At 45.8% G+C, this 72,089-nt stretch overlaps 1 long non-coding RNA gene across 1 annotated transcript; it reads right to left on the bottom strand.

Moving 5' to 3' along the window:
* Nucleotides 1-36,729: 36,729 nt before the first annotated feature.
* On the bottom strand, nucleotides 36,730-68,631 carry LOC141100446 (uncharacterized). Its single transcript, XR_012234694.1, has 3 exons — nucleotides 68,533-68,631; nucleotides 67,276-67,365; nucleotides 36,730-36,831 (listed from the first exon to the last, which is right to left on the bottom strand). It is a non-coding gene; the product is annotated as an uncharacterized lncRNA (long non-coding RNA).
* Nucleotides 68,632-72,089: the final 3,458 nt, after the last annotated feature.

The raw sequence follows: 72,089 nt of genomic DNA, 5'->3' as shown, positions 1-72,089 counted from the left end.
TTTAAGTTTTAAAGCCCGGAGGTGCGAATTGACCTACGAGTGGTGACCCTGCGGTACTTTAATTCATTGGAGTTGGGATCCCCACTTGAATTTTGACACATTACTCAAGAACTTCAAATTTTCACATTTCTTTAACACGCACCCTTAATCAGGGCCTTCTCCTAAGTATGGGAGAATTCTTAAATTCCTAAAGGGAGATCCAGTCAGTTTTACACTGAAAACACCTTCCACTGTTTATTTAATTCATTTTTTTACTGTGTCACTTTTTTTTTTTTTGCACGTGTTTCCTGCGTCAAAGACTTGTCAGGATGCGGTTCCCCTATGGGTTCCATCCTGAGCATTTGAACATTTTAGGGTGGGGGGAGTGTGTGGTCATTTGCCCAAGTCCCTCGCTGTGGCCTCTTTGTGTGGAAGAACAGGGAATAGTTAGTTGGGGGCACTCCTTCTTTAGGAGTAGGCTTCAATAGATCGCATCATTGTACACTGTTTTTTTTGCACCTAGGTAAAGAGAGCATGACCGAGGCTTTCATTTCAAAAAATGGTCTCTTATTCTTTTCAAGATAGCTTTCTTCCATCTAATAAATAAGGCTCAGTACACCACTAAGCCTCTTAATTCAGTAGCATTACCCCCTTGAAGAACAGGTGACCACAGGGAAAACATTGGAAGGTCTCCTCATTGGCAAAATCAGGTGATTGCTTATGTGTAAACTATGTGAACCTTTAGCATGGCTGCTGACTGACGCTGCTTGTCTTCTCTATAGTGTGGATGTGCTGACACCATAGTGTCTAGACAGCGTGAGGCAAGTTTACAAAACCTGCCGGCTTACCATATGCTTGAGCTCATCTGCGCGAAATTCTAGATTATCAAGCTTTCCTTCTCGCTCAAATATTTTCTCCACATTGTCTTTCATTAATATCTTCACCTCTTCAGCATTCTGCTGACATTGTTTCAAGTTCTCGGAAGTCTGCAATTGAGGGGGAAAAACAAGATTAGTATAATAAAAAATACCATGTTTCTTTGCCATATTTACTACCTTATATTTCACCTTCCATCTCAGTTGATTAAACCATTTGTATTCTTTGTACGAGCAATACCATACATTTATTCCCATTACACTTTAACTATTTTTCACTTCTTCTCTTGCACTGCACCAGCCCTTATACCTTTTCTACTCTCTAGGACTTCACTTCTAATGAACCAGTCTTTAAACATTTTTATTTTTCAGGAATTATTTCAGGCTGCACCACTCCTTATATCCTTTCTACTTTCCAGAACTTCTCTTGTACCGCACCAGCCCTTAAGTCTCTCTAATTTGCAGGACTTCACTTGTACTGCCCCAGCCCTTATATTTTTGTATTATCTTTGCAGCGCCTTTCTTGCGCTGAACCAGTCTTTCCACAAATTCTACTTTCAAGGACTTTTAAAAAAAAAGAATCTGTCATCAGGATCCAGCTTGTTAATCTAAAGTTATGGGCATACAGGCGCTGTGCTGCTGATTTCATAGTTACCTTCTGTGTAGAAATTGGCAGCCTGGTTGAAATAACTGTTCGTGCATTGGGGCGGACCTGTGGGGCAGGACTGTGGGTAGGATCTTGGTCTTTGCCACGGTTCCTCTGGTGTTCGTAGTTTCATATTGTTTAAAATTTTGTGCCAGTGCCGTCCTAACCACGGGTGGCTCTTGCGCATATTCATCTCGCAGTTGGCTTCAGGAAAATGGCGCTGGTGTGTCTGACGAGCCGAGATCTCAATTCTACACACGTGCCGTCACTGATTCCATTTCACTAAAGACCGCTGATAGGTCAATATGTGCATGCAATGACACCAGTGCCATTTTACCAAGCCAGTAGACAGGCTCTGGCCGGGAGTATGCATAAGGCATATGTGGTACCCCAGAGTCCGGTTGCCACAGTGACATTGCCTCCCTCTAAGGGGTGATGTCGTGCCTGGAGGCAGGAGGGGGTCCCCATGCCAGGTAACACAGTGTACATGTCAATTCCTGCTGCAGGCCAGAAAGGGAAGCGTCCTTATAAATTCTGGCCAGCAGGTGGGGTTAGTGAGTCAGTAAGAAGACAGCTGACAGCTGAGAGTAAACAAGAGAGTTGTCATGGAAACGAGAGCAGTTGGGGCTCATGACAATACAGTTGGAGTTGGCCTGTGGAGAGGGAAAGGACAGGAGCAGAGACAAGGGCTCTGGGGAACTAATATTACATATAGCTGACCCCAGAGCAAAGCACTGATAAAAAAGGGATGCCAGAGTCCTTGGCTGGGCAGGAGCTTACGCACTGACAGCCGAATCTGGGGTGCAGGGGACTGCAAGTTCCTTGGCCACACTGAACACATGAAGGCACGGCAGCAGACCAAGAGCCCAGGGCTGACAGTGAACAGGACAGTACCCGTGATATAGGCTCACGCTGTCAGCCATGCAGGTTAGCAATCATCATGCAGGAGAGGGCCGCAGCTTAGCTACAAGGAGCAGAGACCCGAAAACAAAGCGCAGAAGGAAGGTCCCCAACCACACCTGGCAGGGTGGATCCCCTGAATGCCTCCAGGCGAGCCGGACTCAATCCCTCATCTGTATGTGGTACCCCAGATTGCATTTACGTTCAAGTAAAAGGTAAAGAAAACTGCACCTCTCTGTGTCCTTCACTTTTCCTCTGCACCCCAACATTCACCACCATCTGAACAATCAAATATATTTGCCCTGGGGCCCCGCTCTACGCGTGGGGAGCTGAACCATATTTGCTGCGTCACTATCAGCCCCAGTGGACCAAAACCGCAGCGTCAGCCACCCATTGTCGAACACCACGGGTGGTGTCATGACCAAATACCACATAATTATCCTCTATTTTTACTGGATGCCCAGGGCCACGGACCGGGTCACTGCCACCTTGACACATCCCGTTTAAAGAACCTGACCGGCCCGGTAACGAGTAACCTAAGGCCCTGTGGGGTGCTCCACATACATCACTGCTGTCACCCTGCTTAGAAACCGGCGAACCCTCGCAGCACATCTTTTACAGGGGGGTTAAGTCACTTTCTTTTTTTGTCTTGTGGTATTAGTTGCATTTTTGGAGCCAAACTCATCAAAATGGCGAACACGATACATGAATTTGGGGCAAAGTCAAAAACAAGCTTTTTTTTCCTGCCTTGAACTGTCTTTAGACTTTTGTTACAAAAATTGTGCCAAAATTTTGGCGTACTCAAGAATACATCAGGGGGACAGAAGAGGAGCTGCACCAAAAGAACGAATCAGGCTAAAACATCTAGAATTGCTAGGCTTTGCCCACACGGCAGGAAAGAAACAAATACAGACGAGCACATATAAAATAGACTTCGTAAAAAGTGGCAAGTAGAATAACGAACAGGGAGCAAACAAAAAAGGTACAAAACTAAACAAAAAGAGGCACAAATGCAATGATGAACTGTAGCCATAATGTTATTACAAATGATCTACAGCCTGTGACCCACATACACTTCGGTGGCATTAAATTCCATTTCCTCTTTTGCTTCGCTCTGTAATTATATCTGTGTGGAAAACAAACAATACAATAGCTTCATTCCACCAGTGTCCCATATTAGCATTTGCACTCTGTCCATAGTGAAACTCCCTGCAAAACTGAAAGACTCTAGTAATAAACAACTGCATCTAATCATCCAGATGCTTTTTATCTGACATCGATCAGATGATTACGGCACGTGCAGACTGATCTCTGTCAACATCGAACTGGATTGACATATAGATCCAATCAGTGGTGTTGTTGACATCTGGATCTATGGTGACGTGTCCCTAAATGTTCCATTGCCCTATGGAATCCAGGGAGTTTGCCAACACCTTTGAATCCAATTATCATAATGATTGATTATATACGGTAGATTATTCTATTGCAAGAGCAGAGATGAATGTTTACTTACCATAATGCAGTTTTAGAAGAATATATCATTAGCAAATTCCTCTCTTCTGTTCATTTATGGGAAGTATTGGACAAACTGCTCAATATTTGAGTAAATGTCATTAAAACCCTGCATCTACTTTAGGAGACAAATAGAGAAGTGTATGGGATCAATAGAAAGTCTGTTGGTACATAAAGCGCTCTGCTCACGATCGAGGATAAGTTGAGGACTTCTGATCCTTGGCTTGAGTGACTGGTATGAGTCTGAGGATCCAGCCCCCCCAATGATCAACACTACTAATCAGGGGCTTTAACATGTAAAAAATATTTTAAAGTTTAGCTACAGGACAGAGCTGCAATACCAGATACAACCCATAGACCAAAAGTGGTGTTGTGTTTGGAAAGGAAAGTAATTTTTTTCCAAATCCTGGAAGCCTCTTTACAGCCCCACTACAACGGGGTTTTTGTTCAGCACTGGAGTGGTGCTTCTAATGGGAAGTACCCGACCATAGTCTTATACTTACCCACCACCATTCTTCACTTTTTATCGGCACCACTCCAAGTCCGCGGCACCATATTGTGACAGCAGCTTCTTACTGGAGGGAAGTCAAAGGTAATGGTTTGTAACAACCCTGCTGGCATCACTGCATGGCCTCCCATCCCCCGCACACCAACTTACTGCTTAAACCATGCTGTGAATTCTGTCTGTTGTCAGCCCTGTGCCTCTGCTCTCCTGTATGCTTCCAAGCTACAGTATGTGTGCATAGGGGGGCGGCGCCAGAACTCTCTGGTTCTTATGCAGTCAGGGTGCACCTGTGTAATCTGTCCCTGACCAATCACCTAGAGCCCTTGACTATTTATTATTATTATTATTATTTATTGTTATAGCGCCATTTATTCCATGGCGCTTTACATGTGAGGGGGGTATACATAAAAACAAGTACAATAATCTTAAACAATACAAGTCATAACTGGTACAGGAGGAGAGAGGACCCTGCCCGCGAGGGCTCACAATCTTCAAGGGATGGGTGATAATACAGTAGGCGAGGGTAGAGCTGGTCGTGCAGCGGTTTGGTCGATCGGTGGTTACTGCAGGTTATAGGCTTGTCGGAAGAGGTGGGTCTTCAGGCTCTTTTTGAAGGTTTCGATGGTAGGTGAGAGTCTGATATGTTGTGGTAGAGAGTTCCAGAGTAGGGGTGATGCGCGAGAGAAATCTTGTATGCGATTGTGGGAAGAGGAGATAAGAGGGGAGTAGAGAAGGAGATCTTGTGAGGATCGGAGGTTGCGTGCAGGAAAGTACCGGGAGACGAGGTCACAGATGTATGGAGGAGACAAGTTGTGGATGGCTTTGTATGTCATGGTTAGGGTTTTGTAATGGAGTCTCTGGGCAATTGGGAGCCAGTGAAGGGATTGACAGAGGGGAGAAGCTGGGGAATAGCGGGGGGACAGGTGGATTAGTCGGGCAGCAGAGTTTAGAATAGATTGGAGGGGTGCGAGAGTGTTTGAGGGGAGGCCGCAGAGCATGAGGTTGCAGTAGTCAAGGCGAGAGATGATGAGGGCATGGACTAGGGTTTTTGCAGATTCTTGGGTGAGGAATGAACGGATGCGTGAAATATTTTTGAGTTGAAGTCGGCAGGAAGTGGAAAGGGTTTGAATATGTGGTTTGAAGGAGAGATCAGCATCAAGGATTACTCCGAGGCAGCGAGCTTGTGGGACTGGGGAGAGTGGGCAGTCATTTACTGTAATTGATAGGTTCGTAGGGGGGGTCACGTGAGATGGGGGAAAGATGATGAATTCTGTTTTGTCCATGTTGAGTTTCAGATATCTAGTGGAGAAGAAGGATGAAATAGTGGACAGACATTGAGGGATTCTGGTTAGTAGGGAGGTGATATCTGGTCCAGAGATGTAGATCTGTGTGTCATCAGCATAAAGATGATACTGAAAGCCATGAGATTCTATGAGCTGTCCCAGGCCAAAGGTGTAAATAGAGAACAGCAGGGGCCCTAGGACTGAACCTTGTGGGACTCCGACAGATAGGGGGCGAGGTGAGGAGGTGGTGTGTGAGTGGGAGACGCTGAATGTCCGGTCTGTTAGGTATGATGAGATCCAGGAGAGGGCCAAGTCTGTGATGCCGAGGGATGAGAGGGTCTGTAATAATAGGGAATGGTCCACTGTGTCAAAGGCAGCCGACAGGTCCAGGAGGAGGAGGACAGAGTAGTGTCGCTTGCTCTTGGCAGTTAAGAGGTCATTGGTGACCTTAGTAAGGGCAGTTTCAGTGGAGTGGTGTGACCGGAAGCCAGATTGTAAGCGGTCGAAGAGGGAGCAAGAAGAGAGATGGGAGGACAGTTCAAGGTAGACGTGTTGTTCCAGTAGCTTGGAGGCGTATGGGAGAAGTGATATAGGGCGATAGCTAGATACAGAGGATGGGTCAAGAGAGGGCTTTTTGAGGATAGGTGTGATGGAGGCATGTTTAAAGCTTGAGGGGAAAACACCAGTTGTTAGTGATAGGTTGAAGAGATGGGTTAGGGTTGGGATGAAGACTGTGGTGAGGTTTGGGATGAAGTGGGATGGGATCGGGTCGAGTGCACAGGTGGTGAGATGTGATCTTGAGAGTAGAGTGGAGAGTCGATCTTCTGTAATGGTGGAGAAGTTGGTTTTGAAGGTGGAGGGCTGGGAAGTCGGGAGGAAGGGCTCTGGGGGTTGTTGACCAAAACTGTCCCTGATGTTATCAATTTTCTGCTTGAAAAATGAGGCAAAGTCTTCAGCTGAGATGAGTGGGGAGGGAGGAGGTGCTGGGGGGCGGAGGAGAGAATTGAAGGTGTTGAATAACTGTTTAGGGTTGTGAGACAGGGAGGATATGAGAGATGAGAAGTAGGTTTGTTTAGCTGTGGCGAGTGTGGTCTTGAAAGTAGTGAGGGACTGTTTGAATGCGATGAAATGCTATTTAGTTCCGCCACACCCACTAACCCTTGCCTGTGCAATGTCTGTTGTTATGATGAGTCACCGAAGGAGGAAAAAACAAAATACCAGCTATGTCCAGAAAAACCAGAGAGGTTGGCAGCTATCGGATTGCAGACCCCTGAACCTATCCACAACAACTAGCAGTAGCCGTGGGGGGTTCCTACGGTGCCCTAGACCCCTCGTTCACAGCCGGAGAGCTACATAGCCTAAAGACAGAAAGGGGAAAAACTAAACTGCCCCAGAGCAGACCCCAAAGCAATAGGCAGCCCCCAACATATAATGACGGTGAAGCAAGATGAAAACACTAACACAGATAGAAAGATAGGTTGAGCAAATGATGGGGCCCAAGCTAACTACACAGGACAGGATAGGAAAGCTGCTGTCTGCCATCCGCAAAAACCCTATCAAAATGAGCCAACCGACTGATAGGAAAAACAGGCCCTGAAGTCGCTAGGCTCCAAAAGACTATATCAGCAATCAGGTATATTCTGAAGACAGAGCAAAAGATCAACAGATCAGAGACAAAAATGGAATTCAGCTCACCCCCGGCCGGGGATGGCAGAACTCCCAAAAAACAAGGCAAAACAAAAACAAAACTGAAGAGTACAAAGCAGAGCAGAAAAACTTAGCATTGAGACGCAGGAATCAGACTGGTCTCCAAGAATCCAGCAGGAAAATCACCAGCCATGAAGAAGGGCGTCGGCAGCCTTATATCCAGTCCTCAATTCCAGCCACCCAGTTATCATCTAGCTGCCCAGGTGTTTGGTAATCAGTCTCACTACCTTCCTTCACCAGAGGAGGGAGTTCATCAGACCTCAATGGTGAAGGGAAAAAATGAACTCACAACAGTCTGTACTCAGTATCTTGCTGCTGATGGAGCCAGGCCCTGTTCTGTGTAACTCCTTCTCTGTAGGAATACTCTTAGCCTTGCTTTGTGTTCTTTGTCTGCCCTCCAGGAGGCTGCATATCCTGGTCTCTGTGTCTTGGTCCTAGCTTTGTGTTTTCTTGTCCTCCCGCCTGCCAGGAGGCAGAATATCCTGGTCCTTGAGTCTTTGTCCCTGTACCTTGTCTGAACTCTGTCCTACCCCTGCCTCCTTGTCTTTGGCTTCCTTCCCTGCTGTGTCTTTCCTTGTGTCCTCTCTGACTGAGCCGCTGCACCCTTGCAGCTCTGTCTGAGCCGCTGCACCCTTGCAGCTCTGTCTGAGCCGCTGCACCTTTGCAGCTCTGTCTGAGCCGCTGCACCTTTGCAGCTCTGCAGCAGCTTCTCTCCACAGACCTTGTGGTTCAGCTTACTCTGCACTCCTGCGGCTCCGCCTATTCCACTCCTTCCTGCCTGTATCCATACCTGCACCTCCTGTGTGAACAGGTCCAAACCTGTTCCTTCATATTCCACTCCTTCCTGCCTTTATCCATACCTGCACCTCCTGTGTAAACAAGTCCAAACCTGTTCCCTCAAGCCGTGCCCGCCTGCCTTGCCCTGTGTCTCAAGCCGTGCCCGCCTGCCTTGCCCTGTGTCGCCATGCCTGCTTGCCCTGTGTCTCCAAGCCGTGCCTGCTTGCCCTGTGTCTCCAAGCCGTGCCTGCTTGCCCTGTATCTCCAAGCCGTGCCTGCTTGCCCTGTGTCTCCAAGCCGTGCCTGCTTGCCCTGTGTCTCCAAGCCGTGCCTGCTTGCCCTGTGTCTCCAAGCCGTGTCTGCTTGCCCTGTGTCTCCAAGCCGTGCCTGCTTGCCCTGTGTCTCCAAGCCGTGCCTGCTTGCCCTGTGTCTCAGTCATACCCGCTTGCCCTGTGTCTCAGCCTGCCTGTCAGTCACACCTGTCCAAGTGACTTGTCCCCGAGTGGGATCAGCAGCCACAGCCAGACACCACCCTGGAGTGGCACCCGACAGCTATCTGCCGCACAAGCCTGACCTCACCATCAGAGGCTCCAGTGAAGACTGAGGTAGCTGTCGTAGTCACGCCCCTTCCAGGGTAGTCTGGTTTGTGGCACAGTGTGGCCACAACCCCCTGGCTCGCGCCATTCAGCCGAGGCGCGCGCGTGACATGGTCACAAGCTCTCAATGCAAGGCTATGAGAGTCAGAACAAGACTTTCATAGACTTGCATTGAAAAGTGACCTCCGGCTCACTCCAGCAAACACTGCCGCCATCCGACAGGTCACAAACTGCTGGAGACCAACGAGAGAGGTGATAGAAGGTGAAGACTTCGGCCCATAAGTATAAGACTAGGGTGAGTGACATTAGATTATAATCACCACTGCAGCACTGGAGTGGTGCTTTAAGACATATTGCTAACAGCTGGAGGTCTACCATTTGGATCCTCGCCTGTTAAGCCCCCGTTACACTAAACGATGTCTCAGCGATCCCACCAGCGATCCGACATGATGGGATCGCTGGGACATCGTTAGGCTGATCCCTGGTGAGCTGTCACATAGACAGCCCCAGCGATCAGGACCAGCGACGCTGGACGCTGGTTTCTAATGTAAACGTCAGGTATCCAGGAGCAGCGCGACTCCTGGATACCCGCTGTTTACCTTGGAAACCGGCGTACACGCTGGTTTCCAAGGTAAACATCGGGTATCTAGGAGCCGCACGACTCCTGGATACCCGAGGTTTACCTTGGAAACCAGCGTGTACGCCGGTTTCCAAGGTAAACAGCGGGTATCCAGGAGCCGCGACTCCTGGATACCCGACATTTACATTAGTAACCAGCGTCCAGCGTCGCTGATCGCTGGTCTCTCGCTGCCACACGCAGCGATGCGCGCTGGGCAGCGGAGACCAGCGATGGAAAAACGGCCCTGGCCGCTCGAGCACGATCAGCGATAACCGGCAGGGGGGCTGGTTGCTGATCCTCATCACACAGCGATCTCGCTGGCGAGATCACTGATGTGTCACAAAATCAGCGATCTCGCTGGCGTGATCACTGTGTGTGACGGGACCCTTAGACAAGGGCAAAAATGTTATTACTCACAGTCTACTTCTGTTTAATTACTGATTGCATAGGGACCTGTCACATGAACTAGGATTGTGTGAAGAGGACCTTTAGCTGAAGAAACTGATTCCAGGAATTATTTTTACAGGTTTTTGTTTCATATGGAAATGTTCTTTAAACTATAAAATATAAAAACACTACAGCTTAAAGCATATTATGGAGTATGAATGTCATAGAGAGAGACCTTCTATCAGCCTGAGCAGAGAGACGCTCACATCACTGTTTCTTGATCTGGCAGACCCTGCCCATCTAAGAGGGTTGACGTCAAGGTGCATCGGAAAACCATTGTGACACGGTGATGATAACATCTGAAAGCGCTTTCATTGCTAATGGCCGTGCCATGAACTGCAGTTTTGCTGCCTAACCACCCTCGCCATTGACAACTGAAATGTTTTTCACTTAGCAAACCACTCATCATAGGCTGCATCATTTCTTACCCACACAGTTTTTGTCTGAAGTGGGAATGGGCCAATTATCAAATAGCAATCAACCTGTATACAGTCGATTGACACTCCTTGACTTGGACACATCGTATGAAGAGAAGAATCACTGGAAAAGGACATCATGGTCGGGAGAATAGATGGAACAACGTGAAGAGGGAGACCAGTAACCCTATGGCTTGAAACTATGAATATAACGGTGGAGAAGACCCTGGTGGTCCTAGCTAGGCTTGAACAAAATCGATTTTCCTACCAATGGTTCATCCATAAAGTTGTCATGGCTCAAGATCGAGCAGGAGGCCGTAAAATACTAAGATGCCAAAATCATCCCATCTAAATGGACCTTTACTGATGGACTGTCTTCTAGGCAGGACATTGCCCTAACAGTTCTCAATGTGCCACAAATTCTCTTTTTAATCAATAAGTGGCCACAGTAGTTACCCACTTCAGCCAGGGATTGGCTGAAAGGGCATTTCCATCTTTTTCCAGTGTATCAAGGACAGCACCAGGAAGCACAGATCAGTGAGGACTGGAAATCACCGTGGATCCCTGACAGTAGCTATAATTTCTTTTATTATTTTAATGAGTCTGAATAATTTTACAAACACATTTTAGCACCTGGAAAACCCATTTAATGTCCATAAGCTGGAGACATTGGGAAATAACCATTTACAGTCTGTGACATGATCTCTTGTTTACTGCTCCAACCTTAACCCTCAAACCTTGCATCACTCACCGGCTGTCACCATTACATCACTTAATTAATACAAAGACCTATATTAGTTTTTTCTCATGTTAACACTTCCTCTTTCACATTGTGATTTGTTATGTGGTTTTCGCTTTTCTTCTTTATCCCTTACATTTAGCGAAATATCTGCTACTGGGTCAGACATTAAAAATTACATGGAGTTTGAAAATATATTTTGCGATGCCAAAACTGCTTTTATTTTTAGTATATGCATCATGATGTATTAGCAGCAGGGCTGTGGAGTCAGAGACAGAGTCGTGGAGTTGGAGTCGGTATAAAATGGACCAACTCTGACTCTTAAACTATATAATATTCTGTTCCTGATCTAAGGATCTCGGCTTTCAGTTGAGATGAATCTGTGCTGCACTTTATGCACATGCTTAATAGGGAGGCCGTGCTGTGGAGTCGGAGTAGGAGTTGGAAGGCAGGGAAATTGAGGAGTCGGAGGTTTGGCTTACAGACTCCACAGCCCTGGTTAGCAGACCTACTGTAATTGGGATTATATTAATTTTTATTTCTATAAAACCAACATATTCCGCAGCACTTTACATTTCAGATTGGAAATGTACAGACACTAAAGATGATACAGATGTCTTTAGCGGAATGGAGGACACAGGTAAGGTAATAGACAGATAGGGAGGAGATGTAGGATGGGGCAGAACTGTGGAGAGCTTTGTGGGTGAGAGTGATAAGTTTATATTGGATTCTGTAGCAGATGGGTAACCAGTGCAACGACTGGCACAGGGTAGAGGCATCAGTGTAGCAGTTGGAAAGGAATATAATCCTGGCTGCTGCATTCAGTATGGATTGGAGAGGGAAAAGTTTGTTAAGATGGAGATTGATAATAGAGATTAGGATTAGCTACTGATATGTAGTAGTAGTTAACACTCTTTACAACATCAACCATTCTGTTCAATATACTTCTGGATGGTGGTATCTAAAGGTATTTCCTCATCCTCGTTGAATTGAGGAGTTTCAGGTAAAGGCTTATTAACGTGTCAGTTTTTCACTTATGAAAGCCAACCAGATATTTCTAGGATAGCACTCTTACCTATGATAGTCTATGGGTCTCTCCACATATCCGTGATTTTTTTATGTATCAAGTGGTCTCTGCAGTATCGTGGAAGCATGTTTGATGTTGATCTAAGTGTCGGATCAAAATCAACAATGAAATTTGATGGTTTTGTGAAAAATATCAGACAGCACTCGGGTGTCATCCAGGTGCTGTCCATTTTTCATGGACTGATAGGAGAATATATAGAAACATTTTTTCCTCATCAGAAACGTTGACCAAACTCTGATCAAAATCGGACGAAATTCTCATTAAAATCTAATGAAACTCGAACCAATTTTCTCGAGAAAGAAAATCACTGAGCATGAGCCCGGGTGCTTTGTTCAAAATGCCATCAGAGGGCCTGTTCCAAGTCTCCATTGAGAGTTCTCTTCAATTGATAGATATTCTTATCTTTAAAATGACAGAAACCCAAGACATTCATAACTTGGGCCATCTAAGATGTTAGAAGGTGATAATGGTGAAGACCTTGAATCTATGAAGTTTCCCATAACTTCAACTGTTTCCATTAGAAAGGTAACCATGTACAGTATATATTATGTCTACAAAGAAAGTGAGCACCTGGACCTGCTCCCGAACCTCCACTGATATGAGCTTTTGGGAAAAAGATACCACCGAACTCCTCCATTAATTTCTTCAAAACACTTAGAAACTAGTTTAACCAGTCACAATCTGAGCAAAGTATGCAGTGTCACTTGGAGGGTCAATGTCATTAGAATTGTTTTTTTAATTACATATACCATTCAACTTCACCACAACCTGCATATTATTGTACAGATCGATCCATGTGCCACCAAAGCAGCTCTGAACCAGGGAGGCTTAGACTCCACAAGATCTCTGAAGGTGTCTTGAGTTCTTGAGTTCTATAATTTACAGAGCTTCAAATGTGCATCAATTAAGTTGCTCGTTCCTTGGACAACACTTCATAAAACCAGACCCACTTGTCTTCTCATCGAAATTTTGCCCTTGCCAATGTCGCTCAGATTTTTATGCTTTGTAGAAAGGCAGGTGTCTTCCCTTGTTTTGAGGTCCATGCCGTCAGACTCTACACCCCCTTCTCCATGCGAGTGGCGGTGGTGTATCGTCCTCCCGGCCCCTCCCATCAGTTCCTGGATCATTTTGCCACTTGGCTTCCACATTTTCTCTCCTGTGACATCCCTACCCTCATCATGGGAGATTTCAACATCCCCATTGTTCTTCCCCTCTCCCTATCTGCTACTCACCTTTTATCTCTAACCTCCTCATTTGGCCTTTCGCAGCTTACTAATTCTCCAACGCATGGGAAACTCCCTCGACTTGGTCTTTTCTCGGCTTTGTGCAGTGGATGATTTTGCAAACTCCCCTCTCCCGCTCTCTGACCACATTCTTCTTTCATTCTCTATCAAGAACTGCCAGGCTGCTCAAGTCACCCCCACTGTCCATACTTATAGAAACATACAGGCCATTAACACCCAGAAACTTATGAAGAACTTGCAGTCTTCATTGGCCCCTATCTCCTCTTCTGCATTGAAGCATTACAATGAAACACTTCAAAGTGCCCTGGATGAATTTGCACCCCCTATAAATAGAACACCACAACACAGACGGCGACAACCCTGGCACACCCTGCAAACACGTTTCCTGCAGCGGTGCTCCAGGTGCGCCGAACGTCTGTGGAGAAAATCCAACCTACCCGAAGATTTTATCCATTATAAGTTTATGCTTAGAACATACAACACTGCCCTTCACCTCTCCAAACAAACCTATTTCAACACCCTCATCACCTCACTGTCCAATAACCCGAAACGTCTCTTTGACATTTTTCATTCTCTACTCAAGCCAAGAGTACAGGCCCCAACCACGGAGCTCCGAGCTGACGATCTGGCCAATCACTCAACGAAAAAATTGACCAGATTCGACAGGAAATTATCTCCCAATCACCTCATACCATGCACTGTCCTCCCTCCCCCACTGCATCTAGCTCACTCTCTGATTTTGAACCAGTCACAGAAGAAGAAGTAAGCAGGCTCCTTGCATCTTCTCGCCCAACCACTTACACCAGTGACCCATTTCCATCACATCTCCTCCAGTCCCTTTCCCCTGCTGTCACCCCTCACCTAACTAAAATATTTAACCTCTCTCTCTCTTCTGGTATCTTTCCCTCTTCATTTAAGCATGCCATCATACATCCACTACTTAAAAAACCATCCCTCGACCAAAACTGTGCCGCTAACTATAGACCTGTCTCTAATCTTCCCTTCATCTCTAAACTCCTGGAACGCCTGGTCCACTCCCGTCTTATCCGCTATCTCTTTGATAACTCTCTTCTCGACCCTCTCCAATCCGGTTTCCGCTCTTTACACTCTACTGAAACTGCCCTCACTAAAGTCTCCAATGATCTACTAACAGCTAAATCAAATGGTCATTACTCCAAGCTAATTCTCTTGGATCTCTCTGCAGCATTCGACACTGTGGATCATCAGCTCCTCCTCACTATGCTCCGTTCCATTGGCCTCAAGGACACTGTTCTCTCCTGGTTCTCCTCCTATTTCTCTGACCGCTCCTTTACTGTATCTTTTGCCGGTTCCTCCTCCTCTCACCTTCCCCTTACTGTTGGGGTTCCTCACGGATCGGTTCTAGGCCCCCTCCTCTTCTCCTTGTACACTGCCCCTATTGGTCAAACAATCAGTAGATTTGGTTTCCAGTACCATCTCTATGCTGATGACACCCAATTATATACGTCTTCTCCTGACATCACGCCAGCCTTTCTAGAGAACACCGGCGATTGTCTAAACACTGTGTCTAACATCATGTCCTCACTATATCTGAAACTGAACCTGTCAAAGACTGAACTCCTTGTGTTTCCTCCCTCTACTAATGTACCTATACCCGACATTGCCATTTCCGTGTGTGGTTCCACTATTACTCCCCAGCAACATGCCCGCTGTCTTGGGGTCATACTTGACTCCGAGCTTTCCTTTGCCCCCCACATTCGATCACTGGCTCGCTCTTGTCATCTGCACCTCAAAAACATTTCTAGAATCCGACGTTTTCTTACTTTTGACTCTGCAAAAACTCTTACTGTTTCTCTTATTCATTCTCGTCTCGACTATTGTAACTCTCTTCTAATCGGTCTCCCTCTTACCAATCTCTCCCCTCTCCAATCTGTCTTGAATGCTGCAGCCAGGATCATATTCGTCACCAATCATTACACCGATGCCTCTACCTTGTGCCAGTCATTACACTGGCTACCCATCCACTCCAGAATTCAGTATAAACTTATTACCCTCACCCACAAGGCCCTCCATGGCTCAGCACCACCCTACATCTCCTCCCTTGTTTCAGTATACCACCCTACCCGCGCCCTCCGTTCTGCTGATAACCTGAGGTTAGCATCCTCAATAATCAGAACCTCCCACTCCCGTCTACAAGACTTTACACGTGCTGCGCCAATTCTTTGGAATGCACTTCCCAGGTCAATACGATTAGTCCCCAATCCCCACAATTTTAAGCATGCCCTGAAAACGCATTTATTCAGACTGGCCTATCGCCTCAACACATTAACCTAATCTATCCCTGTGTGGCACAGCCAAAAGTTTTACCATAACCAGGTTCCCCGCATCATGTTCCCACATGGTTTATGCATCCATTAGCCCTCTGTGTCTGTACTGTTACACACTTAACATAATGGCTGGTCCATACAATCAAGGCAACTGTTACCACCCACCTTTCGTGTCTACCTCTTTCCTCATAGACTGTAAGCTTGCGAGCAGGGCCCTCATTCCTCTTGGTATTTGTTATAATCTATGTGATTATTGTTATGCTGTAATGTCTATTGTCTGTACAAATCCCCTCTGAAATGTAAAGTGCTGCGGAATATGTCGGTGCTATAGAAATAAAATTTATTATTATTAAATGGGAGGTATATGTCATTGAGGTGGCTGGCCTTGGTGGAGTAGTTCCTGGCATGAAGGCTACAGTAACGACTGGCTGCTGAGAGTTTTTTTTTGTTAGACCGGATTCTGGGTCCAGGATTTAGGAGCAGCCAAAGAGCTTGGGTGGGAATTGCCGCTCCCATACTCCCATTCAAATGCTGCAGATCCTAATAATGGCTGCAAGTTATCTCAGGTGGGTGTGTGATATGTAAAAGTGATCAGTTTGTTTGCTGACCCAAACTGAGCAAGGAGTACCGACTGAACTGCCATACGGGTTAAGGGCCTGTCACACTAAGCGATATTGCTATAACTTGTGACGCTATAGCGATATTGCTAGCAATATCGCTGTGTCTGATACTTACCAACGACCCGCTCCCCCGCTGGTTATCGCTGATCGCGCGAGAACGTCCTGGACTGTTTCTCGTCGTCAGCTTCCTGCGGCGCTTCCTGCTGTGACGACGAGCGTGGAGCCGGGCGGGAGGACGTCAGGATCGCCTAGTGTGACAGGTAAGTAGCGACCCCCGTCCCCAGAGATGTCGCTGGTGAGATCTGCCTGTGTGGCAGCTCACTAGCGACCACTTAGCGATGTACCAGCGATCCTGACTGCGTCATATCGCTGGTCGGGATCGCTGGTACATCGCTAAGTGTGACAGTACCTTAAGAGGCCCTGTTTATACGTGTCAGCTTGCCTACCCAGAGAAAGGACTGTTTCTTTGTTTAAGCCTGAAAAGGCTATCTTTTCGTTTCATGTGGACTTTGTTAATGTTTGACAGGAAATAAACATGCACTGCAAACAAGTGCTGTGTATGTGCCCGATCTGTTGCCAGAAAGCAAAGCTTTCTGATTTATCCTTAAACCAGCGTAAAGAACTGACTGTTCACTTGTAGTCTAACATATGCCCTTGTCACTTGTTTACCTTACCTGTCGGTGGTTGCTAACTGACTTATTTTGTCATGGGTGACCCGGGTGTATCTGCAGAACCAAACTTAGGGCCCCGTCACACATAGCGACTCACCAGCGATCCCGACAATTATCGTGTCAGGATCGCTGGTGAATCGCTACATGATCGCTGATGAGCTGTCAGACAGCTTCACCAGCGATCAGCACAACAACGCCGAGCGCGCGGCGTCGCTGTGTTCGTTAGTTACCAGCGCGCTGATGCAGGGAGCTGGTAACTAACGTACACATCGGGTTTCTAAGGGACGCACGTCCCTTGGATACCCGATGTGTACGTTAGTTACCAGCAGATCGCTGGTCTCCCGCCTGTCACACTCAGCGATGCGTGCTGGCCAGCGGGAGACTAGCGACCAAACAAAAGTCCAGAGGTTTCCCAGAGCGATCAGCGATACCGGCAGGGGGGCCGGTCGCTGATCGCTGTCACATACAGCGATCTCACTGGTGAAACTTGTGACTCAGCAGCGATCTCGCTCTTGAGATCGCTATGTGTGACGGGGCCTTTAGACTTAACCAAAATTACCCCAGTATAGATGCAATGTGGCCCCTAGTAGGGAGACAGATTACATCCTTCTCATTTGTGCATACGTGTCACACAATTGCTGCCTGCACCCACTTGGCTGATCCCAAATTTAGTGTAATCCAAAATGATAAGGTGGCCGTCACACTCATAAAAGTCAGTGGAAATTTACCCTCATAAGAGCGACTGCTTCACAACGAGGGCACGACCTTTCTATTGACCTGTATGGGGGGGAAAAAAACAAAAAAAAGTTGTGCAAATCAAATGTCACGCAATGCGACTTGTCTGACCCTCACACCTGGGAACACAGGATATGATTTGTCCTCTAGTTTCAGCGTGAACACTTTGTCTGTTTGCACACAAAAGCAAAAACTCTCATGTACAGGAAACACATAAAAGAAGAGCTGCTACACAGGCGGCATAAACCGTCTAGGTCAATAAAATGCTGGAAAAATCTGCTGACGGTACGGAGGGCGAGCAGAGTGCCAGTTTGGCTTCTTGTGCCCCTATACTTCCCTCCTTTCAGAAATTATCCAGAATTGTTCTTTACTGTGCGAAAGTGAAAGTTGGAGGAAAAAGCTCAAGGACAAGAAAGACTGAAGGGGGAAGAATAGGGGAAACAGGGTGACAGTGCCAGGGAGACCGGCATGCAGCTGCCACTTACCATGACTTGCGGTGATCCTGCCAGGGGCCAGTATGAGTGGTGTCTGTAGGAGTGTTACATTGTAGTCCTGTGTACAGCTGACACTTTGTTATGTGCTGTCAGAGTAGCTGCCTGCCTTCCTGTCCTCCTTTCCTCCCCCTCAGTTCCCAGCTATCCACCCATGGAGAGGAGGAGCTGCTGGAAATAGTCACCAAACAGCAGGCATGAAAACCCCCTCATTATCTGAGCTCTCCGCACCCATATTTCCACACACAACACAATGCAATTACTGCCACTATCACCCCAACAACCCGCAACATCAGGTTATCATAAAGCATGAACCAAAATGGGAAATCGCATGCATGACAATTCCCTCATAGTCATCAAAAAGTTATTGTTTATACATTTTATTAAGAGTACATTAGAGAATTGCTGCATAGAGTTGCTAAGTGACTGGCTGCAGCGCTGCTGATGTGACATCACTGCTGCAACCAATCAGCACAGACCCAGGAAGCAGTGAAGACACAGTGCTGGACCAGGGGGTGGCAAGTAAAACTATTTGATGTTTTACAACTAACTAAGCCTATATTTATTTATTTACCCTTATATAGCGCTAACATATTCCGCAGCGCTTTACAGTTTGCACACATTATCATCACTGTCCCCGATGGGACTCACAATCTAAATTCCCTATCAGTATGTCTTTGGAGTGTGGGAGGAAACCGGAGTGCCCGGAGGAAACCCACGCAAACTCGGGGAGAACATACAAACTCCTTGCAGATCCATAAACAACAAGAATAAGTATAAATTGCCCAAAAATTAACAATTTTATTAAATACAAAAATACAAAGATAAAATTACACACAAGGGTGACTGCTATCCAAAGCAGGAGCCATATTGCACTAGTGCCCGATTAACCAAATGCAAATACAGATATGAAACAATTACAAATATTGATCAGAGAGTGGCATGTAATTTGCTACATCTAGCTTAATAGCCAAAAGAGAACAGCGCGAATGCTACTGAACTCACAGTACTTTCCACAGTGGATATACACATGACCACTCCGTGATCACATATCAGTTACTGAAAGAGCCCAAACATGAGCACTATGTATAAAGCAAATGCAAAAACATACTAACAATATGGTAAGGACACTTACAAGTTGTAAGTAATGGCGCTGGCTTCCCACTCGCCCCTTGTTGTCCTTGGTGGGATTCGAACCCAGCGCTAACCACTGAGCCACCGTGTTATATCCCCCATCCTCTGGAATGCCTTGCCCCAACACGTCCGACTATCAACCACATTCGGATCCTTCAGATGGAACCTGAAAACCCATCTCTTCAAGAAAGCCTACAGCCTGCAATGACCCCTCTGCCTCCCCACCACTACTGGAGCCACCGCCTCCCCAACACCGGAGCTGCTGCAACCCCCCAACCTACTGTCTCCTTCCCCACCATCCTGTAGCATGTAAGCCCACAAGGGCAGGGTCCTCTCTCCCCTCTGTATCAGTCTGTCATTGTTAGTTTGTTTACTGTAAGTGATATCTGTAATTTGTATGTAACCCCTTCTCATGTACAGCACCATGGAACCAATGGTGCCATATAAATAATAATAATTATATGTCTGGTATCTGATAAAGGGTTGTTTGCCAAATAACTCAAGTTATCCCCAGTACCAATGATAACAGATTACTTACTGACTTTTGGGGGACTGATCACTGGGACCCCCAGCAATCCTGAGAACAGGACTGCAGCTCAGCCATGAATGGATTGGAGGGGCGCATGCTTCACTTCTGCTCTATTAATTGTCTATGGAACTGATGGAAACAGCCTAGAGCAGCGCTCAGCAGCTCTATAGATAATGGCAAGCAGAGGTTGAGCATGCACAACTCTGCCCTATCCAGGATGAGTCCGTAGACCCCTGTAGGGGCAGTGTTTGGATCCTATGAATCAGAGTATACTTGATTATTTGGTGACTAACCATTTAAAGCTCCTGGATGATTTTCCTATTCTTTACAATTACAGTATCATACAAGAAAATATATAAACTCGTACATACACACTCATATACACATAGATACACACACATATACTGTATACACATATGCATAGACATACATTCATAAACACAGACGAACACACACATACATAAACACATACACACACGTATAAACATATATACCCATGTACAGACAGTCACACAAGCCCGGCTCCAGGTTTTCGTGGGCCCTGGATGAAAGAGTCTCAGTGGGACCCTTTAGCACATATCACGAGTCATGATGCACAGATACGAAATATAGGTATAGTACAATGCCAAAGATTTCACTTACTTCTTACATTACACGAGTGATATCTATTGTAAATTCTACAGTAGCTCAGAAACCGGACAGTATAGTCCTCCATACAGTATTTTGGGCACCACATAGTGCTCTATACAGTATAATGAGCCCCATATATTGCTACATACAGTGTATAATAGGCCCCATATATTGCTACATACAGTATATAATAGGCCCCATATATTGCTACATACAGTATATAATAGGCCCCGTATATTGCTCCATACAGTATAATGAGCCCCATATATTGCTACATACAGTGTATAATAGGCCCCATATATTGCTACATACAGTATATAATAGGCCCCATATATTGCTACATACAGTATATAATAGGCCCCATATATTGCTCCATACAGTATAATGAGCCCCATATATTGCTCCATACAGTATAATGAGCCCCATATATTGCTCCATACAGAATAACGGACCCCATATAATGTTTCATACACAATAATGGGCCCCATTTATTGTTAAATACACGTGATAACGAATCACCACGCCAAACTGAGATTAAAAGAAAAAACAAATACTCAGTGATTGAGTTAATGTAGAGCGTATAACAGGAAACAAATATGGATTTCATCTGTTTGGTAGACACTGCTGATGAAAATGATAGTAATGTAAATCATATACAGAAATGAATACAATTGCCAGTAGTACTGCTGATTGAAAATTCCCAGTACTTACTGATTAATGCGAATGTCCATAGGGAGCTCCCTGGACAGGATGCTGGGTCATGGAGCTGACTGAACAACTGGGATCAAAGTGTTTGCTAGCAGTGCACTTTAATTATGCACTTGAGTTATAGAAGGTTGATGTGCTTCAAGGGATAACAGAATAATTATTAAATATGTTCCCCACAGCATTAGTGGGAGCCCATGAGAATTATAGACTCAGGCCGGAGTCACACTAGCGAGAAAATCAGACGAGTGTAATGCGAGAAAAAAATCGCATTGCGCTCGTCCCAATGTTAATCTATGGGGCAGCTCCCAGCATCCGATTTTTTTCTTGCCCGTTTAAAGCGGGCTGAGAAAATTGCAACATTCTGCGATTGTCACCGATTCTTGGCCAAGACTCGCCAATGCAAGTCTATGGGTGTGAGAAAAAATCGGATTACACACGGACCACAAGTGTGACTTGCAAGAAAATCGCACCCGGTGTCCTTTACCAAAAGCCGGCAATTCATTTTGCAATACAGTAAAATCACACTGACAGGTTTAATAAAGAAATTAAAGAATAGATATAGACACATAGAATGCATATATATATATATATATATATATATTTATAATTCATACAGTTCTTCATAGCCGAATAGCCGCTAAAACATTTGCCGGCTTCATTGAAATCATTCCAAAACCTGACATGAAATGACACATGGTTTACTTACAGTAAACCATTTCATTTCATGTTTTTTTTATGTCTTTCACTAGTAATTAGATGAGGGTTTGTATGTAAATTTGGGAGGTGAGGGTGTTAATTTAAGGGGTTAATTCGTTGTTAAAAATTGCATGGGCTCCCGCGGTAATTTGTCAACCAGAGAGGGAAAGCAGGTGAATGAGGGAAGATTTTAATAGCCTTGAGAGGGACCATTGTTTTTGGCCCCCCTGGATAAAAAATCTGCCTCCAGACACCCCAGAAAAGGCGCATCTATAAGATGGAAAACTGTGTAGTGTTTTATTTCATTAAAATACTTTTTTCTGGCTGTGTTTTTTTTTTTAACTCTTTAACTATAGGATTAATAATGGATAGGGGTCTTACAATCAAAGGTGACATTAACCCCTTATTACCCCACATGCCACCGCTACACGGCAGTGGGAAGTGAGAGGCTAAGCGCCGAAATTGGCGCATCTTAGAGATGCGCCATTTCTGGGGCAGCTGCGGGCTGGTGTTTGTAGCCGGGGGGTCCAATATCCATGGACCCTCTCTAGGCTATGAATATCAGCCCGCAACTGTCTGCATAGCCTTTCTGGCTATAAATTATTGGGGAACTCCATGTCATTTTTTTGGGGGGGGCGGAAGCCCATGCCATTTTTAAAAAAAAATTATGTTGCGTTCAGCGCAGTTCAGTGAAGCGTCAAGAAGACGCATGCGGAGGCATCTGCATACATTCGCATGGCCTGCGTACCCAATGTTAAAGATAGGTACGCAGGACACATGCCGACGTAGGCGGAGCTGAATGGAAAAGGTGCGGCAGTTGGCGGGGCTTAATGGAGCAAGTACGCAGCCCTCCGCAGCTCTGTCCTACGCAAGTGTGAAACTAGCCTAAGAGAAACCTTCTAACATACAAAAGTACCAACCAACAATATGAAGGAGGATAGGCACAGGGAGGAATAAACTACAAGGGAACAGGGATCAGGAGATAAACACACAAGTACAGCAGAACATCTCTACAACATCGTTTCTCCAAAGCAATTAGCTTAAGCACACAGCACAGGAAAACAAATCTCCAATTGCAACAATGAACACAATTCAACACAGCATCTCTTAAAAACAAGGAAGCAGAGCTGTCAGTGGCAAGACAGAGAGGGTCTGGCCGGGTTTTTCAGGATAAGTTAAGGATCAGATCAGAAGCAGCTGAAATGGAGCTGCATGTTTCTGACCAGCATAGAAAAGGTTGTTAACCTCTTTAGCACCAAAGGAAATAAAATTTATTTAACCCCTCTCTGCCATTTGACATAGTATTCCGTCCATGTGACCTGGGACTTAATTCCCATGGACCGGATAGTACATCATGCCCTTTAATACGACACTGCTACTTAAGTCGCGGTGGTTGCATTAAAATTCCGACGCCATCTTACCTTAGGGAAGATGGTGTCTGCATTCCGGTGGCTGTCCCCACCCACCCGGCCTCCCGATCGCTATGATTGGCTGTTCAATTCTGAACAGCCATTCGCAGCCTCTCTCATTGTTTCAGCCAATCAAATTGGCTGAAACAGTGAGGTCCCAAGCTAGGATCAAGTACCGATGTACTTGATCCTAGGCCGGTGCCTGACAATGCCAGGCATCGGCGAAAAACCCTCGGATTGGAGCGATCGACAATCACATCGATCACTCCAATCGCAGGGCACAGCAGCGGTCTTACCACGCTGTACCCTGCCGGTACCTGCCTGGATCGGTGCTGTAAGAGCACCGATCCTAGGCCGGTGCATAGGACAGGACAAGCATGGCCTGCAGCTGCTGATTGGCGCGATCGATGTAATCGTCAATCACGCCAATCACAAGGCACAGCTGCGGTGTGACCGTGCTGTGCCCTGCTGTGAGCTCCGGATCCTAGGCCGGTGCCTAGCAACACTGGCGTCACCAGGGTATGACCGCTCTGTGACCTGTCTTTCACCTGTCTGTGACCTGTGTGTGACTGCTCTGCAGGTCCTCACACTAGCTGAGGATTCCTGCAGAGTGGTCACACTGCCAGATCTCCTCCTATGCTGGGACTTGTGGTGCCACAGAAGCCTGTGACATCACAATTTCTGCTGAAGAAAGAAGACAGAAGAAAGAAGAGAGACTACAACCGTAAGTGTTGATCCCTGATCCCTGCCTGATCTCTCTTCATCCACCCCAATCCCCCTTCCCTTTCCCCCTCTTTTTACCCCCTCCACCCCTCCTTTGCCCCGCCTCCGCATGCAGATTTAGTAGCCGACGAGCGTTGATTGGTGACGCAGTTCACCGATCAACACTTGTGCACGATTTTCTCTCATTCCGCTTTGCGCCACCTCCGTTCGCACATCCAGCAGCCGCCGAACTTTGATAAGTGACGCAGTTCACTTATCAGAGCTCGTGCCGGCTGTTTTCTATTTTTCTTTTTTTACCCCCCCACTTGCGCCACCCCCGTGTACACATCCAGCAGCTGCCGAACTTTGATAAGTGAAACAGTTCACTCAACAGAGCTCGTGCCTGCTGTTTTAGACACTTATTTTCGCCACCCTTATGTGCACATCCAGCAGCTGCCGAACTTTGATAAGTGATGCAGTTCACTTATCAGAGCTAGGGCCTGCTGTTTTACACTTCTCTTTTCACAGGCATTTTTTTCTCCCTGGTTCTTTTAGCTTTTTCTTTTCAGAATAGTTTGCACCAATCACTATCCCCCCACACATACACATACAGTTATAAATGAAGTACACACAAGCACCATATTCACAAAAAAAGTCCCACCCGTCACGTTCGTCCCAGCAGCACTATACAGTGGATGAGGCATATCCTTTCCTTGCCTCCGAGACTGATAGCGAGTGAGAGGATCCCACATTTCTTTACTTTTCCGATTCTTCGTCCTCATCTTCTTCCTCATCTTCCTCCTCGGGTCCTGCGGTACCACCACGCAGACGTCCCAGGGCAGAATATGAGGCAAGGCCCACCATTCCCGAAGATGAAACTGAACCAGCGCAACCCACTGCGGATCCCGTATGGATCTCGCCACCCGAAAATTATGAGCCACTGATTCCTGATTTTGTGGCAGACCCAGGAATCAAGTTTAACACCACCGCCATCACAGAAATAGACTTTTCCAAAGTCTTTTTCTCTGAGGATTTTGTTAACCTCATGATGGAGCAAACTAATTTGTCAATTTTTGGAACAAAACTCCAATTCATCATTTTCTAACTGGTCTCCTGTAGACGCAGTTTAAATTATGCAGTTTTGGGGCCTGGTCATTCACATGAGGATCCGGAAGAAGCCAGAAATTTGGCAATATTGCACTGTTGATATTTTAGATAACACTCCAGTGTTCAGAATGGTCATGGCCTGGACGCGTTTTGAGGCCATCCACAAATTCCTGCATTATACCGATAATGCAGTGTCCCCCACGACATGACCCCAACTTTGATTGTCTATTCAAAGTTCGGCTGGTCATCGAACATGTCAACAAAAAGTTTTCTGAAGTGTATGTGCCCCAAAGGGACATCTGCGTGAATGAGTTCTTAGTTCATTTTATGGGAAGGCTCGGATTCCGTCAGTACCTGCCCAGCAAGAGGGCCAGGTACGGAATTAAACTCTACAAACTGTGTGAGAGTTCCTCAGGGTACAGGTTTAGAGTTTACGAAGGAAAGGACACCAGGATTGAACCCCCTGAGTGTCCTCCTGTCCTGGGAGTGAGTGGGAAAATTGTGTGGGATTTGGTGCACCCATTGCTGGATAAAGGTTATCACCTCTACATCGATAACTTTTATACCAGCATCCCACTCTACAAATCCCTCTCTGCGTGAGGTACTGCGGCCAGCGATACTGTCTGCAAAAATTAGAGAGGCCTCCCGAAAACGCTACTTGGACAGATGCTCAGAAGAGGTGACAGTGTAGGGAAGTGGACTGACCCATGGACCTGTCTGAAGCAAGAAAGTGAATGTAAAGATGGGCAGTAAAGATACCTGATGAGAATTTGTATATACATGTAGGGAAACAGCTGGAATCATGAAGATGTTAGGCGTCGGATTTCTGTCGCTGCACAGCGAGAATCCCGAACCTTGCTTCCGGCAGTCTCCCATTCCTCTCCAGCCGCAGAGGAGGTTGCTCAGCAAGCTCATCGCTCCCGGCATTCTGCCCAGACCAGCTCCGTGGCTTTGCCTGCTGCTGCTGCCACCCCTGGCACAGCTATGGTAATGCATGCTGCTCAGCAGCGAGATTCTCCAGGGACTAAGTCCCCATGTCAGGCCACTGATCATGCCCGTGGAGTGATCTCCCATTGGAGATCGAAGATCACGTGCTCGGGTCCTGCTCGTGTTCTGATTGGCCCATCCGAGAAGCCAGTAAGGTCCCGGACGCTCGCGGCTATAAAAGGTTTGCATGGTCGCTCGGCCATGCGCTAATATAGTGAGTGAGTGATGCATGCACGTATGAATGTCTCTGGTGAATGACTCATTAAGAAACCCCTACCCTTGGTACGCATGTGTTGTGCAGCCTAGCCTGCTAGCGCCCAGGCTTAGGCGTAGGTAGGTCAGAGTTTGAGTCAGGCATTAGTCATCATCAGTGACTCGGCACGCCTCAGTGCACGTGCTCCACACTCCATAGCGTCTATAGCGGCGTTTGCGGGAGCGATGCCGCGCACTCAGTGGGCCTAGAGGGACTCTAACCCCGTGTCCTTGGGGTAGAGTTCTGTGGCCGTACACTGTGCGCTCTTTTGGCCAGGCAATGTGAGCTAAACAGGCTCCGGCATCTACGTTCAGCGGTCGTGCGGCTCTGTGTATTAACAGAGTTCGCTCTTGTTCACATTGGGTGACGTAACCCACGTGGACCCCGGGCAGCGAACGCACCTACTATTATTTTATAATTTGGTGAGTTCCGCCAGCCCTAACAGGAGAGATGGTGTAGGACCAGGTTTTGGCCACTAGGGGGAGACAAAGACTAGCAGGGAAAGGAGACGGTGCAGTACTGAGATTTGGCCACTAGAGGGAGACAAAAGGAAGCAGGGAAAGGACTTAACAGCAGCTACTGCTTAAGAAACCACAAAGTCATGGTGGGCGGAGTTATGGGGACTCGAGAGGGGAATTCCCAGGCAGGGGAATAAAAATTGAGAGAGCCCCAGGGAAGCCAGTCCAGGAGGAGGAGTTCAGTGTAGGAAGAGACTGAAGAAGGAAGGGACTGGAAGGAGAGACAGTCAGGGGGTGGCCCTGACAGGATAGCCGCAGGACAGAGGACGCCCGGGGTATCAGATGGACGGACTTGGCCAGGGGAAGCGCTGTGGTAGTGGGCCTAAGGCAGCCACAGTGAAAGAACTGCGAGGGACGTCACTTTAAAGGGAAAGCAGGAGGTGCAGGGTATCCGGGCCTGTGCATAGAAGCTGTCGTGGTCCTTGGGAGGAAGGCCAATAAAGAGGACCTGTTTGAACGCACGTTGGTTTCTGTCTCCAGTCTGTTCGCGGCGAAGAAGGACCACCAGTGCCGTAACTATAAACTTCGGGGCCCCGGGGCAAAACTTCATAGTGGGGCCCCTCAACATTTCAATTACTAGAGGTTGTGCGGAACATGGTGAAGCCTGCTACGCATTGTTGTATACAACACATAGGCTTCACCACGTTCCGCAAGACCTTTAATAGATTTTGTTTATGATGCAAGTTTTAGAAGTTAAATATTCAGTGAATATGTTTGGAAAATTATTAAGGTGAATAATAATCTAATATATAAAGCTCAAGTGTGTGTATGTATGTATGTATGTATGTATGTATGTCCGGGATTGGCATCCGCACCATCGCAGCTACAGCCACAAAATTTGGCACAGTCACATGTCTGGACCCCGAGAGTGTCCTAGGCTATGTTGTGAGGCGAAATTTTAACCCCGCGCGTTCCAATTCACCAAACAATTTTGCCCCTATCTACATAATGGGGAAAAAGTGTGTGTATCACGCCCCGCCCCTCATTATGATGTTATAATGGTTGCCATGGCGACGCTGATGTCATCAGAGGTTGCAAGCCCCGCCGCTCATTATGATGTCATAATGGTTGACTATGGGATGGAGGATGTGTGATGGGTCTATGGGCACTGGACTATGGGATGGCGAATATGTATGATGGGTATATGGGCATGGGACTATGGGATGGAGGATGTGTGATGGGTATATGGGCACTCGACTACGGGATGGAGGATATGTACGATGGGTATATGGGCACGGGACTCTGGGATGGCGGATATGTATGATGGGTATATAGGCATGGAACTACGAGATGAAGGATGTGTGATGGGCACTCAACTATGGGATGGAGAATATGTATGATGGGTATATGGGCATGGGACTATGGGATGGAGGATGTGTATGATGGGTATATGGGCACGGGCCTATGGGATGGTGGATATGTATGATGGGTATATGGGCACCGGCCTATGGGATGGTGGATATGTATGATGGGTATATGGGCATGGGACTATGGGATGGAGGATAAGTATAATTTGTTATAACTATCATCAGTTAGTTACTATGCCCGGGCAGCACCGGGCTCTTCAGCTAGTTCCAAATATTGCACAATTTTCAAATAACTGTATATGTTTATTAAATATTAAGTAGTTTTAAACAGTATATATTTAAACTTTGTTCACTTAAACATAACATCACTTAAACATTACCAATTTGTTCAGTTTTAAACAGCTACTTAAACATTTGTTTCCTAACTTTCAGAGAAGCGAATTCATCAATTACTTTGTCAAAGTTGATCTGTTGAGCTCGATCATTCTCAATTGAAAGTAAAGCTAAGCTGCTGAGTCTTTCTTGAGCCGTAGTACTTCTCAAGTAGTTTTTTATGAGTTTAAGCTTAGAGAAGGAGTTCAGCCTTAGACACAGTCACAGGAACAGTCAAATACATGATGCACGCTGTGCAAACGTCTGGATAGCTTGATGAAAGTGAAGAATGCTCGACTATTAGGAAATCAGCAAATTCCTTAACACTTTTCATTTTTTCCAGTTGCTTTTGAAACAAATTTTTTACTGAACATAGCTGTGAAGGAAAGGCTGGAGTTACATCATCTGCAAACTTGTGAACAAAATCAACAGCTTTTTTGTGAATATCTCTTTCACTTGCACTGGCCAAAAATCAGGTTGTATTACTTCATAAGAGTCAAGAACAGCTTTCATCCCTTCAAAGCGGCGATGAAGTTGAGTACAAAGTGTGTTTACCAGTGGATAGAACACAGTAACTCGGAAACAAGTTTTTGGGTCTGCTAATCTCTCGTCTTCACACAACTCATCAAAGTGTTTCTTCCCTTTCCTTACTCTGTTCTGGTGAAATTCATTTTTTATTCCCCATCGACTACACACATCTGATGCTTCAGAAACAAGTGCTTCGAACCTTTCACGCATTTCGGTTATATTTAACACTGCATTACCCAATAACTCATATGCAGACAAGAGGTCCATAGTTTCAGATTGTAAGGATTTCGATACGAGGTTGAGAGTCTCTAAGACTTCACACTGCACAACCAAAAGTAATACAAAATCAAGACTTTCAAGTTTGTTCTTTAGCTGCTGTGCTTCATTTCTTTCCTTGCTTTTTTTGGAAGTCAAAGTTATGCGAGTAAGACTTTTCATCACGTCACAAAACCTGTGTTTCAGTGCATACACTGCATCATGTCTGCCAGACCAACGAGTTGGATTAAGAGTTTTCAGTGTTACTTTCGATTTCGAATTCAGTGAATCGGGCTGAGCTTCGATGCAGTACACCGATTTCAAATCTTGCCAGCGAACAATACTATTACCAAAAAAGCAATATACACTTTGAATTGTTTCAATAAACTGGCTCACCACTCGGTTCTCTTCCACAGCATCCTTCAACACTAAATTAAGGTTATGAGCAGTGCAGTGCACAAAGTATGCGTGTGGGGATTTTTCTGCACTCCATAGTATACCCCACTCATGACTGCCGCACCATCATAGCCTTGTCCCCGACATTTGGTCAAATCCAAGTTTTTCTCTGTCAATGAAGTTATTATTTCGTCTGCAAGACCTTGCGCAGACTGATCTTTTATCTCTCTAAAGGATACAAAAGCTTCACATATTTTGATTTCAATAGGTTTCCCCTCTTCATCATTAACTATTTGACATACCGGTAAACTTCACTCATCTGATCAATTTTAGCTATGTCCTGGGTGGTATCTAGGATCAATGAAAAAAACAAGGAATTTTGAAGCTCAACTACAATTTCATCTTTGACTTGTAAGGCTAATAGATTATTAAGCTCATTCTGAATTTTAGGACTGAGGTATTTCACAGTCCCTTGCGGACGCTGAAGCTACCGGGTCATATTTTGACAAAAGCTCAACTATCGAGAGAAAGTTTCCTTTGTTACTATATTCTAACTTTTTGATAGTGCCACCAAATGCAAGATTACATGTTGCAAGTGTTAATGTCACATTCAGGATTCTTTCAAGAACTTTACGCCAAAAGCTTCTTTCACTCTCCACATTTTTGTCGAAAACGTCTTCTAAAGTACCACGTTTCCGCCATTGCTCATAAACTACACAAGCATGTGTATGGCTTTTGGATGCTTCATGACCTGAAATACGTTCTGAAATATGCTTCCAGTCTCGAACTCCGGTTGTTGAAAACGGTAATACACGATTTCTGTATTCCAGTGCTTCCGACTGTGACTGAGGGAATAGCCAACATGGCAAGCAGTAAACACAATCTAATTTTGTTGAGTAACATGACCAACTTCTTTTAAGCTTCAACCCTGACTTTGTGTTGATAAAATAATAGTTACTTGAAAAAGATCGACCTTGTTGATTGATATCCTTGGGAAATGGTCTGTCAGGCTGTATTGGACCAGACGCTATCAGCCTACGCTTCTTATCTTGATTTTCAATCACAGTAGGAAAGGCGTTGTTGTAGGCAGAATCTTCGTCTTCCAAAAAATTTGGTGTATCATTGGTTGGGTCTGTAATATCTTCTTCGCCTATAAATTTTTGTTTTTTCGAGTCATTATCATTATTAAGGTTGTCTTGTTCCGACGTATCTGAATTTAATTTTTGTGAGATTTCAATATCATTCCCTGTCGAGTGGTTTTCAACATCCAGCCATGCTGCTAAGTTCTTCGAACTTTTTTCAGCCTCCAAGTTTCTTCTTTTCGCAGTCTCTTTTTTTATTTCCTCTTGGCTGGTGCCGAATTCATTTCATAATAAACAGTTTTATTAACACACACAATCACAGTACCATATTTTCCTTTTCCGGCATGTAAGACTACTTTTTAACCCCTGAAAATCTCAGAAGTCAGGGGTCGTCTTATACGCCAGGTGCAGGGCGCCACCTACTGGCAAAGAGACAGTGCGGCTGCCCAGGATATGTGCACTGTGTCCAGCCGCTCTCTCCAGGAGGAGAGAGACTGGAGCTGACATTTCTGCCTCCCCCAGCAGGTGCCAGACATCAAATACTACAACCTCTGACCACAGGTACAGCAGTCACTATTACTCCCTCCCGGTTGTGAGGAGAGACTGAGTGGGGGTTGTACACAGCTCTGATTATTGAAAACAAGAGGCAGATGACTCACTGAGAAGATAGATACTGCATGACTCGGAGCCGGGAGGAATGTGTGATTATGGAGACTTCCTCCTGACCTCCCCCTCGCAGCAGTATAGACCTGCAGACTGGAGAGGGGCAGGGCTTCTCACAGTTTGTCACAGAGATATTTGTGTCTGCTGAGACTGTCTCCTCTCAATGCTGAGCGTTTGTTACAGTGTGCACTGTGCCTGCCTTGCCAACTCTCTGTGATCTCCAGACTAACATATTGTTACAAATCTTGTGCTATGAGACTCTCCAGGCCAGTGCAGGTTTCCATTCATTGACAGCTGGCAGAGCTCCTGGAAATTGTTGAATTGAGTCTCCTGTCCTCTGGGTGACATTGTCTGACAGGAAAGTTTGCCCCCCTGTACTTCCCAAACCCCCCCCATCTTGAAACAGGCACAAACCCCTCTCCATGTCACCTACCCCCTCACGGTGCTGGCACATCCCAATCCCCATATTCCACCCCCCTCCACACGATGCTGGCACATCACCCCTCTCCATGTTTATAGTATATGGAGGACTATGGGGGTGCAGTATACTATATGGAGCACTATGATGGTGCATTATAATGGGTGACTATGGATGATGCACTATAATATACGGAGCCAATTATACTATGTGGAAGCCATTATAATACTGGGAGGGCTCTGTGGGGGGCATGATAATACTTGAAGGACTATGAGGAAGTCTTTATACTTTATAGAGGGCGATTTAAAGGGACACTGTCACCAGTGTCACTTACTGGGCTGCTCAGTGTAGTTTTCATAAAATCACTGTTCAATCAGTTTGAGATTAACATTGTAGGACTAATCAAATAGTCCAGCACATTCATTTACTGCTAAATATGAAGCAGGGAAAACAGTAATTATATTAAAATTACAGCAAGCAGCTCAGTAAGTGACACATCGCTGGAATCCGGGTCTCTATCTCTACATTATGCTGCTATCAGATGGGATGGCAAAATCCTGGTGACAGTGTCCCTTTAAGGCTGTGTGGGGGCCATAATACAGTGTGAAGAGATGTAGGGGCCATTATACTGTATGAAGGGCTGTGTGGGGTTCACAATGGGAATTATACCGTAGAAGAGGGGTAGTCTTATATGGCGAGTATATTCCAAACTCTATATTTTAACTGGAAAAGTTGGGGGTCGTCTTATACGCCCAGTCGTCTTATACGCCGGAAAATATGTTAATACTAAATACTATCTACCTACACACGCACTACAACTACTATATGCGACACAAACTGTACTGATGATCCGACACTGGCCGATGAGCAATGGCCAATGAGCAGTTCAGCAGTTGGGGTAAACAAGACCTCAGTGTCAGTGCGCGTCGCGTCACGGACGCTGCGTGAACTATTGGCTGAGTCACCGCCTGGCGCGACACCACACGATCAGCTAACAGTCTTCTGTCTGCCATAGAGCTTCTGTTACAAGGCGAAATAGCGTTTCCCCGTTTAAAGTATAAACGAACAAAAAACATTTACGCTTGCACTTTCATGGATCTTTTTGTTATTTTTATTAACTTTAAACTCGAATAAAATAGGATCTGGGTATTTTATGAGAAATTAAAGTATTAGGCTGCGTTCACACGTGGCGTTTTTTTCGCGTTTCCGCGGCTGTTTTAACCGCGCGATTTTGCCGCGAAAACGCGAAAAATAAGCATCCCATGCATTCCTATGGGATTCCGCAATGCTGTGCTAATGCTGCAGTTTTTACCGTGGCGGAATCGCTTCGCGGTAAAAACCGCAGCATGCTCATTAATTGCCGAATCGCGGCGATCCCGCACCCATAGGAATGCATTGTTCCGCTTACTTCCCGCATGTGGCTGTGCACACCATGCGGAAAGTAAGCAGAACAATGGCGGATGGTACCCACGGTCCGGAGGAGAGGAGACTGTCCTCCGGGCTTTGGGTACCATATCCCTGTAAAAAATAGAATTTAAAAATAAAAAATATTGTTATTCTCACCCTCCGACGTCCCGCACAGTCTTTCCGCTTCTCTTCACGCTCTCGTTCCCAGTAGTCCTTTGCGAAAATGCCCGCGATGACGTCCAGTCACGCGGGATCGCGAAGTCTCGCATTCATTCGCGCGACGTCATCGCGAATTACCGCGAGACATCGCGATCCCGTGAGAACGGACGTCATCGCGGGCATTTTCGCAAAGGATTACTGGGAACGGATGCGCGGGACGTCGGAGGGTGAGAATAACACCATTTTTTATTTTTTTTTACATTTTATCTTTTACTACTGATGCTGCATAGGCGGCCTCAGTAGTAAAAAGTTGGTCACACTTGTCAAACACTATGTTTGACGAGTGTGACCAACCTGTCAATCAGTTCTCCAAGCGATGCTACAGATCGCTTGGAGAACGCTAGCATTTTGCAAGCTAAATACGCTTGCAAAATGCTAGTTTTTCCGCGGGAAAATCGCGGGAATTTAAAATGCGGTTTTCCCGCGGACTGGAATTCCGGAATTCTCGCGGTAATTTCCGCGAGAGTTCCGGTACGTGTGCACTTAGCCTTAAAATACAATTTTTTACCATCAGTTTGGGGACCCTTGGGTGGTTGGGGCCCCGGGGCAGTGCCCCGGTTGTAGTTACGGCCCTGGACAAGGGGCAGAATGGAAGAGAAGGGGCAGGATGGGAGACACATGGTGCAGGATCATGGGGCAGGATGACGCCTAGGCGGAGTGTCAAGGTGGCCCTGAAAATTTTGCAAGTATGGGGCCTTGAAATTCCTAGTGGCAGCCCTGGCTATAATGTCACTGGCCTTGTCACAAACTCATGATAGAGACAATCTCTTTAAGGATTTAAACCTTTCCCAAAGCTGCCTCATGATCAGATCACTCCTTATACATTCCACTAATTGCTATCTTTGCAAATCTCTAATATGCAAGGTTCGGTTCATATAACAGTTGCTTATCATGGTGGTGTCACAGTCCGCACCGCTGCCCTCAGTTATGTTTCTACTTTTAGCACCACCTGTCATGGTCACTAACCATTTGATCTTCTCTAACGCTGGAGGCTCGGTGACATCGCCGCCTGCCTGCAGACCGCTTTGTTCTGTGCTACAGGGAGTCATCCGATGTCACAAGAGCTGGATACAGATGGATCGGACTTTCCTGATTGGTGCAATAGTCACCTGTTATGGCCCCAGCATGGAGGGATTGTTTTAGTATATTGCCTTGTTCACACAGGGAACATATGTAGTGAAGGTACCAAAGCTCGCCTCATGCAAAACGTATATATGAACCCTGCTCAGAACAAAAATATTCTACAAACAGCATCTCTGTATAGCACCCTGCTCATCCATACATTACCATGCACCACTTGTACAACCCATTCACGTTAAAGGGATTATGGAGCAAATAAAATGTATTCATAGGAATTAAAAAAGTTATACCCGTCCTCACCAATCCACCTGCGAGGATCAGTGATTAGGAGTATCTTTCTTTTAATATATTTAGCAACTCTGAGCCCTTTTATAAATTAATTTTATTAACTGGAAAACCCCTGAAAAGGGAGTCCATCAACACAGAATTACTGTTCAGACCAAGCGCAGGCATCTGATGCAGGCAGCACAGCAGCTCAGTGGTTAGCGTTGCAGCACTGGGGTCCTGGGTTCAAATCCCACCAAGGACAACATCTGCAAGGAGTTTATATGTTCTCCCCGTGTTTGTGTGAGTTTCCTACCACATTCCAAAGCCATAGTGATTAGGGGATCTAGATTGTGAACTCCATCGGTGACAGCGATGATAATGTCTGTGTAGTGCTGTGGAATTCATAGTGCTGTATAAACAAATAAAATCATTAATGTGGCCAAGCAATTTAGTTTGCCTTCCCACATACTTGTTTTGCTCCTGTAAGTTTAGAGCTGTCAATCAAGGATCAAAGGAATGGAGTGGGCTGAGAGAGGTTCAAAACAAGTAGGTGGGGTGGTGCACAGAATTGTTTGGTCACACCAAGGGTGCAGGAAATTCTGATGCTAGGTTTGATTGTAAGGAGGTGGCGGGGACCCTCAGTGTATGTGCACACGCTTCGGATTCTGCTGCGGACCCGGAGCGGTTTTGGCTCTGCGGGTCCGCAGCAGATTCTGCTGCGTTGTACAGTACCTTTATTTCCTATGGAAAAAAAAAACGCAGGGCACATGCTGCGGATTTTTCCGCGCGGTTTGCTGCGGTTTACAATCCGCAGCATGTCAATTCTTTGTGCGGTTTCCGCTGCGGTTTCACACCTTACAGTATCATTATGAGGTGTGAAACCACAGGGCAAAACCGCAGACTTTTGTCCTGCTGATTTACCTGCGGATTTTCCAACAAAATCCGTACAACCAAAAAACTACGTGTGCACTTACCCTTAGTGCTTACTCTATCCTAGATGCCGGGGCATGAGTAGCCCGTGCAGTGACCTGAAGGTTTGCCTATGTTTTACTGTTTTATTAATACTATGTGTAATGTGTGATGCTCTTTTATCCTATGCCTTGTATTGTATATACTGTGTTGTAAAGAACATGTTAACATTAGGGATAGCAAGAGTTAATTCGTGGGCTGGGTCAGCAGCCTCAAAGGAACAGGAAGTTCCTGTTCCCCAGTCAGTGCCCGGGCAGGTTGGCCCGTGGCAGCACACTCCTACAGCCAGGAGCAGAAGGTGCCCCGGACGTCGGGACAAAGCTGCCGCAGACCTCTGCCTTAGTCTGCGGGCAGTGTGGACAGACCGTGGGACCGTCGTCAGAAATACTGTTGTGGCTCTCCAGTTTGGGAGGGAGCCACTGATACTGACTGGCGTTAAGTAGCTGCAGGGACAGAGCAGGAAGCATTATTTAATGTACAGTAAAGTTTTCCCTGTTGGAGCAGAACTGTGCCTGTTGTGTTTTCCTGGATCCTCACCCTCAGTGGCTGCAGTGAGCGTGGAAAGGTAACTGTGCTGTAGAATTGGGACCGCACCTGTCATTTTCATGTGCAAGGGGAGCTGGGGTGCTTATGGACTGTTGCTTTAAGAGACTCGATCATGACTACCACCCCGTGCCACCTTGTTACATGATCAGTTGTTTTGTGCTGAGGGGCACTGCAGGATATTTGAAGACTTTCTGCTAGTGTGCCACCTTACATTAATGAGTATGAATATATACAGTACTGTGCAAAAGCTTGAGGCATGTATGGTAAAAATGCTGCAAAGTAACGATGCTTTAAAATAGAAGTGCAAATTGTTTATGTTTTCAATTAAAGTATATGTAAAGTGAATGAAAAAAGAGGGAAATATCAATCAAATCAATATTTGGTTTGATCACCTGCTGCCTCGGCAGGGAGGTTGTTCCCATCATCTTGAAGAACCAACCTCAGATCTTCAGTGGATGTCTCTTGCACAAATCCTTTTGTCTCTTCATGTAATCCTAGATAGAAGGAGAGAGGAAACATCCAAGGTCCTAGGTAAATGTCCAAAAACGCACAAACATATCAACTACAGTGATATTTTCCGCAATGTTGAAACCTACACATTTCGAACAATCTAGTTCTTAGCAGGATATGTTTGTTAGTCTATGCTACCTACTTTTATAAGACACTTAAAAACAATGCTAACTGTTAATCATTTATGAGCTGCATAAAATGTAGTTCACTAATCAGTATGGGCAAAGAAAAAAAGATAAACACATCTTCAGAAATCAAAACTATCTACATGTTGTGATAAAATACTCCGGGTTCGCCTTTGCTGGGGTCAAAGGTCACGTGCGTTCAGTATGAAACTCAGGCGCAGAGCTGGTATTCGGGTGTAACTGACCCTGAGTCAGGTTTATTAACGGTGAAAGCAATGCAAAAAGGAAATAAAACATAAAACAAATCCTTGCCTGTCCGGCACTAACTAAACAATGGACAACCTAACTACCAACTGGCGGGCTTCTCCCGCCCAGCCAAACCACATTTGCAGTGGGCACTGCTCTCACTCACGTGTGTCTCTCACACAGACAGGCTCTCTGTGTTCCCAGGCTGAGACACTCACACAACCACCTTGCATCCTTTTATATCCACCTCCCACTATTCATTAGCAAGCAGGTGCGATACTGACCAGACTAGGCCACATAGGAAAGGAATCTGGGCGAGATATACCTGCCCTCATCCACTATTCCCACCTGATTCTCACATAGTGTTTCACAATTATATCTGACTAATAAATAAAAAGTAAATCATTTTTGGATTATCTGTTTTCTCACAAGGAAAACCTATTGGATATTACGTTTGAAGACTAGGATTCCACTTGGTAAGAATTATAAGGCCACTGTCATTACCCAGCTGTCAGGTGACCTGGGTCCAGGGGCTCCTTCCCTGCCCCTTCCACTAGGAGGTGCTCTAGCTCACCCTATTCCCCTGGATACTTCTGAAGGTGAAGATGCACCCCTTTCCTTATCTCCTGAATTAGCCCTCCCTCTGTTCCCTTCCCCTACCCAAGGAAGAGGGGCACTACTGTGCACCACAGTACACCAACCCGAGGAACAAAGCACATATAATAGAGGAATGCAACGGGGAGTGGAGGACAGGGGAAAAAAACAAAGTAAGAGAAGAGAAGGGAGTTATCACACTTACAAACCACACAACAGTAACAGATAACTTCACAAAACTTCTCATATAAACACCTCTTCTCCTAAAGGCCCCGTCACACACGGCGAGGTCGCTAGCGAGATAGCTGATTTTGTGACGCAACAGCGATCTCGCCAGCGGCATCACTGTGTGTGACATGCATCAGCAACCGCCCCCCCCCCCGCCGGTTATCCCTGATCGTGCAAGAATGTCCTGGGCCGTTTTTGATTGTTGGTCTCCCGCTGGCCAGCGCGCATCAATGCGTGTGGCAGCGGGAGAGCAACAATCAGCGAGCTCCCAGCGCCGTAAGCAGACGCTGGTATCCAAGGTAAATATTGGGGTAACTAAGCGCGTGAGTCTCTTAGTTACCCGCTGTGTACCTTGGATACCTGCGTGCTCGCGCTGGGAGCTGGTATCCAAGGTACACGGCAGGTAACTAAGAGCCCTGCGTGCTTAGCTACCCGATATTTACCTTGGATACCAGCGTCCAACTTGAGCACACAGGTATCCAAGGTACACAGTTGGTAACTAAGCGACACGCGCTTAGTTTCCCGATATTTACCTTGGATACCAGCGTCCTCGCTGGTCCTGATCGCTGGTGAAAACTGCCTATTTGACAGCTCACCAGCAATCATGTAGCGATGCACCAGCGATCCTGACAAGGTCATATCATTGTCGGGATCGCTGGTGCATCGTTATGTGTGATGGGGCCTTAAGCCATGCAGCAAAAGCTAGCACTGACATGGGTTTCAAAGATTATATAAGGGATAGGAGTGGCTAACCGAGCTCAGTTGAGAGCTCATACTCTTAGAGTTTCCAACATGGCCAATTAATCTCTGTTCTGCCAAAAGAAATAAACAACATTTAAAAAGAAGGTGAAGAGCTTCTTTTCAGCCGAGAAGTAGGAGCAATCAGACGCTGTGGTCATATGGCTCCTCTCTGTGACCACCACTCTCACACATTCAGTATTTGGTCAGTATTTGGACCAGGAGTGCAACACTCAGTGGAACACATAATAGAAACACGGAACCACTTCTGGCTTTGGCTTGCAAATACTGATGGAAAATACTGACCAGAAAGTGTGAATGTGGCCTAAGAGGTCTCTTAACCTTCTCAGTGCCAAAAAAAAATCTAAATCCCCATTGGGTATTGGGGCAAACTGTTTATGGGGCTTTATGTACTTTTTCACTTCTATTATTAATATGCTCCAATATGCGAGTTTTCAACTTACGAGTAATGCAACCAATGTGGTATAAACCACTGTGTGTGCACTGAACCATATAGACAATCTTGTGGCTGTTACAACTAATAAAGGGGTGAATCGTAAATGTTTGCCTGGGATCACTAGCGTTTTTGGCTCCAATTGCACATATTACACATGGTGCCACTACATCTAAAGAAACCCCTCTGAGACCAACATATTTTATTTTAATTTTTACATTGCGTTAAACTAGGGGAAAGCATGTCTTTTAAATTTCATCTTCATTTGGGGACAACTCTTACAATAAAATGGGTATACGGTTCACAACAATGTTACTGATGTCATAAATGTTGCAGTATGGGGTGAAAAAAACTATATTATTGTTATCATTTTTATGCTTACCTGATTCACACATACAGTATTGTCAAAAAAACTGTCGTCTATGTGACGCTTATACCACTTTATACTATGTTTAAGGTTATGTGCACACAGTGCATTTTTTATGCGTTTTTGCAGCATCTTTTCCTCACGGAAATGGGCCAACAACTGTATGAAATCCTTATGCAAGCTAACTCAATGACAATCCTGAAGTGTTGTGCATGATCAGTGAACTTTCTCACGCAGCGGTGGTGCTGTAAGGGAGATCAGTGGAGTTGATCAGCTGATGAACTTCGGTGAACTCTCTCACGGAAGCTCAGTGCTAGACACTGCGAGAGAGATTACCTCCTGTTAAGGTATCGCCAGCTGTCTTTGTGAGGAGTCACATCAGTGACTGCTCTCAAAGTGATCACGATTGTCGTGGGACATTATGGATTATCTTCTCTGTGGACAGGTGAGGAATATTGTGGTTTATTATTTCATTTTTGTTGCAGAGATGCAGAAACCTTGCAGAAATTTCTGCAAGCAAATACTCAATATGCGCACACAGCCTAAATAAGTTTCTTTGAGAAGTTAAAAATCCCTTCCCACCAGACCATGGCAATTGCTGCAAGTCACGGTAAGAATTTAGTCCCCATCGGGGTCCCTTCTGTTTGTAAATTAAGAAAAAATCAAAGAAAAAAATTTCGAGAAAGTAAATTTTAAATACTTCTAAGAATAAACTTTTGTACACATTCATGATATCAAATATATTTCTGATACGGTTTCCAATGAGAAAAAGTTTGCGGCACTAGACCTCACTATAGTAGATCCCATATGAGGAGCGTGGATACCCCTGTTGAAGAGCTTCGCAGCTAAGCAAATGGTTCACGGTGCTCTGCATTAAAATTAAACAGCTTTCAGAGAATATAAAAGAACATTGTGCTAGTCCTTTATTTCAACATGTGGGATCTGGACATAAGAAAAGACGCACAGGTTACAGAGGCATGCGGGGAGAGGCAGAGTGGATGTCGGCCGTTTCGCATACCAACGCTTCAATGGGTCTAGGACGTCCATCTACCTCTATTGTCCTCAAGGTTGCCTATTTCTTGGTACTTCTTCAAAAGAGCTTGAACATCTTGGTACCCCAGTCTGCTTTGAACACTTTTCATGGGAGAGACTTTGCTGATGCAGTATTGCCTTTGTCAGATGCTAGCAGGAACGCGGGATGCAGTGATGAGCAGGAGGCAGAGCAAGAGTTAACGGGCACTTTATGCAAAGTACTGTGCAGTCAATACTCCATACAGGGAGTTTACAGTAATGATACAGTACGAATGCAGGAAGGGGAATAGTGGATAAAACAATGTTAACAACAAATAGCACAAAACGATTCAACTTATTAGTCTGTAGCTTCCGGACGGATGAGGTTGAAAGATCCCACAATGGCGACGCAGGTGCCGCGAGACGTCTCTGAAGCAATCCCGGATGAAGTTAAGGCACTGTCTCTGTACCGCAACGGCGTGGGCTGGCTCGTCTCAATGTAATCCCTCAGTCCTGGAACATGGTGTTATGTGATGGATAGGAGTTGGCTCAGCGAGTGTAAAGCAAAGTCCGGGAGTGGAGGCCACAGCAGGACCCAGTGGACAGGCGTGCACTGTAGAGTTGACACGGTACGGCACGTCAGTAGTCATCAGGGGTGCTGACCAGTCAGGGCTCTCAGGTGCCGGAGTCTGTGAGGTGCTCAGTCCAGTAGGTGCGCAAGTAGTGCGCGAAGGGGCTGACAGGCTGCAGAGTAATCCCGCTGGTTGATCAGAAGCCGTGGAGACTGAGTCAACCTTCTCCTTCAGCGTGTACTGTCTTCCCGCAAGAAACCCCGTTTTCGCGCGCTCCGCTCCTTTTATATCCACCCCGCTCCCCATAGTCAGGTGCGTTGGTCAGAAAGTCCTACAGGAAGCCCTTCCCCTGGCAACACTGGTGACAGCCCCGATAGTTCCAGACGGGGCACGCAAGAAGCTGCCCTAGACCAGTCTATCCTCCTACATCTTGTGTCTTGCTACTGTACTCAGTCTTGCCATGGGGTATGACCTGTGACGTGAACCTGTCGTCCACAACCTCACCATTGTTAGTTTTTCTGTTCCTAACCCACTTGAAAGCCTCCTACACAGCTGGCTGTTTCTGTTTTAATTAATGACTATGTTTCAACCTACATTTGAAAATGAGGATCATTGCCATCTGTTTGACTATATTTAAACAGAATCGCGAACTTTGAACAATAGTTACTAGAATTGTTGCTGTTTTGAAGGCGAAGGGCGGTCATATCAAATACTAATCTGATTTCGGTTTCTCTTTTCTTCATTCACTTTGCATTTTGTTGACTGATAAAAAAATTAAATTATTAACACTTCTATTTGAACACGTTTTTACTTTTCAGCATTTTTACACACCTGCCTAAAACTTTTGCACAGTACTGTAAATGCCAACTCTGACACTAAACAGATGACACATGTTAATGCCTGGAAATACCAACCCAGAGAAATGCCTTCCTGGTGAAAAGTCAGCAATTCTGCTTAGATTTCACTCCCACATAGAGCGGCAATGAAAACACCATAGGAAGATAATGTGTATAGAAGCAGGATTACTGGAGAATTCTACTTTACAGCATTTTACAGAAAGAATTAACTCATTTGCTTTATTTCTCATTTTAAGTGCCATAATGTTTTTTTTTTTCCATTCACATCCAAAGTAAGCTCTGCAGGATTCCTGATACCGTTGCACAAAGCATGTTGTGTGGTCAGATAGCAGATGCTCAGACAGAATTCACACATCCGAATGTAAGGGTACCGTTACACCTAGCGACTCACCAGTGATCCTGACAACGATACGACCTGGTAAGGATCGCTGGTGCGTCACTACATGGTCGCTAGTAAGCTGTCAAACAGACAGATCTACTCAACGACGCAGCAACGATCCGGCGATCTGTATAACGACCTCGGCGGTCGTTGGGACCTTGTCACACAGCAGCTATTCTCACAACTCAGACCTCGATAGGCGTGTGCTCTGAGTCGCCAACGAGGTCGTTCGTCGTTTTTATGGTGTCAAACACAGCGATGCATGCTGGCCAGCGGGACGCCAACGATCAAAAAATGGCCTGGGACATTCGAACACGATCAGCGAGATCGCTGCGGGGGGGCGGTCGCCGCTATGTGTCACACATAGCAAGATCACTGGCGAGGTCGCTGTTGCGTTACAAAACCTGTGACGATTCAACGATCTCGCTATGTGAGAAGTACCCTTAACACGACGGAGCATGGGTTCAACATGTAAGGGCATTCATATACGGTATGTTTACATCACAGACCCACTTATTAAAATATTGGAGATTAGTCCAGGGATTCGACCAAACTTAGACCTGCATCCTTTTTTGTGGCTTATGGGTCCAGAAAAAAAAAAGCTTAAAATCGGACAAATACAAGAAAAACAGACATGTGAATGATGCCTTAGGTGCAGTACTTTCCACTGTTCTTGCATTCCGGTAGTCTGCATTTAGAAATACCCCAATTGTTTCACTGGCAAGTGGCAATACATGTTGCCCCTGTGATTTTTGCATTGTTGTTTTGCACTGTTGTTTCTATATCCCACTGTATTTTATTGTTGAGCCACACCACTGTCAGGGAAAGATGGTGACCGGGGAGATTTGCATGATTGCAGCCGCACAAGGGCTTATGTTCAGTGCACATATCTATGTTTTATTTGTCTGTTGATTTTCTTCAGTATGCTGTGCACCTTTAGGGAGATTGTTGTCAGGGCTTCTTCACACTTTTTTGCACTGCATTTTCGGAACAGAATCTCTAAAATCAAAACTTGTGGTTTTTGAACTTTATGGTTTTTGGAGAGTTTCTGTTCCAAAAATTAAGCAAAAACAAAATCAGTGTGAATACGCCCTAATGCTGAAACAGCTTAGGAGTTAGAGACTGTCTGTTATCCTGAAGTTCCCAAAAGGCTAGACAGACAGTAAGTAACAAAAAGAGTTATTTAGTGACTGGTTTCCATCAAGCAGAAGCCATGTTGCTGAAAATTGGCTAACATATGAATAGTGAAAACATCTTTGTGATGGTGTGATATGTTATGTGGATGTCATTTTTTGTATATTCCTATTTTTAACAATTTCAGTTATTTTTATAGTGTTTTTCTTATTACATTGTAAGTCTACAGCCTCACTGTATCTGTCTCTTGATGACCCCCTGTAGTGCATTAATCCCTAAGGCCCTTTGTTCTCCTCTGGGGGGCCTGGAAACCGCCTCAACTTGTTTGACTTTCCCTGGACAAGGAAGGGGTCGGGGGAGAACAGGAGCTGGGCAAGTCAGTTCCGGAGTGGACAGGATCGTGTTCGGAAAGCACTTCAGAGAGAGAAGGACCCATTTTATCCTCTGGTGCTAGAGTTTTGGAATCTCGTTTCCCTGGACATTTTATCCTGATACTGGACTGCATTCTTATTCTGGACTATCTTATCCTTTGTGTGGTGGACTGAATATGGACCTTTTCGTATTTTTGCCTGAATAAAGGTCTTGGAATTGTTCACTCTTCGCTTGCTCTGTTGATTGTGTGATACCAGAGAAGGACCCCGTGACAACTGGTGGCAGCAGTGGGATCAACAAAGCGTAACCCAATGGAGAACCACCCACAGAGTGAGTACATAAATTGGACTGTATGCAGTTTACAGGAGAGAGCCAGAGACCTGGGCCTGGACTACCAGGGACCGACTAAAGAGGCCTTAATCGATCTACTGGTGGGCGCTAGCCCGGCCACCTCCTCCCAGATGTCTGAAGGACGAGCACTGGAGACAGGGATCCCCTTCCAGAAAAGCCAGTGGTTGGTGTGGTACGAAGAAGAGATGGCGGTTCTGGGCCCCAGCGTCTCTCAGGAGTACAAGGAGGAGGCTGCCCGCCGGGCACAGCGGAGACAGGAAGCAATGGAGCTTGAAAGAGGGAGTAACGCAATGTGGAGTGTAACCCCAACAATCCGGGAGCCTGTACGGATCACCCGGACAGAGTTTAAGCCATTTGATGAGGCTTCTGGAGATGTGGAGAGCAGCAGTGTGCTGTGATGGAGGTGCCCCACTCTAGCTGGATGCGTTTGTTAGTGGGGCTCCTGAACGGAAGCATGGCGGAGGCTTACCGAACCATTGATGCACTGCGGAATCGGGATTATAACATTGTAAAGCGGACTATCCTGGATTACCATGCTATCACCCCAGACTCATATAGGGCCAAGTTCCGAGTCCTCCCATGCACCACGAGGGGATTGTTTAGGATGTATGCACATAAGATGTCCGAGGCATGTCGGAGATGGCTGGAAGCAGAAAATGCCTTTACTGTGGAAGATGTTATACAGGCGTTCCTTATAGAACAATTTCTTGCCAAGTGCCCTGCAGAGGTACGGGAATGGGTCCGGGAGCGCACGTCGTGTACCGTGGATAGAGCTGCAGCCCTGGCCGATGAAGCCCTTACTATCCGGCCGCAATGGAGGAGGCTTCTGGACAATGAACCACGGCCTGCTCCCGCGCCCCGTCCCCCTCCAATTATATCTGCCCTTCTGTTATGAATGAGTCACCGAAGGAGGAAAAAACAAAAATACAAGCTAAGTCCAGAAAACCGGAGAGGTTGGAGGCTATCGGATTGCAGACCCCTGATCCTATCCACAACAACTAACAGTAGCCGTGGGGGGTTCCTACGATGCCCTAGACCCCTCAATCACAGCCGGAGAACTAAATAGGCCTAAAGAAAGAAAGGGGAAATCTAAACTGCCCCAGAGCAGACCCCAAAGCGATAGGCAGCCCCCAACATATAATGACGGTGAAGCAAGATGAAAACACTAACACGGATAGAAAGATAGGTTGAGCAAACGATGGGGCCCAAGCTAACTAAAAAGGACAGGATAGAAAAGCTGCTGTCTGCAATCCGTAAAAAACCCTACCAAAAAATGTCCCAACCGTCTGATAGGAAAAACAGGCCCTAAAGTCGCTAGGACTTCAAAAAGACTATATCAGCACTCAGGTAAATTCTGAAGACAGAGCAAAGAGACAAACTGATCAGAGACAAAAATGGAACTCAGCACACCTCCGACCGGGGATGGCTGAACTCCAAAAAACAAGGTAAACAAAACAAAATTAATAAGTTCAATAGCAGAGCAAAAACTTATCTTTGGGAAGCAGGAGTCAGACTGGTCTCCAAGAATCCAGCAGAGAAATCACCAGCGACTCAGGAGGGCGTCGGCTGCCTTATATCCAGTCAGAATTTCCTGTTACCCAGTCATCATCTACCAGATCAGGTGTTTGGTAATCAGCCTCACTACCTTCCTTCACCAGAAGAGGGAGTTCATCAGACATCGACGGTGAAGGGGAAAATGAACTCACAACACCCTTCCACCTAGTCGCAAGCCGATGGCAATCACGCCTCACAATCCTAGGCCCCAACAGTTCCGATCACGACCTGGGGGTATCACAGATAGGAGGTGTTATGGGTGTGGGCAACCTGGACATTTGCAGTCTGGCTGTCCCTCCAGGATTCGGAGGGAGCCCCACGCAGCCCCACCTCATCCAGTGCATCTTGTACACTCCACCACACCTGAGGAAGAGCTACCACCACCCCCACCAGAGTGGACCACCGACCACGGCACCATAGATACCCCTCCTGGAGTGTACGGACTCCGGCTTCTGTCCTTTAGCTACTCAGAGCAACGGCAACGCCACCTGCAGGATGTCTTTATTGATGGATACAAAGTGCCAGGATTTAGAGACATGGGGGCATTCTTGACTATCGCTGACCCCCGTGTGGTTCGACCCGAGGCAATTTACCAGGGTCCGGGAATTCCCATTGTCCTGGCGGGGGGTGCCCGCAAATATATACAGCGAGCTTCTGTGCGTTTGGATTATGGTTGTGGAGAAAAACTGTGTTGGATTGGAGTTATGGGAGGACTTCCTGCAGATATCCCCTTGGGAACGACATTGGGGAGTTACAGTGCCAATTTGTGGGAGCAGTCACCCGACTACAGGCCCTTCAAGCACGACGTCATCCAGACCCCACCGGGGAGCAACCACCACGAACCGCATCAGAGTCGGTAAGCAATACTTTCGCTGCTACTACATTGGGAGAGTCTTGGGACAGAGAGGAGTTTAGGAGAAATAGAGGGTGACACTACCTTAGCAGCCCTTAGGCGAAAGGCAGAAACTGGGCATTTGAGAGATAATGGGGATGGCTTCACTCGAGAAAACGGACTGTATTATCGTGTAACAAAGGGCAGTGACCAGGGCAACCCTGACACAACGACCAGGCAACTCATTGTCCCTCAGAAGTACAGGGCACAGCTACTTCAACTGGCCCATGACATCCCCTTGGCTGGGCATCAAGGGAGAAAAAGGACTGAAAAGAGACTCACCCAAAGTTTTTACTGGCTGGGCATCTCGCAGTCGGTAGCCCATTATTGCCGCACCTGCGATGTGTGCCAGCGAATGCGGCATCCAGGAGCTCGACATAAGGTGCCCCTGCAATCCCTGCCCATAATTAAGGAACCATTTCAACGTGTAGCCGTCGACATCATAGGTCCTCTGGCCCACCCCAGCAGGTCAGGGAAAAATATATCCTGACCGTGGTGGATTATGCCACTAGGTATCCTGAAGCTGTGGCCCTGTCCAGTATTACAGCAGTAAAGGTAGCCGAGGCCCTTGTTACCATCTTTACCCGGGTAGGGTTTCCTAGTGAAATATTGTCTGATCAAGGCACTCAGTTCATGTCAGATCTGGTCCAGTCCCTATGGCATACCTGTGGTGTTGGAGCCATTCGCACCACCCCATACCACCCGCAGACCAACGGACTATGTGAACGCCTTAATGGAGCCCTAAAAAATATTCTGAGGGCTTTTGTTGACGTTGAGAAAGACTGGGAAAAGTACCTGCCACATCTCCTCTTCGCCTATCGGGAGGTTCCTCAAGAGTCCACAGGGTTCTCTCCCTTCGAACTACTGTTTAGGCGGAAGGTCCGTGGCCTCTCACTCTTCTGAAAGAACATTTGGAGGGAGACATCTCAGATACCGGAATGCCCATCGTTCCCTATGTTCTAGAGCTCAGAGACCGTCTCACCCAGCTAGCTACCTTCGCTAAAGAACATCAGCGAATGGCCCAGTCCAGACAAAAAACCTGGTATAACCGTAATGGCAGGAACCGGGAATTTATGGAAGGACAGCAAGTGCTCATGATTACTGCTTCCCCTGCCAACAAGCTTCAAGCAGTGTGGGAAGGCCCTTATCAGGTTGTCAAGAAAATTAATGACACTATGTTATTGCCCTGGACTCTAGTGGTCGACGACAGAAAACCGTCCACATTAACATGCTGAAAGACTACCACGACCGATCTATGCCTGTTCTAGCTGTCTGCCACCCCCCTAGTGATACTGCCGACGACGATTATCTCCCAGATCTCCTCCAGGTTGCCCAAGTGGGAGGATCACTGGAACAAGTGCCCCTGGGCTCCCATTTATCGGATATACAAAAGGACGATATTGTCGCCGTACTAAGGCCGAGGGCTGCTGCTTTCTCCTCAAAGCCGGGGAAGACTACTTTCACCAGCCACCATGTGGAAACCCCCGGACAACGCCCCATCCAGCAGGCTGCCTACCGGGTTCCAGAGGCTGTTCAAGGCATGATAAAGAACGAACTGGAGGAGATGAAACAACTGGGAGTTATTCAGCCATCTCACAGTTCTTGGGCCTCTCCTGTCGTCCTGGTCCCCAAGAAGGATGGTACAACACGATTCTGCGTTGATTACAGACGACTAAATGATGCCACCAAGAGTGATTCTTATCCCATTTCCAGGATGGATGATCTATTGGATCGTCTGGCCAGTGCCCAATTTGTGACCACGTTAGACTTGAGCAAGGGGTACTGGCAGATACCCCTAACGGAGGACGCTCGGGAGCGCTCAGCCTTCATTACTCCATTTGGGCTTTATGAGTTCCTGGGAATGCCTTTTGAGATGAAAACTGCCCCCGCTACGTTCCAGCGACTGGTGGATCGACTGTTACAACAATGTCAGGACTTTGCCTGTGCTTACTTAGACGACATCGCCATTTTAAGCACACCCTGGGAGGAACATCTTAAACACTTGGGCATAGTGCTAGACTGTATCCTTACTGCAGGACTGACCATTCGCCCTGATAAGTGCCAAATAGGGATGGCTGAGGTGCAGTACCTCGGGCATAGAGTAGGGGGTGGGACACTAAGGCCTGAGCCTGCCAAGGTGGAAGCCATTAGCAACTGGTGTAGACCCCAGACTAAAAAGCAGGTACTTGCATTTTTAGGAACTGCTGAATACTATCGCAAATTTGTTTCTAAATTCAGCACCTTGGCCAAGCCCCTAACCGACCTGACCCGCAAGAACATGCCTAGGAATGTGACGTGGACGACGGCATGCGAGGATGCCTTTTCAGCGTTAAAGACTGCCCTCGTCACTGCTCCTGTCTTGGCTGCCCCGGATTATAAACGCAGGTTCCACGTGCAGACAGATGCATCCACCTTTGGGACTGGGGCAGTACTTAGCCAAGTGAACGCCGCCGGAGAAGAACATGCTGTTGCTTTTGCCAGTCGGAAACTACTGGATCGGGAAGTTGCCTATGCCACTATTGAAAAGGAGTGCCTTGCCATCGTATGGGCGCTAAAAAAATTGCAGCCATACTTGTATGGCAGAGACTTTATGATTGTTACAGACCACAACCCCCTCACATGGCTGAATTGCGTATCTGGGGACAATGGAAGATTGCTGCGGTGGAGCTTCTCCATCCAATACAAGCGGGGAAGCCAACACCAGAACGCCGATGGACTGTCTCGACAAGAAGAACCATAGGCTCCCCAGGCCGACTTACCCCTGCCACTGTACAAGGAACTATAAATAACTGAGCAATGTGGACTAAAGTGAGCAGGCCAGAGGTCTGTGTAGACCTCATGGCGTGCTCACTTATTATGGGGATTATGGGGATTATTGTGATGGTGCGATATGTTATGTGGATGTCATTTTTTGTATATTCCTATTTTAACAATTTCAGTTATTTTCATAGTGTTTTTCTTATTACATTGTAAGTCTACAGCCTCACTGTATCTGTCTCTTGATGACCCCCCTGTAGTGCATTAATCCCTAAGGCCCTTTGTTCTCCTCTGGGAGGCCTGGAAACCGCCCCCAACTTGTTTGACTTTCCCTGGACAAGGAAGGGGGTCGGGGGAGAACAGGAGCTGGGCAAGTCAGTCCCAGTGTGGACAGGATCGTGTAAAGACTGCATTTCAGAGAGAAGGACCCATTTTATCCTCTGGTGCTAGAGTTTTGGAATCTCGTTTCCCTGGACATTTTATCCTGATACTGGACTGCATTCTTATTCTGGACTATCTTATCCATTGTGTGGTGGACTGAATATGGACCTTTTCGTATTTTTGCCTGAATAAAGGTCTTGGAATTGTTCACTCTTCGCTTGCTCTGTTGATTGTGTGATACCAGCTGGACATTTTATCCTGATACTGGACTGCATTCTTATTCTGGACTATCTTATCCTTTGTGTGGTGGACTGAATATGGACCTTTTCGTATTTTTGCCTGAATAAAGGTCTTGGAATTGTTCACTCTTCGCTTGCTCTGTTGATTGTGTGCATCGCTGCGTGTGGCAGTTGGGAGACCAGCGATCAGCGAGCTGGCGCTGGTAACTAAGGTAAACATCGGGTTTCTAAGCAGCGTGCAGCGCTTAGAAACCTGATGTGTACCTTAGTTACCAGTGCGCTGGTGCAGGGAGCTGGTAACCAAGGTACACATCGGGTTTCTAAGTGCCGCGCGCCGCTTAGAAACCCGATGTGTACCTTGGCTACCAGCTCCCTGCACCAGCGCGCTGGTAACTAAGGTACACAGTGGGTAACTATGCGACGTGCGTTGCTTCTTACCCACGTGTCGCTGTCCTGATTGCTGGTGAAGCTGCCTGTTTGGCAGCTCACCAGCGATCATGTAGCGACACACCAGCGATCCTGACAAGGTCATATAGTTGTCGGGATCACTGGTGCGTCGCTATGTGTGACTAGGCCCTAATGCCGGAGATAAGCCCCTGATATAACCTGAAAGATAAGAAGAAAGAGTTAGATTATACTCACCCCAGCGTTCGGTCCGGTCCGATGGGTGTCGCTGTCCCGTCCAGCGCCTCCCATCTTCATATGATGATGTCCTCCTCCTTGCTTCTCCCTCGGCTCCTGCGCATGCATACTTTATCTGCCCTGTTGAGGGCAGAGCAGAGTACAGCAGTGCGCAGGTGCCGGACTTCTCTGACATTTCCCGGTGCTTGCGCAATAGGGCAGAGAAAGTATGCCTGCGCAGGAGCTGAGGGAGAAGCAAGGAGGAGGACATCATCGTATGAAGATGGGAGGCGCCGGACCGGACCGAGACACCCACCGCACCCTACCACGCCCCACCGGTGAGTATAATCTGACGTGTTTTTCTTATCTTTCGGGTTTCATCGGGGGTCTTATCTACAGCATTACAGAATGCTGTAGATAAGCCCCTGATGGTGGTGGCCGCAGCTTATAGCGCTAAAATGGGGTGACAGATTCTCTTTAATTATGAGCGTACAGGAATAAGGCTAGTTTCACACTAGCATTTATTCGACGCAGTGCACGGCGCTGCTAAGCCCCGCCCCCTGCTGGCTCCCTGCCCGCCCCATCCGGTCATCGCCGCCTACTATCGCACATGGACGCTTGCGATCTGCGCACCCTATCTTTAGCATAGGGTGCTCAGATCGTGCGCTGGCTGTGCACTAGTAGGATTTTGGCGTGCGCTGCGCACTTTTGAAGGTGCGCCGTGCGCGCCGAAATGCAACATGCTGCGTTCGGTGCGCACGGGCGCACCTTCAAAAGTGTGCAGCGCACGCCAAAATCCTACTAGCGCACGGCCAGGGAGCCGGCAGGGAGCCGGCAGGGGGCGGGGCTTAGCGGCGCCGTGCGCTGCGTCGAATAAACGCTAGTGTGAAACTAGCCTAAGATACCCAAAATTCATTACAAGGGGCACACCACTTAAACTCTTTTCTCCCGAGCCTTCACCTTCATGACCAGGCTAAATTTTACAATTCTGACTACTGTCACTTTATGAGGTAATAACTCTGAAACGCTTCAACGGATCCTGGTGATTCTGAGATTCTTTTTTTCATGACACATTGAACTGAATGATAGTGGTAAAATTTGTTCGATATGACTTGTATTTATTTGTGAAAATTTTTTAATTTTATTGCTCTTAAATCAGAGATATGTCACACAAAATAGTTACCGTAATAACATTTCCCACATGTTTACTTTACATCAGCATAATTTTTAAAACATTTTTTTTATTCCTTAGGAAGTTATAAGGGTTAAAAGTTGACCAACGATTTCTCATTTTTACAACAAAATTTACAAAACCATTTTTTTTTAGGAACCACATCACATTTGAAGTCACTTTGAGAGGTCAATATGACAGAAAATACCCAAAAGTGACACCATTCTAAAAACTGCACCCCTCAAGGTGCTCAAAACCACATTCAAGAAGTTTATTAAAACTTTAGGTGCTTCACAGGAACTGTAGCAATGTGGAATGAAAAATGAACATTTCATTTTTTTCACAAAAAATTACTGTAGACTACATTTTTTTTTATCTTCACTAGGGTAACAGGAGAAAATGGACGCCAAAATTTGTTGTGCAGTTTATCCTGAGCACGCAAATACCCCCCATATGTGGGGGGAAACCACTGTTTGAGCGCACGGCAGAGCTCAGAAGGGAAGGAGCGGCATTTGACTTTTTTAACACAAAATTTGCTGGAATTGTACAAGATGTCGCATTTGAAGAGCCCCTGAGGTGCCTAAACAGTGGAAACCCCCACAAGTGACCCCTTTTTGGAAACTACACCCCTCAAGGATTTTATCCATGGGTATAGTGAGCATTTTAAAACCAACAGGTACAACACAGAATTTGATAACATTAGGTCATCACATTGAATTTGTCATCATTAACCCCTTCACGACCCATGACGCCTACGTAGGCGTCATGAAAAGCAGTGCCCAAACGACCTATGACGCCTACGTAGGCGTCATGCTATAAATAGCCCCCCTGCGGGTCGGGTGACCGGGGTCACTGAAAGGTCACCCGACCCGCACACAAAGGACCCTTCAGAGTTAACACCTGGGGGTGTGGCTTAGCCCCCACGTGCCTACGATCGCTCTGATTGGCTGTTAAAAGTGAAACTGCCAATCAGAGCGATTGTAATATTTCACCAATGAAAATTGGTGAAATATTACAATCCAGCCATGGCCGATGCTGAAATAGCATCGGACATGGCTGGACACCGAGACCCGACCCCCCCCACACCGACTGACGGCACCGATCGGCTGCCGCCACCGTCTGACGGCACCGATCGGCAGCCGCCGTCATGATCTGCCCCTCCGCCTTCCCTACGCACCCCCAGCCCTCCGATCGCCCCTCCGATCACCCACTCTCACCCTCCTTTGTGCCTCCGACCTCCCGCTATCCGTCCCGGTGTCCTGCCGTCCAGCGTCATGGGCGCCGCCATCTTGCAAGATGGCGGGCGCATGCGCAGTGCGCCGAATCGAACCTGCAACGCTGCAGATTCATTCATTTATTTTGATCACTATGATAAACTTTCATAGTGATCAAATTAAATAAAAAGTAAATCACCGCCCCCCTTATCACCCCCATAGATAGGGACAAATAATAAAATATATATTTTTTTTTTTTCCATTAGGGTTAGGTCCAGGGCTAGGGTTAGGGTTAGGGCCAGGGTTAGGGCTAGGGTTGGACTAAGGGTTAGGGTTGGACTAAGGGTTGGGGTTGGACTAAGGGTTGGGGTTGGACTAAGGGTTGGGGTTGAACTTAGGGTTAGGGTTGGAATTGGGGTTAGGGTTGGGTTGGGGTTGGGATTACGGTTAGGCTTGTGGTTAGGGTTAGAGTTGGGATTTCGTTAGGGGTGTGTTGGGATTAGGGTTGTGGTTAGGGTTATGATTAGGGTTAGGGGTGTGTTGGGGTTAGGGTTGGAGATAGAATTGAGGGGTTTCCACTGTTTAGGCACATCAGGGGCTCTCCAAACACGACATGGAGCCACCATTTATTCCAGCCAATTTTGCGTTCAAAAAGTCAAACGGTGCTCCCTCCATTTCGAGCCCCGACGTGTGCCCAAACAGTGGTGTACCCCCACTTATGGGGTATCAGGGTACTCAGGAAAAATTGCACAACAACTTTGGGGGTCTAATTTCTCCTGTTACCCTTGGGAAAATAAAAAAATGGGGACTAAAATAATTATTTTTGTGGAAAAAAAAGATTTTTTATTTTCACGGTTCTGCGTTATAAACTTCTGTGAAGCACTTGGGGGTTCAACGTGCTCACCACACATCTAGATAAGTTCCTTGGGGGGGTCTAGTTTCCAAAATGGGGTCACTTGTGGGGGGTTTCCACTGTTTAGGTACATCAGGGGCTCTGCAAACGTAACATGATGCCCACAGACCATTCCATCAAGTCGGCATTTCAAATCGTCACTACTTCCATTCCGAGCCCCAACGTGTCCCCGAACAGTGGTCCCCCCCCATATATGGGGTATCAACGTACTCAGGACAAACTGGACAACAACTTTTGGGGTCCAATTTATCCTGTTACCCTTGTGAAAATAAAAAATAGTGGGCTAAAAATCACTTTTTGAGGAAAAAAAAATATTTTTTTATTTTCACAGCTCTGCGTTATAAACTTCTGTGAAGCACTTGGGGGTTCAAAGTGCTGACCTCACATCTAGTTTAGTTCCTTAGGTGATATAGTTTCCAAAATGGGGTCACTTATGGGGGGTTTCCACTGTTTAGGTACATCAGGGGCTCTGCAAATGTAGCATGACGCCCACAGACCATTCCATCAAGTCTTCATTTCAAAGCGTCACTACTTCCCTTCCGAGCCCCAACGTGTGCCCAAACAGTGGTCCCCCCACTTATGGGGTACCAGCATACTCAGGACACACTGGACAACAACTTTTGGGGTCCAATTTATCCTGTTACCCTTGTGAAAATAAAATATAGTGGACTAAAAATAATTTTTTGAGGAAAAAAAAATATTTTTTTATTTTCACGGCTCTGCGTTATAAACTTCTGTGAAGCACTTGGGGGTTCAAAGTGCTCACCACACATCTATATTAGTTTCTTGGGTGATCTAGTTTCCAAAATGGGGTCATTTGTGGGGGGTTTCCACTGTTTAGGTACATCAGGGGCTCTGCAAACATAACATGACGCCCACAGACCATTCCATCAAGTCGGCATTTCAAAACGTCACTACTTCCCTTCTGAGCCCCAACGTGTGCCCAAACAGTGGTCCCCCCCACATATGTGGTACCAGCGTACTCAGGACAAGCTGGACAACAACTTTTGGGGTCCAATTTATCCTGTTACCTTTGTGAAAATAAAAAATAGCAGGCTAAAAATGTATTTTTTGAGGGAAAAAAAATATTTTTATTTTAACGGCTCTGCGTTATAAACTTCTGCGTAGCACCTGGGGGTTCAAAGTGCTCACTATGCATCTAGATAAGTTCCTTAGGGGGTCTAGTTTCCAAAATGGGGTCATTTGTGGGGGAGCTCCAAAGTTTACGCACACAGGGGCTCTGCAAACACAACATAGTGTCCGCTAACGATTGGAGCTAATTTTCCATTCAAAAAGTCAAATGATGCTCCTTCCCTTCTGAGCCATGCCGTGCGCTCAAACAGTGGTTTTCCCCCACATATGGGGTACCAGTGTACTCAGGACAAACTGGACAACAACTTTTGGGGTCCAATTTATCCTGTTACCCTTGGGAAAAATAAAAAATAGCGGGCTAAAAAATCATTTTTGAGGAAAAAAAATTATTTTTTTTATTTTCACTGCTCTGCGTTATAAACTTCTGTGAAGCACTTGGGTGTTCAAAGTGCTCACCACACATCTAGATAAGTTCCTTCGGGGGGTCTAGTTTCCAAAATGGGGTCACTTGTGGGGGAGCTCCAATGTTTAGGCACACAGGGGCTCTCCAAATGCGACATGGTGTCCGCTAACGATTGGAGCTAATTTTCCAATCAAAAAGTCACAAGGCGCTCCTTCCCTTCCGGGCCTTGCGGTGCGCCCAAACAGTGGTTTATGACCACATATGAGATATTGATGTACTCAGGAGAAATTGCCCAACAAATTTTAGGATCCATTTTATCCTGTTGCCCATGTGAAAATGAAAAAACTGAGGCCAAATAAAATTTTTGTGAAAAAAAAAAGTACTTATTTTTTTTTACAGATCAATTTGTGAAGCACCTGGGGTTCAAAGTGCATACTATGCATCTAGATAAGTTCCTTGGAGGGTCTAGTTTCCAAAATGGGCTCACTTGTGGGGGAGCTCCAATGTTTAGGCACACAGGTACTCTTAAAACAAGACATGGCAACCGCTAAACATTCAAGCATATTTTACATTCAAAAAGTAAAATGGCGCTCCTTGCCTTCTGAGCCCTGCCGTGCGCCCAAACAGTGGTTTATGACCACATATGAGGTATCAGTGTACTCAGGAGAAATTGCCCAACAAATTTTAGGATACATTTTATCCTGTTACCCATGTGAAAATGAAAAAACTGATGCTAAAATAAAATTTTGGTTGGAAAAATTAAAATGTCCATTTTTTCATTCCATGTTGCTTTAGTTCCTGTGAAGCACCTGAAGGGTTAATAATCTTCTTGAATGTAGTTTTGAGTAGCTTGAGGGGTGCAGTTTTTAGAATGGTGACACTTTTGGGTATTTTCTGCCATTTAGACCCCTCAAAGTGACTTCAAATGTGAGGTGGTCCCTAAAAAAAATGGTTTTGTAAATTTTGTTGTAAAAATGAGAAATTGCTGGTCAACTTTTAACCCTTATAACTTCCTAACGAAAAAAAATGTTGTTTCCAAAATTGTGCTGATGTAAAGTAGACATGTGGGAAATGTTATTTAATAACTATTTTGTGTCACATAACTCTCTGGTTTAACAGAATAAAAATTCAAAATTTGAAAATTGCAAAATTTTCAAAATTTTTGCCAAATTTCCATTTTTTTCACAAATAAACGCAAAAATTATCGACCTAAATTTACCACTATCATGAAGCCCAATATGTCACAAAAAAACAATCTCGGAATCGCTAGGATACGTTGAAGCGTTCCTGAGTTATTACCTCATAAAGGGACACTGGTCAGAATTGCAAAAAATGGCCAGGTCATTAAGGTCAAAATAGGCTGGGTCATGAAGGGGTTAATGTTGAGAGCAAGTCCTCGCGACTCCAGTTTGCCTAGGGTGCTGGGGTATGCACCGAGTATCACGGGTGTTAAAAAAATGTGCCGGGATCTGTGATGCTCAGTCCATACCCAAACACCCGATGCAAACTTGAGTAGTGAGCACTTGAGCTCCACATATTATTAGTTTTTTACTTTTGAAAAAAACCCAACCCTAACTCCAACCTTAACCACAACCTCATCTCCAACCGTAATACAACCCTCACCCCAACTCTAATCCCAACCCCAACTGCAAAGAATGGAAAAAAATATATTTTATAATTTTTATCTAATTAAGGGGGTGAAAAATGGGGATTTTATTTACTATTTTTTTACCCAGCAACAAAATTCCCTATTGTTGCTGGGTACCCGCTGGCAGATTTCAGCAGGCGCACTGCGCATGTGCCTGCCATTTTTTTTCCAGGAAGATGACGCGGAGGGTGGAAGACGGAGCAGGAGGGATCGTGCGATGCTCAGGGGACATTTGTCTCTCCTCTGACATGTACAAAGAAATCATTGTAACAGCATACACAGTTTTTTCTTCCTGATCGGGGATTGGAAAATCCGGCCCTAATCATGTTCTTCAGGGTCTCAGTTACTCGCAGTAGCTGAAACCACGGAGATTTCTCAACTCCAGGGGGCCCTACATCCTTATCCCCGATCGCCGTTTTCCAATGGCAATGAGGGAATAAGACCCCTTAACAGCCGCGTATCGGTGGTTGTTAAGGGGTTAAACATTTGCATGTTGTTTTTGGCTCTTTTAGCCAATCATGTTGATTTTATGTAACCATCTATTGGTTCCCTTTCTATATTAAGATTTACTTGTATTCATTATCATGTAGACCTGACAAAGAATGACTGCGTGTGTTTGAAACGCGTTACTTTTCGCTGTGGATTCATGTTTTTAATTTTTTTTAAATAAATACTGAAATTGTCAGAGTTGGAACTGAACTCATTTTTCCATTATCTAACAAGCTTGTATGTCAGTGAGGTACTGACAGGTTATAAAGCATAGCAATGCTCTTGTTAATATAAAAATATATATATTTTACCCGCTAATAAATATTTTTATGAAAAAAAGTACACATATTTGGCATTGCCGCATCTGGAACGGCCTATAAAACTGTCACAGTAGTTAACCCCTTCAGCCACCATCATAAAAAAAACAAGACAAAAAACAATTCCTTATCATCATACCACCAAACAAAATGTGGAGTAAGACATGATCAAAAAGACGAATGTAAATAAACATGGTATCATTGAAAATATCATCTTGTCCCGCAAAAAGCAAGTTACCATACAGCTCCCTCAGAGGAAAACTTAAAAAGTTATAGCTCTCAGAATATAGTGATGTAAACGTAATTATTTTTTCAATAAAATATTTTTTACGGATTAAAAGCACCAAAACATAAAAAAATATAAATGTGGTATTGCTGTAATCGTAATGACCTGAAGAATAAAGAAGCCTTATCAATTTTACCACATGCAGAACGGCATAAAAAAAAAAAACAATTCCTAAATTGCTGGTTTTTGTTCATTTTGCCTCCAAAAAATTGGAATAGGAAACAATCAAAAATGTAATGTGACCGAAAATGGTGCCAATAAAAGCATCAACTCGTCTTTCCAGGATAATGACTTGTAGATAAGTGAAAATAAATAAGGGAAATAATGTTCCTCCAGACCTTGGGCTATGTTCATATGTAGTGTTTTTGCTGCGTTTTTGCATGTTTGCATTGCTTTCAATGGTGAAAAAAACATTCTATAGGATATAATTTTATCATCAAACTCTTGCCACCTCCAACTCAAAAATATTTCCAGAATCCGTCCCTTCCTCAGTCCACTAAAACTCTTGTACATGCCCTCATCATCTCCTGCCTTGACTACTGCAACACTCTCCTCTGTGGCCTCCCTGCTAACTCTCTTGCACCACTCCAGTCTGTCCTCAATTCTGCTGCCCGACTAATCCACCTCTCTCCTCGCTACTCCCCTGCCCCCCTCTGCAAATCCCTCCATTGGCTCCCAATTCCCCAACGAATCCAATTCAAACTACTAACACTGACCTACAAAGCCATCCACAACCTTTCCCCTCCCTATATCTCTGAACTAATCTCCAAATATCTTCCCTCACGTAATCTTCGATCCTCCCAAGACCTCCTACTCTCCTCCACACTTATTCGTTCCTCACACAACCACCTCCAAGATTTCTCCCAAATATCCCCTATCCTCTGGAATACCATGCCTCAACACGTCCGATTATCTACCACCCTCGGAACCTTCAAACGGAACCTGAAAACCCATCTTTTCAGGAAAGCTTACAGCCTGCAATGACCATTCTGCCGCCTCACCACCGCCTGAGCTGCCGCCTCATCACCACCAGAGCTTCTGCACCCCCGACCTTCTGTCTCTTCCCCACTATCCCGTAGAATGTAAGTCCGCAAGGACAGGGTCCTCTCCCCTCTGTACCAGTCCGTCATTGTAAATTTGTTTACTGTTAACGATATCTATAACTTTGTATGTAACCCATGTACAGTACCATGGAATTAATGGCGCTATATAAATAATAATAATCATTTTAACAGCTTCTCTCCATGTGGTGTGTGAGACATGATCAGACACGTCCTGATAGTTTATGAAGGAGGGACTCTGAAAGTCACAATTTTTCTTTTCAAGGCCATTTGGTGGCCATCACTAATTTTAGAGGGCCATCAGTGTGCCTAAACCACATTTAGCACCCATGTTTTGCATTTCGATGAGAGCCCGCCTAAATTACAGGTGCATGTCTCCTGAAGCATAAGTTGGGCATATCGTACTGGTCACTACAACGTACTGGTCACTACAATGGCAGTTTGCAATTTTCACTCAGCAACATCCACTGCTGCCTGTTTCTGGAAAACACCTATGGAGTCAAAATCATCAATAAACCTGTAGATACATTCCCAAAGGGGCATCATTTTCAAAATAAGGTCACTTGAGGGGGGATTCTGCTTTTCTAGCACTTAGGGGCTCTGTATAAGGAGTCCGCAAACTATTATAGGAACATCTGCGCTCCAGGAGGCAAATGGTGCTCTGTCCCCCCCGAGTCTCGCCGTATGGCTAAGCAGTACTGTAAAGTATAGCTAGATTAGGTATAAAATATAACTTTTATTTAGATAAATCTAAAAATACAAAACAAAATTGTGCAAACACTAAAGTGCAAGGTGCAAGAAGTGCAATGGCAATGGACGCAAGCAAATAAGCAAATAGAGCTGGTATGTAATATACATGAAGATTTAAGCAAACCTGATCTCTCTGTTATAACTACCAATGAGAAGAGGTGGGTGGCCTAAATAATATAGACTCGCTAGCAGGTGAGAATTCCACCATCAAAGTACCCCTCACATAGCTCACATATCTCAAAGCACATATATAAAACAGACCCAGTCAGGCTTGAATTCTATAGGTAATAAGTATGATGTGTAATAACTTGTTCAAATAGGAAGGAGGAGGAAAGACTTCTCGAGTCTGACATGAACAAATGTCTGCTAAACCAGCTTAGGATTTTTTCAATCTTGTGTCCAAATATCTGATTAGTCTGTCTGTACATACATCATGGCCGCCATAATCTCTCTAAGGGAGAAATGGAATGCCTATGCAGACTTGAGAAGGACCACAATATAACCATAAACCATCTGATAAAGGTGGGAATGTGGTAATTCTAGACACAAATAAATATTTGGCCCTTTGCCATTTCCACTTAGATGAAAAGATGGCATATCAAAGGTTTGCACGTAGACTTCTGGGAGAGCACAGCACCGGCTCCCGTTTACACCTTTAAATTTTTTTAGTGAGGGTAGCATAATCACGTTGTTGATATGGTGGTGGAGGAGAAGGAGGAGGACAACACAAAAAAAGACTAAATCCTGAAGCATGTACCCATGTTTTGGTAGGGAGGGGTGCATGAGAATACACCAGAAAAAAACACTGGATTTGAGTTTATGTTGCGCTGCTATCATTCGGTGGTGTACATTGGGTCTGGCCCATTCCAGCTTTTGTTCATTTTTATAAGAGTCAGCCTGTCAGCATTGTGAGTTGACAGGCGGATTCGCTTATCAGTTATAATTCCACCAGCGGCACTAAATACCTGCTCTGACAAAACGCTAGCGGCAGTGCAGGCCAGGACCTCCAAGGTGTAGAGAGCCAGTCCATGCCACGTGTCCAGCTCAGATACCCGATAATTAAAAGGTTAGAGGAATCATGGAAGATGCTGATACAGTCTGCAAGGTACTCCTTCTGCATCTTCCAAAACGTTCCCCTGCTATTCGGAGTACCCCATTCATCAGGGCCTGGGCGATGAGAGGGTCTGAGAAAACGGTCCTAGACCTTGGAGAGTGTTCCCCTGCCTCTGCTGCATCTAATGTGGGTCTCCCCAGTCTTCACTCCTACAAACTATTTATTCTATGAGGTCAAAATGAACAGCCTTCCTTTTCCCTATTCCTGCGAGTAGCATTTCCGCAGGGATAGTAATACTAGGAATAGCCGCCGTTGAGGGGCCCCATCATGTGCAAGTTTTTTAGGGCACCAAGCTCCCCGTTAGGTAGCAGGTATAACAGTTGAGCACGATACTAGGGCCATCTAGTTTAACCTCCTCCCTTATCTGTACCATATCCGTCATATCCGTATGAAGGTCTGTCCTCTCGCTTTCCTTTCTAAAGAACTTTTCTGTTAACCCCCTCATTTTTAATCTTTTTCTGTCAATTGAACTTATCACTAATACCATCATTGTGGTTATTTTTGATTAACCCTTAAGTTGATCAATCTTACATCGATCATATTTCTGTGTGAGTTAGTCTGAATATGCCTTGGTGTGATCATTGAGGTTTCTTACATTTACCCGAGTAGTGGACCTGCACTTGGCTTTGTAGGTTTATGAGAACATTCTGCATTTCATTTTGATCATGTTCAGTTTTCTTTTTACTGCTGTTTTGGTACCTGGTCGTGATTCTGTGTGTTCCAAGGATCGGTGCTGTTGATGCCACAACTCATCGCTTCCCTGGCAATGCACAGGATTATACAGCTCGGTTGTATTGATGGCATCAGCGCCGGCACCGCGCGTTCCAACGACCAGAAATTCGCTACTAAATCTTGTACTCACCGGAAGTGAGTCACGCGCTGTGTGCTTCCTGCAGGTGCGCAATGCTTGAAATGGAGGCAGAGCTCCCGATGTTCCCTAGCCGCACTTATTCGGTAACTTTGCCTGCTGCGACCCACATTCTATTCAGTTCCCCTGATGAAACTCTTATGAAAAAATGTGTCAGGCGATTTCTAATGAGATGAGGACATCCACCTCGATGGTGGAATCCTCGGCTGCTAACGAGTCTACATTATTTAGGCTACCCACCTCTTCTCATTGGCAGTTGGGATAGATAGATCGGGTTTGGTTATATTTTTGTGTATATTACATACTGGCTCTATTTGCTTCCATCCATTGCCATGGGGGTTCCACTGTTCGACACATTAGGGGCTCTCCAAACACAACACAGCATCAACTAATGATTCCAGACAATTTTGACCTCCAAAAGTCAAAGAGCGCGCCTTCCCTTCCGAGCGCCCAAATCATACTTTTCCCCCCACATAAGAGAGAATCGGTGTACTCAGGAGAAATTGCAGAACAAATTTTTGGTACATTTTCTCCTCTCACCCTTGTGAAAATAAAAAAAATTGGGGCTAAGAACATTTTTATGGAGAATTTTTTTTAATATTTTCACAGCTCAATGTTAGCAACTTCTGCAAAACGCCTGGGGGTTTAAGGGTGTTCTTCCGTTAGGTGTCTAGTTTCCAATATGGGGTCACTTGTGAGGGGGAACCATTGTTTAGGCACATCAGGGGCTCGCCAAACGTGACACAATGTCGGCTAATTATTTCAGCAAATTTTGCATTCAAAAAGTCAAATGGTGCTCCTTCCGTTCCGAGCCCTGCCATGCGCCCAAACAGTAGTTATCCCCCACATATGGAGTATCGGCATACTCAGGAGAAATTACACAAAAAATTGAATTACTCCTGTTACGCTTGTTAAAATGCAAAATTTGGGACTAAAGGAACATTTATGTGGGAAAAATGTGATTTTTTTTATTTTCAACGCTCAACATTATAAACTTCTGTGAAGCATCTGGGCCTTTAAGGTGCTCACCGAACATCTAGATAAGTTCATTAAGAGGTGTAGTTTCAAAAATGGGGTCACTTGGGGGGGGTTACACTGCTTAGGCACATCAGGGGCTCTACAAACGCGACATGGCGTCAGCTACTGATTTCAGCAAATTTTGCATAAAAAAAAATTGTATAGAAGCCTTTTGAGCTGCTAATCTTGGCAAACGCCATTGTGAAAGGAGGAGGTGAGTTGTGACATCACCTGTTGTGTATGGTGGATTCTGTTATCTGTCATTGTAATCTGGTCTATATGGAATATGAGACTACTAAGAAGTATCCTGCATAGAACAGGAAGGATTATGTCTAGCATAAGTCTAATTGGCCACTGTGAAAATTGCAACATTTCTGATTTTGTTTTATACAAATAGTGATGTAGAAAATTGAATAAAAAAAATTATATCACTTATTTTAAATATATTTAATATAACGTAAAAACAACATGGTCATGTACTGACGACATACACTGAGCGGAGAGGAAAGGGGAGGGTGATAGGATTACTTGACGTAACTAGGGCAGCCAATCGCTAGCCTCAGCACAGGTCACATGCCTACCGTGCTCCCATCACCACCGAGGCCAGAGATTGGCTGCAGCGGTCACATAGTAATAGATGAAATGTCATCACTGATGGACAAATAAAAAGGAGCAGAAGTATCGGAGAAGGAGATTCAAAGAGGACCTGTCACCAGGAAGGAATATACTGTAGAAAAATGTCATGGAAAGAAGTCAGCGCAAATAAAATCACACGGAATCTAAACCAATGGATCTCTTTAATGCTGTTTTACAAATAATTCCAGTCAAATTATAAAAGGTCATAAAATCAGAAGCTTCATATTTATTTAAAAATGTATATACGGGGCTGGCTGGCAGTTTTCAGCCTGGGGGGCAATCACAAGCCAGTGGCCCTCCAGTTGCGGTGCTTTTGCCCTGCTTATTAGAGTTGAGCGACTTTGGTCGGATCGGGTTTCGTGAAACCCGAATGAAACAAAATAAGTTTCAGATGAAACTCGTCCGACTAGAGCAAAACAAAGTCGGAGTTTCGTCCGAAACCCGACCCCAATGCAAGTCAATGGGAAATAAAAGTCGGACGAAACTCCGACTTTTTTTTGCTCTAGTCGGACGAGTTTCATCTGAAACTTATTTTGTTTCATTCGGGTTTCACGAAACCCGATCCGACCAAAGTCGCTCAACTCTACTGCTTATCTCTGGCCGCTGCATTAAAGCAGCAGAGATAACAGGGTGGTACATAGATATGGGAACAGAACGGAGCTAGCTGCATATATATGGGAGCAGAACCAAGTTTGCTGCCTACATAGATACTGTAACAGAAGCAAGCTGACTTTATAGACACGAGACCGGAACCAATATTGTTAAGTAGACAAGGAAACTGACTGGAGCTTACTACGGAGATATGGGAGCAGAACCAAGCTTACTACAGAGAAATGGAAAAAGAGCGGAGCTTACTACAGAGATATGGGAGCAGAACAGAGCTTACTACAGAGATATGGGAGCAGAACCGAGCTAACTACAGAGAAATGGGAAAAGAGTGGAGCTTACTATAGAGATATGGGAGCAGAACAGAGCTTGCTGCCTACATAGATACTGTAACAGAAGCAAGCTTACTACAGAGATATGGAAGCAGAACCGAACTTACTACAGAAATAAAGGAGTAGAACAGAGCTTACTACAGAGATATAGGAGCAGAACAGAGTTTACAACAGAGATAAGGGAGCAGAATTGAGCTTACTACAGAGATATGGGAGCAGAACCAAGCTTACTCCAGAGATATGGAAGCAGAACCGAGCTTACTACAGAGATATGGGAGCAGAACAGAGCTTACTCCAGAGCTATGGGAGCAGAACAGAGCTTACTACAGAGATATGGGAGCAGAATGGAGCTTACTCCAGAGATATGGGAGCAGAACAGAGCTTACTCCAGAGCTATGGGAGCAGAACAGAGCTTACTACAGAGATATGGGAGCAGAATCGAGCTTACTACAGAGATATGGGAGCAGAACCAAGCTTACTCCAGAGATATGGAAGCAGAACCGAGCTTACTACAGAGATATGGGAGCAGAACAGAGCTTACTCCAGAGCTATGGGAGCAGAACAGAGCTTACTACAGAGATATGGGAGCAGAATGGAGCTTACTCCAGAGATATGGAAGCAGAACCGAGCTTACTACAGAGATATGGGAGCAGAACAGAGCTTACTCCAGAGCTATGGGAGCAGAACAGAGCTTACTACAGAGATATGGGAGCAGAATGGAGCTTACTACAGAGATATGGGAGCAGAATGGAGCTTACTCCAGAGATATGGGAGCAGAACCGAGCTTACTAGAGAGATAAGGAAGCAGAACAGAGCTTACTAGAGAGATAAGGAAGCAGAACAGAGCTTACTATGTCTACTACAAGATACAGAAACAGAACCAAGCTTATGGCATACATATTGTACCAGAATCTAGATTACTACATCAATACAGTATCAGAACCAAGGTTACTGCTTAGATATGGTACCATAAGTGAGCTTACTTACAAACATACAACTCCAGAAACACGGACATTTAAACACACAATATGGCAGGGGCATTGCCAGGGTCCTTAAGGCTCAATGGCCCAAGCCCCAAAAAGCATGTCTCCCCATAACACCAACCTTTAGCCATTTAAAATAGCATGTATATATAATTACAGAGTACCACTGTTGCTACCCAAAAACACACAATGCAAAGACCAATATGATCAATATTACTACTATAAAAGGCCAAAACAATACGTCTGCACAATGCCCACTACCATCACCACCACACCGCAAATACATAATATAATATGACCATTACCTCTACATAACAAAGCACTCTAATCAGACAAATGACACCACCATACACCTTCTACTATATAATAACCGAAACACATTAAGCTGTTACTAAATAAATAAAAAAAACAAAAGCTACTAAAAAGAGCACTAGTCCCACCTTACAGGAACCCTATATTGGTAGATACCAGTCCTGCAGGACACACACGATTACAGTCAGGGCTGCCACTAGGAATTTCGGGGCCCCATACTGGCAAAATTTTTGGGACCCCTTGAGACTCCACCCCAGTTCTGCCTCCACACCTCAAACCTGCCACAGTCCCACCGCCTGCTCTTGGAAAAACTCATCTTCTACACCACGTCCTCACCAATCTATTTACAGTTCCCAGCAAACATCAGATCACATACATAACCAGCAGCTTTTGTTTTGGCCAAAAGAATTGTTAAGCCACCACCACAACAAGGTAGACTCTTTTGGCCGGGCCATATTCTACTCTTACTTATTAAACATTTCCTAAAATATCCAACACTCTTTTTAGGTTTATTTTTATTTATTTTTCTTTAAGGGAATGAGTCTCATATATTTTTTAGAATGACCATTAATACCACATACAAGGGACAAAAACTGTCACACCATGACCAGACCATATATTACCACCACATAGCGACCGAATAATACCATCTATAAGGAACAAATACCTCCATACCATGACCAGACCACAAATTACCATCACATAGTGCCAAATAATACCACATACAGGGAGAAATACCGCCACACCATAACCAGATCACATACTACCACCATATAGTGACCGAAGACTACAATACAGATCATTAATAAAAAAATACACAACACTAATGCCATTATACACAGGAGCTTTGTATATAGTGTACAGGTAATACAGAGCTCATCAGTGACATTATGCACAGAAGCTCTGTATACAGTGTCAGTGTCCAGGTAATACAGTGATTACCAGTGACATTATACACAGGAGCTCTGTATATTGTGTCAGTGTACAGATAATACAGTGATCAGCAGTGACATTATACACAGGAGCTCTGCATATAGTGTATAGTGTACAGGTAATACAGGGATCACCAGTGACATTATACACAGGAGCTCTGTATACAGTGTCAGTGTCCAGGTGATACAGTGATTACCTGTGACATTATACACAGAAGCTCTGTATATAGTGTCAGTGTACAGGTAATACAGAGCTCATCAGTGACATTATACACAGGAGCTCTGTATACAGTGTCAGTGTCCAGGTAATACAGTGATTACCTGTGACATTATACTCAGGAGCTTTGTATATAGTGCACAGTGAACAGGTTATAGTGTATAGTGTCAGTGTACAGGTAGCACACTGACTCACCAGTGACGTCTCCAGCTGAAGTCCCTCTTCTTTGCTTTTCTTTTTTATGCAGGGCAGACCGCCATCATTTCTTTCAGCCAGGACTCGTCTCTACATAAAATAACACAAAGTTACCTTGAGCACGGCTTCCAGAGCACATTCCCCATTTTTCCCCTTTCTTTACACTACACATCTAAATACAGACGTGCACCCACCATTAATATATAATAATCCACCATTCCAAATATAAATTATAATTCACCACTGCGCCCCCACCAACAATAAAGAGCAATTTTCCCACCTAATAAATACATACATTAATTAGCCCCTCTACTCTTCCTCCAATTCATTACCAGTCAGTGCATCCTCAATGTCCCAAAACCTCCAAAACTAAATATAAAGGATTATATAGTCTATGAAGAACCAGAAAAAGTATAATCCCTAAAAATTAACTTTTAATTGAATCACTAAAAAGCATATAGTAGTAAAATTACCAAAATACACAGGGGGTCAAGGATACGAGTCAAATCCAGACAATTAAATAATTCACAGGATAAAGGGCAAAAAAGGCTACTTCACCCTAGTATGCCCTAATAAGGCCCTTCCTGACCGCAGAGGTTGGCACCCTAGTTGTTGACGATGTGGCGCCCCCGCTCAACGTCGGCGTCCCTAGTAACACCCTAGACCACCCTATGTATACAAAAATAGGGGACACAAAAAATACACACTCACACCCAAAATACCGAAAATATTAGAAAAGTGAGGAGACAACAAGTCTCGTACAAAAAGTGCTAAGTGCTGGAAACTTATCTCGTAGTCTAAAAAGTCTCTTACAATCAAATATATATTTCAAAGTAAGGGTTTTCCGCAGGTAAAGTCAGACTTATCTCGTAGTCAAAAAATACTAGCCTGCAGTAATAATGAAACAAACCCAAGAAAAAGGGAAATGTAAAAGAAAAACGTCTACAGAGAGATCAATGTCTCTAGTCAACAGTATACAGAAAATATTTGTCCACAGTTGAGAACCAGCACAAAAAATGATGTAAACACTGCACATTAGGATGACTGCAAAAAAAGCTGTTTGCACAAAGCTTTTAATCCACCCACTATATTCCTGAGGCTCAGTCCACCTGATGAGCGTGCATATGATAACAATGTAAACAGTAGTCTAGCAGCAGCATATATGTAAGGCAATCCTACATGAGGTTTTGAAATCACATCCCCTCAATAAATCATAATTTCTCACGTGGCAAGAAAAAAATAGCACAATGCAATTACCCTTTCCAAAAAGCCAGCATATCCTATAGACGGACTGTGCTAAAAAACACTCCCCATAAAAATACTGGAGACCATGAAAATTCATGTGTAAAATAACACAGCAGTGCTCAGCAATTCACAAATCAGAGGTATCTCCGTCTCAAGGGGTTAACGTTGTTCATTGCAAGAAATGCCACGTGAAGTCTGTCAAAGACAGAATGTGCAGTGCATACTTATCAGCCATAAATGCCGACAGGAACCCTAATTCACCATGTGGCCATTGCCCTTTCCAGGAAGCCAACAAAAAAATTAGACAGACTATGTGGAAAATACTCCCCATAATAGTGCGGGAGACCATGGAAATTCATGTATGACATAACACAGCAGTGCTCAGCATTAGTCAGAGGTATCTCCGTCTCAAAGGGTTAACATTTTTCATTGCAAAACGTGCCACATGAAGTCAATCAAAAACACAATGTGCAGCGTATACTTCTCAGCCATAGATGCAGACAGAAACCCGACGCGTTTCCCCCTCTGCGTTAGTGAGGGTTCATCAGGGGTCAAAAAGTGGGGATTCAATATCCCTGGCCGAGGTGACAATGCAGTGTGCGGCTGTGAATTATTTGTCTGGATTTGTCTCGTATCCTTGACCCCCTGTGTATTTTGGTAATTTTACTACTATATACTTTTAAGTGATTCAATTAAAAGTTAATTTTTAGGGATTATACTTTTTCTGGCTCTTCATCTTCAATGTCCCCCAATATGTGCCTCCCGCTCCCCCCCAATTCATTATATTTATATGCCCCTTCCGCCCCAATTCATTGTCATGTCTTTCTCTCCCACCCTCTATTCATTATCAACTGCTCTACCCCACATTCAATACATCATTTACTCCCATCACCCTGAAAATTCATTATTTGCTCCCCCCCAGGTCCTCATTTGTTCTCCCCATCCCCCACCTTCAATTAAATTGCTGTCCCCGTCCCTCATTTCATCATTTGCAGTCCCCCTCACTTCATCATTCGCTGTTCCCCTTCCCCCCTCACTTCACCATTGGCAGTCCCCCATTCTCCCCCCATTTCATGTGCAGTCCCCTTTCGTTCCTGTGCAGTCCCCTATCCCCTCCCTCACATCATCATATGCAGCCCCCCTCCGTCATTTGCAGCCCCCCTCCAACATTTGCAGGCCCCATTCCATAATTTGCAAATTGCAGCACCCCCCTCCATCATTGGCAGCCCCCTCCATCATTTGTATCCCCCTTCATCATTGGCAGCCCCGCTGTCATCATTTCCAGCACCCCCTCCATCATTTGCAGCCCCCTCTTCTTCATTTGCAGCCCCCTCCACCATTGGCAGCCCCGCTCACCGATTTAATTCATTTGATAAAGAAAAAGAAAACGTTTTTCATGCTTACCTCACCAGTAGAGTTGAGCGATACCGTCCGATACTTCAAAGTATCGGATCGGAATGGATCGGCCGATCTTAAAAAAAAGTATCGGTATCGCCGATTCCGATACCGGAAGTCCCATTCAAGTCTATGGGACTTCCGGTATCGGAATAAGAAAAATCCTGTTTTTCCCTTGTACAGCCTCTCTGGGGTCTGTACGGGCCTTTCGGGGGGCTGTGCCGGCCTGCCAGGGGGTCTGTGCAGGCTCCGGTGGGCTGTGCCGGCCTGCCAGGGGGGCTGTGCCGGCCTGCCGGTGGTCTGTGCAGGCTCCGGTGGGCTGTGCCGGCCTGCCGGGGGGCTGTGCAGGCTTCGGGGGTCTGTGCAGGCATCGACCGATGGGACTACAAGTCCCATCGGGCGATGCCTGCTACCATGACAGTGATTGACACATTAGCCAATGATGGGACAGTAGTAGTCCCATCATCCGGCTAATGTGTTGAATGTAAAAAAAAAAAAAAAAAAAAAAATTACATGCTACATACATACAACATGCATACTACATACATGCTACATTCATACTACATATATACTACATGCAACATACATACTACATATATACTACATGCAGTGGCGGATTATAATGAGGTCAATTTGGGCAGTTGCCCCGGGCCCAGTGGGGTTAAGGGGCCCACAGCCCAGGCCAGTAAATTGCCCCATTATAATCCGCCACTGCGCAGGGCCGGATTATAGGCAGGGCAGGCGGGGCTTCAGCCCCGGGGCCCCCACCACAAGAGCTTCTAAGGGGGCCCCCACCACATTCCTGCTGGCTGCTGCAATGGCACTCCATCTTCTCCCCACCTAAAAGTGAGTGACCGTGGGGGCGGCATTATGTGCTCTGCTACCAGCAGCATCTACAAGTAGCCTGAACGCTGATGCTGCTGGTAGCGTGCAAAGGCTTGTGATGAGATCACAGGAGGGAAGGTGTCAGGGCCCCCGATCATGTGACCCCTGTCTCCTCCCCTCCTGTGACCTCATCACAGGTCCTGTGCGCACAGCACTGAGAGCAGCCATGTATGTGGAATGCGGCTCTGCGGGTGGAGGTCGGTGCTGGAGGCTCCATTATTCTCTATGTGGAGTGCGGCTCTGCAGGTGGAGGTCGGTGCTGGAGGCTCCATTATTCTCTATGTGGAGTGCGGGTCTGCGGGTGGAGGTCGGTGCTGGAGGCCCCATTATTCTCTATGTGGAGTGCGGCTCTGCGGGTGGAGGTCGGTGCTGGAGGCTCCATTATTCTCTATGTGGAGTGCGGCTCGGCGGGTGGAGGTCGGTGCTGGAGGCCCCATTATTCTCTATGTGGAGTGCGGCTCTGCAGGTGGAGGTCGGTGCTGGAGGCTCCATTATTCTCTATGTGGAGTGCGGCTCGGAGGGTGGAGGTCGGTGCTGGAGGCTCCATTAATCTCTATGTGGAGTGCGACTCTGCGGGTGGAGGTCGGTGCTGGAGGCTCCATTATTCTCTATGTGGAGTGCGGCTCTGCAGGTGGAGGTCGGTGCTGGAGGCTCCATTATTCTCTATGTGGAGTGCGGCTCTGCGGGTGGAGGTCGGTGCTGGAGGCTCCATTAATCTCTATGTGGAGTGCGACTCTGCGGGTGGAGGTCGGTGCTGGAGGCTCCATTATTCTCTATGTGGAGTGTGGCTCTGCGGGTGGAGGTCGGTGCTGGAGGCTCCATTATTCTCTATGTGGAGTGCGGCTCTGCAGGTGGAGGTCGGTGCTGGAGGCTCCATTATTCTCTATGTGGAGTGCGGCTCTGCCGGTGGAGGTCGGTGCTGGAGGCTCCATTATTCTCTATGTGGAGTGTGGCTCTGCGGGTGGAGGTCGGTGCTGGAGGCTCCATTATTCTCTATGTGGAGTGCGGCTCTGCAGGTGGAGGTCGGTGCTGGAGGCTCCATTATTCTCTATGTGGAGTGCGGCTCTGCGGGTGGAGGTCGGTGCTGGAGGCTCCATTAATCTCTATGTGGAGTGCGACTCTGCGGGTGGAGGTCGGTGCTGGAGGCTCCATTATTCTCTATGTGGAGTGTGGCTCTGCGGGTGGAGGTCGGTGCTGGAGGCTCCATTATTCTCTATGTGGAGTGCGGCTCTGCAGGTGGAGGTCGGTGCTGGAGGCTCCATTATTCTCTATGTGGAGTGCGGCTCTGC

The sequence above is a fragment of the Dendrobates tinctorius genome, unplaced genomic scaffold, assembly GCF_039654945.1.
Source record: "Dendrobates tinctorius isolate UK_male_01 unplaced genomic scaffold, ASM3965494v1 ptg000104l, whole genome shotgun sequence".
NCBI lineage: Eukaryota > Metazoa > Chordata > Amphibia > Anura > Dendrobatidae > Dendrobates > Dendrobates tinctorius.
Note: the sequence above shows the minus strand (reverse complement) of the source record. Positions and strands in the feature narration are given on the sequence as shown.